Below are 72,089 nucleotides of genomic sequence, written 5' to 3' on the forward strand. Positions count from 1 at the left end.
ATACAAGAGTCATGGTGATCTTCACCTTTCCTTTTTACACTTTATCCTTTGGCAAGCACTATGTGTTGGAAAGATCCTGATATATATATCCAATTGGATGTGGGTTTTCATAAAGCATTATTGTTGACGTTACCCTTGAGGTAAAAGGTTGGGAGGCAAAACTATAAGCCCCTTTCTCTATGTCCTATTAAAACTTTATACCCATAAGTATTGCGTGAGTGTCAGCAATTGTGAAAGACTAAATGATAGTTGAGTATGTGGACTTGCTGAAAAGCTCTTATATTGACTCTTTCCGATGTTATGATAAATTGCAATTGCTTCAATGACTAAGATTATAGTTTGCTAGTTTTTCAATGAAGTTTCTGATTCATACTTTACATTGTGAATAGATTGTTACTTCAGCATAAGAAATCATATGACAATATATATATGTAGCTATTCTAAGAATGATCATGATGCCCTCATGTCCGTATTTTATTTTATCGACACCTCTATCTCTAAACATGTGGACATATTTTTCGTTATCGACTTCCGCTTGGGGACAAGCGAGGTCTACGCTTGGGGGAGTTGATACGTCCATTTTGCATCATGCTTTTATATCGATATTTATTACATTATGGGCTGTTATTACACATTATGTCACAATACTTATGCCTATTCTCTCTTATTTTACAAGGTTTACATGAAGAGGGAGAATGCCGGCAGCTGGAATTCTGGGCTGGAAAAGGAGCAAATATTAGAGACCTATTCTGCACAACTCCAAAAGTCCTGAAACTACACGGAGGCACGTTTTGGAATATATATAAAATACCGGCGAAAGGATCAACCAGAGGGGGCCCACACCCTAGTCACGAGGGTGGGGGCGCGCCCTACCCCCCTGGGCGCGCCCCCTGTCTCGTGGACCCCCTGGCAGGCCTCCGGTGCCCATCTTTGGCTATATGAAGTCTTTCGCCCTGGAAAAAAATCATAAGCAAGCTTTCGGGATGAAGCACCGCCACCACGAGGCGGAACCTGGCGAAACCAATCTAGGGCTCCAACGAAGCTGTTCTGCCGAGGAAACATCCCTCCGGGAGGGGGAAATCATCACCATCACCAACGATCCTCTCATCGGGAGGTGGTCAATCTCCATCAACATCTTCACCAAAACCATCTCCTCTAAAACCCTAGTTCATCTCTTGTATCCAATCTTTGTCCCAAATCTCAGATTGGTACCTGTGGGTTGCTAGTAGTGTTGATTACTCCTTGTAGTTGATGCTAGTTGGTTTATTTGGTGGAACATCATATGTTCAGATCCTTTATGCATATTAATACCCCTCTGATTATGAACATTAATATGATTTGTGAGTAGTTACGTTTGTTCCTGAGGACATGGGAGAAGTCTTGCTATAAGTAGTCATGTGAATTTGGTATTTGTTCGATATTTTGATGAGATGTATGTTGTCTTTCCTCTAGTGGTGTTATGTGAACGTCGACTACATGGCACTTCACCATTGTTTGGGCCTAGAGGAAGGCATTGGGAAGTAATAAGTAGATGATGGGTTGCTAGAGTGACAGAAGCTTAAACCCTAGTTTATGTGTTGCTTCGTAAGGGGCTAATTTGGATCCATATGTTTCATGCTATGGTTAGGTTTACCTTAATACTTCTTTTGTAGTTGCGGAAGCTTGCAATAGGGGTTAATCATAAGTGGGATGCTTGTCCAAGGGAGGGTAGTACCCAAGCACTGGTCCACCCACGTATGAAATTATCAAAGTAACGAACGCGAATCATATGAGCGTGATGAAAACTAGCTTGACGATAATACCCATGTGTCCTCGGGAGTGTTTTCCTTTATATAAGAGTTTGTCCAGGCTTGTCCTTTGCTACAAAAAGGATTGGGTCATCTTGCTGCACCTTATTTACTTCCATTACTTGTTACCCGTTACAAATTACCTTATCACAAAACTATCTGTTACCGATAATTCCAGTGCTTGCAGAGAATACCTTACTGAAAACTGCTTGTCATTTCCTTCTGCTCCTCGTTGGGTTCGACACTCTTACTTATCGAAAGGACTACGATAGATCCCCTATACTTGTGGGTCATCAAGACTCTTTTCTGGCGCCGTTGCCGGGGAGTGAAACGCCTTTGGTAGGTGGAATTTGGTAAGGAAAAATTTATATAGTGTGCTGAAATTTATTGTCTTGTTACTATGGAACATAAATCTTTGAGGGGCTTGTTCGAGGTATCTTCACCCCGACCAGTAGAGCAAAGAGTTGCTCCTCAACCTACTGAACCTACTGAAAATGTTTACTTTGAAATTCCTTTGGGTATGATAGAGAAACTTCTAGCTAATCCTTTTACAGGAGATGGAACATTGCATCCCGATTTGCACCTAATCTATGTGGACGAAGTTTGTGGATTATTTAAGCTTGCAGGTATGCCCGAGGATGTTATCAAGAAGAAGGTCTTCCCTTTATCTTTGAAGGGCAAGGCATTGACATGGTTTAGGCTATGTGATGATATTGGTTCATGGAATTACAACCGATTGAAATTGGAATTTCATCAGAAGTTTTATCCTATGCATCTGGTTCATCGTGATCGTAATTATATATATAATTTTTGGCCTCGCGAAGGAGAAAGCATCGCTCAAGCTTGGGGGAGGCTTAAGTCAATGTTATATTCATGCCCCAATCATGAGCTCTCAAGAGAAATTATTATTGAAATTTTTTATGCTCGGCTTTCTCTCAATAATCGCTCCATGCTCGATACTTCTTGTACTGGTTCTTTTATGATGAAGACTATTGAATTCAAATGGAATTTATTGGAAAGAATTAAATGCAACTCTGAAGATTAGGACCTCCACGAAGGTAAGGAGTCAGGTATAACACCTAAGTTTGATTGTGTTAAATCTTTTATGGATACCGATGTTTTCCGTGAATTTAGCACTAAATATGGACCCGACTCTGAGATAGTAGCTTCTTTCTGTGAATCCTTTCCTACTCATGTTGATCTCCCTAAGGAGAAGTGGTTTAAATATAATCCTCCCATTGAAGTAAAAGTAGTTGAACCTATTAAAATTGAAGAAAAGACTATCACTTATAATGTTGATCCTATTGTTCCTACCGCTTATATTGAGAAACCACCTTTCCCTGTTAGAATAAAGGATCATGCTAAAGCTTCAACTGTGGTTCGTAAGAGTAATACTAGAACACCTACACCCCCTGAGCAAATTAAAGTTGAACCTAGTATTGCTATGGTTAAAGATCTCTTGGTCGATAATATTGATGGGCATGTTATTTATTTCTGTAATGAAGCTGCTAGAATTTCTAGACCCGATACTAAGGGTAAACATATACCTGTTGTTGGCATGCCTGTTATTTCTGTTAAAGTAGGAGATCATTGTTATCATGGCTTATGTGATATGGGTGCTAGTGCAAGTGCAATACCTCATTCCTTATACAAAGAAATTATGCATGATATTGCACCTGCTGAGATAGAAGAAATTGATGTTACAATTAAGCTTGCCAATAGAGATACTATTTCACCAATTGGGATTGTTAGAGATGTTGAAGTCTTGTGTGGGAAAGTTAAATATCCTACTGATTTTCTTGTTCTTGATTCCCCACAAGATGACTTTTGTCCCATTATATTTGGTAGACCCTCCTTGAATACTGTTAATGCTAAGATAGATTGCGAAAAGGATATTGTTACTGTTGGATTAGGGGATATGTCTCATGATTTTAATTTTGCTAAATTTCGTAGACAACCCCATGATAAAGAATTGCCTAGTAAAGATGAAATTATTGGTCTTGCTCCTATTGCCGTGCCTCCTAATGACCCTTTAGAACAATATTTGCTAGACCATGAAAATGATATGTTTATGAATGAAAGAAGGGAAATAGATGAAGTATTCTTTAAACAAGGACCTATTTTGAAACACAACTTGCCTGTTGAAATTCTAGGGGATCCTCCTCCACCCAAGGGTGATCTTGTGTTTGAACTTAAACCATTACCTGATACTCTTAAATATGCTTATCTTGATGAAAAGAAGATATATCATGTTATTATTAGTGCTAACCTTTTAGAGCGGGAAGAAGAGAAATTATTGAAAACTCTGAAGAAGCACCGTGCTGCTATTGGATATACTCTTGATGATCTTAAGGGCATTAGTCCCACTCTATGCCAACACAAAATAAAATTGGAGAAAGACGCTAAACCGGTTGTTGATCACCAACGACGGTTAAATCCTAAGTTGAAAGAAGTGGTAAGGAAATAAATACTAAAGCTTCTGGAGGCAGGTATAATTTATCACGTTGCTGATAGTCCGTGGGCAAGTCATGTCCATTGTGTCCCTAAGAAGGGAGGCATTACTGTTGTTCCTAATGATAAAGATGAATTGGTCCCACAAAGAATTGTTACAGGTTATAGAATGGTAATTGATTTCCGCAAATTGAATAAAGCTACTAAAAAGGATCATTACCCTTTACCTTTTATTGATCAAATGCTAGAAAGATTATCCAAACATACACATTTTTGCTTTCTAGATGGTTATTCTGGTTTCTCTCAAATACCTGTGTCGAAAGAGGATCAAGAAAAGACCACTTTTACTTGCCCTCTCGGTACCTTTGCTTATAGACATATGCCTTTTGGTTTATGCAATGCACCTGCTACCTTTCAAAGATGTATGACTGCTATATTCTCTGACTTTTGTGAAAAGATTGTTGAGGTTTTCATGGATGATTTTTCCGTATATGGAACTTCTTTTGATGATTGCTTAAGCAATGTTAACCGAGTTTTGCAAAGATGTGAAGAAACTAATCTTGTCTTGAATTGGGAGAAGTGCCACTTTATGGTCAATGAAGGTATTGTCTTGGGGCATAAAATTTCTGAAAGAGGTATTGAAGTTGATAAAGCTAAAGTTGATGCTATTGAAAAGATGTCGTGTCCTAAGGACATTAAAGGTATAAGAAGTTTCCTTGGTCATGCCGGTTTTTATAGGAGGTTCATTAAAGACTTCTCAAAAATCTCTAGGACTCTGACTAATCTCTTACAAAAAGATGTTCCTTTTGTCTTTGATGATGATTGTGTAGAAGCATTTGAAATACTTAAGAAAGCCTTGATTTATGAACCTATTGTTCAGCCACCTAATTGGAATTTACCCTTTGAAATTATGTGTGATGCTAGTGATTATGCTGTAGGTGCTGTTCTAGGACAAAGAGTTGATAAGAAATTAAATGTTATCCAATATGCTAGTAAAACTCTAGACAGTGCCCAAAGAAATTATGCTACTACTGAAAAAGAATTTTTAGCAGTTGTATTTGCTTGTGATAAGTTCAGACCTTATATTGTTGATTCTAAAGTAACTGTTCACACTGATCATGCTGCTATTAAATATCTTATGGAAAAGAAAGATGCTAAACCTAGACTTATTAGATGGGTTCTCTTGCTACAAGAATTTGATTTGCATATTATTGATAGAAAGGGAGCTGAGAACCCCGTTGCAGACAACTTGTCTAGGTTAGAGAATGTTCTTGATGACCCACTACCTATTGATGATAGCCTTCCTGATGAACAATTAGCTGTCATAAATGCTTCTTGTACTGCTCCACAGTATGTTGATTACGCTAATTACATTGCTGCTAAATTTATACCACCTAGTTTCACATACCAGCAAAAGAAAAAGTTCTTCTATGATTTAAGACATTACTTCTGGGATGACCCACACCTTTATAAAGAAGGAGTAGATGGTGTTATTAGACGTTGTGTAACTGAGCATGAACAGGAACAGATCCTACACAAGTGTCACTCCAAGGCTTATGGAGGACACCATGCTGGAGATAGAACATCGCATAAGGTATTGCAATCCGGTTTTTATTGGCCTACTCTTTTCAAAGATGCCCGTAAGTTTGTCTTGTCTTGTGATGAATGTCAAAGAATTGGTAATATTAGCACACGTCAAGAAATGCCTATGAACTATTCACTTGTTATTGAACCATTTGATGTTTGGGGCTTTGATTATATGGGACCGTTTCCTTCCTCTAATGGGTATACACATATTTTAGTTGTTGTTGATTACATTACTAAGTGGGTAGAAGCTATTCCAACTAGTAGTGCTGATCATAACACCTCTATTAAGATGCTTAAAGAAGTTATTTTTCCGAGGTTTGGAGTCCCTAGATATTTAATGACTGATGGTGGTTCACATTTTATTCATGGTGCATTTCGTAAAATGCTTGCTAAGTATGATGTCAATCATAGAATTGCATCTCCATATCATCCACAATCTAGTGGTCAAGTAGAACTGAGTAATAGAGAGATTAAATTAATTTTGCAAAAGACTGTTAATAGATCTAGAAAGAATTGGTCCAAAAAACTTGATGATGCATTATGGGCCTATATAACTGCATATAAAAATCCTATGGGTATGTCTCCGTATAAAATGGAAAAGCATGTCACTTACCTCTCGAACTAGAATACAAAGCATATTGGGCCATTAAAGAGCTCAGCTATGATTTCAAACTTGCCGGTGAGAAGAGGCTATTTGACATTAGCTCACTTGATGAATGGAGAACCCAGGCCTATGAGAATGCCAAACTGTTTAAAGAAAAAGTTAAAAGATGGCATGACAAAAGGATACAAAAGCGTGAGTTTAATGTAGGTGATTATGTTCTGTTATACAACTCTCGTTTAAGATTTTTTGCAGGAAAACTCCTCTCTAAATGGGAAGGTCCTTACGTTATCGAGGAGGTCTATCATTCCGGGGCCATAAAAATCAACAACTTCGAAGGCACAAATCCGAAGGTGGTGAACGGTCAAAGAATCAAGCATTATATCTCAGGTAATCCCATAAATGTTGAAACCAATGTTATTGACACCGTAACCCCGGAGGAGTACATAAGGGACACTTTCCAGAATGTTTCAGACTCCGAAAACGAATAGGTATGTGGTACGGTAAGTAAACCGACTCCAAAACAGTTCTAATAGCAGTTTTTCTCATTCTTGGAATATTTAAAAAACTAGGAAAGTAAGAAGTAGTCCGAAAGGGACACGAGGCATCCACGAGGGTGGAGGGCGCGCCCTACCCCCCTGGGCGCGCCCCTGCCTCGTGGGCACCTCGTGTGCCCTCCGGACTCTGTTTTCTTGCACGATACTTCTTTTGGTCGGTAAAAATTCATTATATAATCTCCCGAAGGTTTTGACCACGGTACCACGACAAAATCCTCTGCTTTTGTTCCGAGCTATTTTTCTGACAGACCTAGATCACCATGATGTTTTCAAGCGCCCCCAAGGACAAATTTTTTGAGAAGGTCATCAATCCCTACCTCGCGGAGGTGCTGCAACACCCTCAAACCATTGAGATGCGTGAGGGGGTGCTGCACATCCGCGATGTTGAGGGACCAAGGAGGACCGGAAGCGTGGAGACAAGACTCGAAGAAATGGAGCAACAAGTTTTCAAGTGCCAGGGGATGGTGGAACGCGGACTCAACGCCAACCACATGATGATCGCGGAGTTCACCAACAACCACAAGCTGGATGCCAAGAACATTGGGGAGACCATGTTCAAGCTTCACGAGAAAATCGAGCACCTCCAAGCCTAGATCTATGACCCGCAAAACCAAAACTGTGAGTATGAATATAGATTCAAGAGGATGAGTTTGGCTGCAGATTTGAGGATCCTGGAGACTCGATAATCCTTCTATGATGGTGAGCCTATGCCTTGGAAGATGGAAGACAAGCCTACATCATCAACAACTCCATCATCACCACCTCCGAAGAAAGAGACATAAATACATGGGTATGGGCACTCCCCTTGGCAACTGCCAAGCTTGGGGGAGGTGCCCCGGTATCGTATCACCATCACACTTCTATCTTTACCGTTTTTCTTAGTTCGATCCTTTTGGTTATATCTTGATCTAGTAGAAAAAAGTTTAGTATGATCTAGCTTTGAGTTTTTGTGTTGATCCTTATCTATGTAATCGAGTCCGTGAGCTACATATAATAAAGATTAGTCTTAAGTCAAGGGCTTGGTTATCTTGCTATGATCTCGAGGGAATAAAACAAAAAATAAATAATAAAAAGAAATAAAGAGATCTTATGGAGAGTAATGACTTCACATATAAAGAGTATGATGAATAAAAGTTGTTGAGAGTTGACAAACATAGTTTTGGTCATCGTTGCAATTAATAGGAAGTAATAAAGAAAGAGAGGTTTTCACATATAAATATACTATCTTGGACATATTTTATGATTGTGAGCACTCATTAAAATATGACATGCTAAAAAGTTGATGTTGGAAAAGGAAGACAACGTAATGGGTTATGTTTTCTTATATCCGAAATAAATTATATTGTCATGGATCATCCAACATGTTGAGCTTGCCTTTCCCCCTCATCCTAGTCAAATTCTTTGCACCAAGTAGAGATACTACTTGTGCTTCCAAATATCCTTAAACCCAGTTTTGCCATGAGAGTCCACCATATCTACTCATGGATTGAGTAAGATCCTTCAAGTAAGTTGTCATTGTTACAAGCAATAAAAATTGCTCTCTAAATATGTATGATCTATTAGTGTGGAGAAAATAAGCTTTATACGAGCTTGTGATATGGAAGAAATAAAAGCGACGAACTGCATAATAAAGGTCCCTATCACAAGTGGCAATATAAAGTGACGTTCTTTTGCATTAAAATTTTGTGCATCCAACCATAAAAGCACATGACAACCTCTGCTTCCCTCTGCGAAGGGCCTATCTTTTATTTTTGTCTTATACCTTATACAAGAGTCATGGTGATCTTCACCTTTCCTTTTTACACTTTATCCTTTGGCAAGCACTATGTGTTGGAAAGATCCTGATATATATATCCAATTGGATGTGGGTTTTCATAAAGCATTATTGTTGACGTTACCCTTGAGGTAAAAGGTTGGGAGGCAAAACTATAAGCCCCTTTCTCTATGTCCTATTAAAACTTTATACCCATAAGTATTGCGTGAGTGTCAGCAATTGTGAAAGACTAAATGATAGTTGAGTATGTGGACTTGCTGAAAAGCTCTTATATTGACTCTTTCCGATGTTATGATAAATTGCAATTGCTTCAATGACTAAGATTATAGTTTGCTAGTTTTTCAATGAAGTTTCTGATTCATACTTTACATTGTGAATAGATTGTTACTTCAGCATAAGAAATCATATGACAATATATATATGTAGCTATTCTAAGAATGATCATGATGCCCTCATGTCCGTATTTTATTTTATCGACACCTCTATCTCTAAACATGTGGACATATTTTTCGTTATCGACTTCCGCTTGGGGACAAGCGAGGTCTACGCTTGGGGGAGTTGATACGTCCATTTTGCATCATGCTTTTATATCGATATTTATTACATTATGGGCTGTTATTACACATTATGTCACAATACTTATGCCTATTCTCTCTTATTTTACAAGGTTTACATGAAGAGGGAGAATGCCGGCAGCTGGAATTCTGGGCTGGAAAAGGAGCAAATATTAGAGACCTATTCTGCACAACTCCAAAAGTCCTGAAACTACACGGAGGCACGTTTTGGAATATATATAAAATACCGGCGAAAGGATCAACCAGAGGGGGCCCACACCCTAGTCACGAGGGTGGGGGCGCGCCCTACCCCCCTGGGCGCGCCCCCTGTCTCGTGGACCCCCTGGCAGGCCTCCGGTGCCCATCTTTGGCTATATGAAGTCTTTCGCCCTGGAAAAAAATCATAAGCAAGCTTTCGGGATGAAGCACCGCCACCACGAGGCGGAACCTGGCGAAACCAATCTAGGGCTCCAACGAAGCTGTTCTGCCGAGGAAACATCCCTCCGGGAGGGGGAAATCATCACCATCACCAACGATCCTCTCATCGGGAGGTGGTCAATCTCCATCAACATCTTCACCAAAACCATCTCCTCTAAAACCCTAGTTCATCTCTTGTATCCAATCTTTGTCCCAAATCTCAGATTGGTACCTGTGGGTTGCTAGTAGTGTTGATTACTCCTTGTAGTTGATGCTAGTTGGTTTATTTGGTGGAACATCATATGTTCAGATCCTTTATGCATATTAATACCCCTCTGATTATGAACATTAATATGATTTGTGAGTAGTTACGTTTGTTCCTGAGGACATGGGAGAAGTCTTGCTATAAGTAGTCATGTGAATTTGGTATTTGTTCGATATTTTGATGAGATGTATGTTGTCTTTCCTCTAGTGGTGTTATGTGAACGTCGACTACATGGCACTTCACCATTGTTTGGGCCTAGAGGAAGGCATTGGGAAGTAATAAGTAGATGATGGGTTGCTAGAGTGACAGAAGCTTAAACCCTAGTTTATGTGTTGCTTCGTAAGGGGCTAATTTGGATCCATATGTTTCATGCTATGGTTAGGTTTACCTTAATACTTCTTTTGTAGTTGCGGAAGCTTGCAATAGGGGTTAATCATAAGTGGGATGCTTGTCCAAGGGAGGGTAGTACCCAAGCACTGGTCCACCCACGTATGAAATTATCAAAGTAACGAACGCGAATCATATGAGCGTGATGAAAACTAGCTTGACGATAATACCCATGTGTCCTCGGGAGTGTTTTCCTTTATATAAGAGTTTGTCCAGGCTTGTCCTTTGCTACAAAAAGGATTGGGTCATCTTGCTGCACCTTATTTACTTCCATTACTTGTTACCCGTTACAAATTACCTTATCACAAAACTATCTGTTACCGATAATTCCAGTGCTTGCAGAGAATACCTTACTGAAAACTGCTTGTCATTTCCTTCTGCTCCTCGTTGGGTTCGACACTCTTACTTATCGAAAGGACTACGATAGATCCCCTATACTTGTGGGTCATCAAGACTCTTTTCTGGCGCCGTTGCCGGGGAGTGAAACGCCTTTGGTAGGTGGAATTTGGTAAGGAAAAATTTATATAGTGTGCTGAAATTTATTGTCTTGTTACTATGGAACATAAATCTTTGAGGGGCTTGTTCGAGGTATCTTCACCCCGACCAGTAGAGCAAAGAGTTGCTCCTCAACCTACTGAACCTACTGAAAATGTTTACTTTGAAATTCCTTTGGGTATGATAGAGAAACTTCTAGCTAATCCTTTTACAGGAGATGGAACATTGCATCCCGATTTGCACCTAATCTATGTGGACGAAGTTTGTGGATTATTTAAGCTTGCAGGTATGCCCGAGGATGTTATCAAGAAGAAGGTCTTCCCTTTATCTTTGAAGGGCAAGGCATTGACATGGTTTAGGCTATGTGATGATATTGGTTCATGGAATTACAACCGATTGAAATTGGAATTTCATCAGAAGTTTTATCCTATGCATCTGGTTCATCGTGATCGTAATTATATATATAATTTTTGGCCTCGCGAAGGAGAAAGCATCGCTCAAGCTTGGGGGAGGCTTAAGTCAATGTTATATTCATGCCCCAATCATGAGCTCTCGAGAGAAATTATTATTGAAAATTTTTATGCTCGGCTTTCTCTCAATAATCGCTCCATGCTCGATACTTCTTGTACTGGTTCTTTTATGATGAAGACTATTGAATTCAAATGGAATTTATTGGAAAGAATTAAATGCAACTCTGAAGATTGGGACCTCCACGAAGGTAAGGAGTCAGGTATAACACCTAAGTTTGATTGTGTTAAATCTTTTATGGATACCGATGTTTTCCGTGAATTTAGCACTAAATATAGACCCGACTCTGAGATAGTAGCTTCTTTCTGTGAATCCTTTCCTACTCATGTTGATCTCCCTAAGGAGAAGTGGTTTAAATATAATCCTCCCATTGAAGTAAAAGTAGTTGAACCTATTAAAATTGAAGAAAAGACTATCACTTATAATGTTGATCCTATTGTTCCTACCGCTTATATTGAGAAACCACCTTTCCCTGTTAGAATAAAGGATCATGCTAAAGCTTCAACTGTGGTTCGTAAGAGTAATACTAGAACACCTACACCCCCTGAGCAAATTAAAGTTGAACCTAGTATTGCTATGGTTAAAGATCTCTTGGTCGATAATATTGATGGGCATGTTATTTATTTCTGTAATGAAGCTGCTAGAATTTCTAGACCCGATACTAAGGGTAAACATATACCTGTTGTTGGCATGCCTGTTATTTCTGTTAAAGTAGGAGATCATTGTTATCATGGCTTATGTGATATGGGTGCTAGTGCAAGTGCAATACCTCATTCCTTATACAAAGAAATTATGCATGATATTGCACCTGCTGAGATAGAAGAAATTGATGTTACAATTAAGCTTGCCAATAGAGATACTATTTCACCAATTGGGATTGTTAGAGATGTTGAAGTCTTGTGTGGGAAAGTTAAATATCCTACTGATTTTCTTGTTCTTGATTCCCCACAAGATGACTTTTGTCCCATTATATTTGGTAGACCCTCCTTGAATACTGTTAATGCTAAGATAGATTGCGAAAAGGATATTGTTACTGTTGGATTAGGGGATATGTCTCATGATTTTAATTTTGCTAAATTTCGTAGACAACCCCATGATAAAGAATTGCCTAGTAAAGATGAAATTATTGGTCTTGCTCCTATTGCCGTGCCTCCTAATGACCCTTTAGAACAATATTTGCTAGACCATGAAAATGATATGTTTATGAATGAAAGAAGGGAAATAGATGAAGTATTCTTTAAACAAGGACCTATTTTGAAACACAACTTGCCTGTTGAAATTCTAGGGGATCCTCCTCCACCCAAGGGTGATCTTGTGTTTGAACTTAAACCATTACCTGATACTCTTAAATATGCTTATCTTGATGAAAAGAAGATATATCATGTTATTATTAGTGCTAACCTTTTAGAGCGGGAAGAAGAGAAATTATTGAAAACTCTGAAGAAGCACCGTGCTGCTATTGGATATACTCTTGATGATCTTAAGGGCATTAGTCCCACTCTATGCCAACACAAAATAAAATTGGAGAAAGACGCTAAACCGGTTGTTGATCACCAACGACGGTTAAATCCTAAGTTGAAAGAAGTGGTAAGGAAATAAATACTAAAGCTTCTGGAGGCAGGTATAATTTATCACGTTGCTGATAGTCCGTGGGCAAGTCCTGTCCATTGTGTCCCTAAGAAGGGAGGCATTACTGTTGTTCCTAATGATAAAGATGAATTGGTCCCACAAAGAATTGTTACAGGTTATAGAATGGTAATTGATTTCCGCAAATTGAATAAAGCTACTAAAAAGGATCATTACCCTTTACCTTTTATTGATCAAATGCTAGAAAGATTATCCAAACATACACATTTTTGCTTTCTAGATGGTTATTCTGGTTTCTCTCAAATACCTGTGTCGAAAGAGGATCAAGAAAAGACCACTTTTACTTGCCCTCTCGGTACCTTTGCTTATAGACATATGCCTTTTGGTTTATGCAATGCACCTGCTACCTTTCAAAGATGTATGACTGCTATATTCTCTGACTTTTGTGAAAAGATTGTTGAGGTTTTCATGGATGATTTTTCCGTATATGGAACTTCTTTTGATGATTGCTTAAGCAATGTTAACCGAGTTTTGCAAAGATGTGAAGAAACTAATCTTGTCTTGAATTGGGAGAAGTGCCACTTTATGGTCAATGAAGGTATTGTCTTGGGGCATAAAATTTCTGAAAGAGGTATTGAAGTTGATAAAGCTAAAGTTGATGCTATTGAAAAGATGTCGTGTCCTAAGGACATTAAAGGTATAAGAAGTTTCCTTGGTCATGCCGGTTTTTATAGGAGGTTCATTAAAGACTTCTCAAAAATCTCTAGGACTCTGACTAATCTCTTACAAAAAGATGTTCCTTTTGTCTTTGATGATGATTGTGTAGAAGCATTTGAAATACTTAAGAAAGCCTTGATTTATGAACCTATTGTTCAGCCACCTAATTGGAATTTACCCTTTGAAATTATGTGTGATGCTAGTGATTATGCTGTAGGTGCTGTTCTAGGACAAAGAGTTGATAAGAAATTAAATGTTATCCAATATGCTAGTAAAACTCTAGACAGTGCCCAAAGAAATTATGCTACTACTGAAAAAGAATTTTTAGCAGTTGTATTTGCTTGTGATAAGTTCAGACCTTATATTGTTGATTCTAAAGTAACTGTTCACACTGATCATGCTGCTATTAAATATCTTATGGAAAAGAAAGATGCTAAACCTAGACTTATTAGATGGGTTCTCTTGCTACAAGAATTTGATTTGCATATTATTGATAGAAAGGGAGCTGAGAACCCCGTTGCAGACAACTTGTCTAGGTTAGAGAATGTTCTTGATGACCCACTACCTATTGATGATAGCCTTCCTGATGAACAATTAGCTGTCATAAATGCTTCTTGTACTGCTCCACAGTATGTTGATTACGCTAATTACATTGCTGCTAAATTTATACCACCTAGTTTCACATACCAGCAAAAGAAAAAGTTCTTCTATGATTTAAGACATTACTTCTGGGATGACCCACACCTTTATAAAGAAGGAGTAGATGGTGTTATTAGACGTTGTGTAACTGAGCATGAACAGGAACAGATCCTACACAAGTGTCACTCCAAGGCTTATGGAGGACACCATGCTGGAGATAGAACATCGCATAAGGTATTGCAATCCGGTTTTTATTGGCCTACTCTTTTCAAAGATGCCCGTAAGTTTGTCTTGTCTTGTGATGAATGTCAAAGAATTGGTAATATTAGCACACGTCAAGAAATGCCTATGAACTATTCACTTGTTATTGAACCATTTGATGTTTGGGGCTTTGATTATATGGGACCGTTTCCTTCCTCTAATGGGTATACACATATTTTAGTTGTTGTTGATTACATTACTAAGTGGGTAGAAGCTATTCCAACTAGTAGTGCTGATCATAACACCTCTATTAAGATGCTTAAAGAAGTTATTTTTCCGAGGTTTGGAGTCCCTAGATATTTAATGACTGATGGTGGTTCACATTTTATTCATGGTGCATTTCGTAAAATGCTTGCTAAGTATGATGTCAATCATAGAATTGCATCTCCATATCATCCACAATCTAGTGGTCAAGTAGAACTGAGTAATAGAGAGATTAAATTAATTTTGCAAAAGACTGTTAATAGATCTAGAAAGAATTGGTCCAAAAAACTTGATGATGCATTATGGGCCTATATAACTGCATATAAAAATCCTATGGGTATGTCTCCGTATAAAATGGAAAAGCATGTCACTTACCTCTCGAACTAGAATACAAAGCATATTGGGCCATTAAAGAGCTCAGCTATGATTTCAAACTTGCCGGTGAGAAGAGGCTATTTGACATTAGCTCACTTGATGAATGGAGAACCCAGGCCTATGAGAATGCCAAACTGTTTAAAGAAAAAGTTAAAAGATGGCATGACAAAAGGATACAAAAGCGTGAGTTTAATGTAGGTGATTATGTTCTGTTATACAACTCTCGTTTAAGATTTTTTGCAGGAAAACTCCTCTCTAAATGGGAAGGTCCTTACGTTATCGAGGAGGTCTATCATTCCGGGGCCATAAAAATCAACAACTTCGAAGGCACAAATCCGAAGGTGGTGAACGGTCAAAGAATCAAGCATTATATCTCAGGTAATCCCATAAATGTTGAAACCAATGTTATTGACACCGTAACCCCGGAGGAGTACATAAGGGACACTTTCCAGAATGTTTCAGACTCCGAAAACGAATAGGTATGTGGTACGGTAAGTAAACCGACTCCAAAACAGTTCTAATAGCAGTTTTTCTCATTCTTGGAATATTTAAAAAACTAGGAAAGTAAGAAGTAGTCCGAAAGGGACACGAGGCATCCACGAGGGTGGAGGGCGCGCCCTACCCCCCTGGGCGCGCCCCTGCCTCGTGGGCACCTCGTGTGCCCTCCGGACTCTGTTTTCTTGCACGATACTTCTTTTGGTCGGTAAAAATTCATTATATAATCTCCCGAAGGTTTTGACCACGGTACCACGACAAAATCCTCTGCTTTTGTTCCGAGCTATTTTTCTGACAGACCTAGATCACCATGATGTTTTCAAGCGCCCCCAAGGACAAATTTTTTGAGAAGGTCATCAATCCCTACCTCGCGGAGGTGCTGCAACACCCTCAAACCATTGAGATGCGTGAGGGGGTGCTGCACATCCGCGATGTTGAGGGACCAAGGAGGACCGGAAGCGTGGAGACAAGACTCGAAGAAATGGAGCAACAAGTTTTCAAGTGCCAGGGGATGGTGGAACGCGGACTCAACGCCAACCACATGATGATCGCGGAGTTCACCAACAACCACAAGCTGGATGCCAAGAACATTGGGGAGACCATGTTCAAGCTTCACGAGAAAATCGAGCACCTCCAAGCCTAGATCTATGACCCGCAAAACCAAAACTGTGAGTATGAATATAGATTCAAGAGGATGAGTTTGGCTGCAGATTTGAGGATCCTGGAGACTCGATAATCCTTCTATGATGGTGAGCCTATGCCTTGGAAGATGGAAGACAAGCCTACATCATCAACAACTCCATCATCACCACCTCCGAAGAAAGAGACATAAATACATGGGTATGGGCACTCCCCTTGGCAACTGCCAAGCTTGGGGGAGGTGCCCCGGTATCGTATCACCATCACACTTCTATCTTTACCGTTTTTCTTAGTTCGATCCTTTTGGTTATATCTTGATCTAGTAGAAAAAAGTTTAGTATGATCTAGCTTTGAGTTTTTGCGTTGATCCTTATCTATGTAATCGAGTCCGTGAGCTACATATAATAAAGATTAGTCTTGAGTCAAGGGCTTGGTTATCTTGCTATGATCTCGAGGGAATAAAACAAAAAATAAATAATAAAAAGAAATAAAGAGATCTTATGGAGAGTAATGACTTCACATATAAAGAGTATGATGAATAAAAGTTGTTGAGAGTTGACAAACATAGTTTGGTCATCGTTGCAATTAATAGGAAGTAATAAAGAAAGAGAGGTTTTCACATATAAATATACTATCTTGGACATATTTTATGATTGTGAGCACTCATTAAAATATGACATGCTAAAAAGTTGATGTTGGACAAGGAAGACAACGTAATGGGTTATGTTTTCTTATATCCGAAATAAATTATATTGTCATGGATCATCCAACATGTTGAGCTTGCCTTTCCCCCTCATCCTAGTCAAATTCTTTGCACCAAGTAGAGATACTACTTGTGCTTCCAAATATCCTTAAACCCAGTTTTGCCATGAGAGTCCACCATATCTACTCATGGATTGAGTAAGATCCTTCAAGTAAGTTGTCATTGTTACAAGCAATAAAAATTGCTCTCTAAATATGTATGATCTATTAGTGTGGAGAAAATAAGCTTTATACGAGCTTGTGATATGGAAGAAATAAAAGCGACGAACTGCATAATAAAGGTCCCTATCACAAGTGGCAATATAAAGTGACGTTCTTTTGCATTAAAATTTTGTGCATCCAACCATAAAAGCACATGACAACCTCTGCTTCCCTCTGCGAAGGGCCTATCTTTTATTTTTGTCTTATACCTTATACAAGAGTCATGGTGATCTTCACCTTTCCTTTTTACACTTTATCCTTTGGCAAGCACTATGTGTTGGAAAGATCCTGATATATATATCCAATTGGATGTGGGTTTTCATAAAGCATTATTGTTGACGTTACCCTTGAGGTAAAAGGTTGGGAGGCAAAACTATAAGCCCCTTTCTCTATGTCCTATTAAAACTTTATACCCATAAGTATTGCGTGAGTGTCAGCAATTGTGAAAGACTAAATGATAGTTGAGTATGTGGACTTGCTGAAAAGCTCTTATATTGACTCTTTCCGATGTTATGATAAATTGCAATTGCTTCAATGACTAAGATTATAGTTTGCTAGTTTTTCAATGAAGTTTCTGATTCATACTTTACATTGTGAATAGATTGTTACTTCAGCATAAGAAATCATATGACAATATATATATGTAGCTATTCTAAGAATGATAATGATGCCCTCATGTCCGTATTTTATTTTATCGACACCTCTATCTCTAAACATGTGGACATATTTTTCGTTATCGACTTCCGCTTGGGGACAAGCGAGGTCTAAGCTTGGGGGAGTTGATACGTCCATTTTGCATCATGCTTTTATATCGATATTTATTACATTATGGGCTGTTATTACACATTATGTCACAATACTTATGCCTATTCTCTCTTATTTTACAAGGTTTACATGAAGAGGGAGAATGCCGGCAGCTGGAATTCTGGGCTGAAAAAGGAGAAAATATTAGAGACCTATTCTGCACAACTCCAAAAGTCCTGAAACTTCACGGAGGCACGTTTTGGAATATATAAAAAAATACTGGTGACAGAATCAACCAGAGGGGGCCCACACCCTGGCCACGAGGGTGGGGGGCGCGCCCCTGTCTTGTGGGCCCCCTGGCAGGCCTCCGGTGCCCATCTTCGGCTATATGAAGTCTTTCGCCCTAGAAAAAAATCATAAGCAAGCTTTCGGGACGAAGCACCGCCGCCACGAGGCGGAACCTGGCGAAACCAATCTAGGGCTCCGGCGGAGCTGTTCTCCCGGGGAAACATCCCTCCGGGAGGGGGAAGTCATCACCATCGTCATCACCAACGATCCTCTCATCGAGAGGGGGTCAATATCCATCAACATCTTCACCAACACCATCTCCTCTAAAACCCTAGTTCATCTCTTGTATCCAATCTTTGTCCCAAAACCTCAGATTGGTACCTGTGGGTTGCTAGTAGTGTTGATTACTCCTTGTAGTTGATGCTAGTTGGTTTATTTGGTGGAAGATTATATGTTCAGATCCTTAATGCATATTAATACCCCTCTGATTATGAACATGAATATGATTTGTGAGTAGTTACGTTTGTTCCTGAGGACATGGGAGAAGTCTTGCTATAAGTAGTCATGTGAATTTGGTATTCGTTCAATTTTTTGATGAGATGTATGTTGTCTTTCCTCTAGTGGTGTTATGTGAACGTCGACTACATGACACTTCACCATTGTTTGGGCCTAGAGGAAGGCATTGGGAAGTAATAAGTAGATGATGGGTTGCTAGAGTGACAGAATCTTAAACCCTAGTTTATGCGTTGCTTCGTAAGGGGCTGATTTGGATCCATATGTTTCATGCTATGGTTAGGTTTACCTTAATACTTCTTTTGTAGTTGCGGATGCTTGCAATAGGGGTTAATCATAAATGGGATGCTTGTTCAAGGAAGGGCAGTACCCAAGCACTGGTCCACCCACATATCAAATTATCAAATTAACGAACGCGAACATATGAGCGTGATGAAAACTAGCTTGACGATAATTTCCATGTGTCCTCAGGAGCGTTTTCCTTTATATAAGAGTTTGTCCAGGCTTGTTCTTTGCTACAAAAAGGATTGGGCCATCTTGCTGCACCTTATTTACTTTCATTACTTGTTACCCGTTACAAATTACCTTATCACAAAACTATCTGTTACCGATAATTTCAGTGCTTGCAGAGAATACCTTACTGAAAACCGCTTGTCATTTCCTTCTGCTCCTCGTTGGGTTCGACACTCTTACTTATCGAAAGGACTACAATAGATCCCCTATACTTGTGGGTCATCATCTATCCAGAAATTCTATATCATTTTCGATCAACAATATGTCGTCCACATATAATATTAGAAATGCTACAGAGCTCCCACTCACTTTCTTGTAAATACAGGCTTCACCATAAGTCTGTATAAAACCATATGCTTTGATCACCTCATCAAAGCGTATATCCGAGATGCCTGCACCTGTCCATAGATGGATTGCTGGAGCTTGCACACTTTGTTAGCACCTTTAGAATCGACAAAACCTTCTGGTAGCATCAAATACAACTCTTCTTTAAGAAATCCATTAAGGAATGTAGTTTTGACGTCCATTTGCCACATTTCATAATTATAAAATGCAGCAATTGCTAACATGATTAGGACCAACTTAAGCATCTCTACGGATGAGAAGGTCTCATCGTAGTCAACCCCTTGAACTTTTCGAAAACCTTTTGCGACAAGTCGAGCTTTGTAGATGGTGACATTATCATCAGCATCTGTCTTCTTCTTGAAGATCCATTTATTCTCAATGGCTTGCCGATCATCGGGCAAGTCCACCAAAGTCCACACTTTGCTCTCATACATGGATCCTACCTCAGATTTCATGGCCTCAAGCCATTTATCGGAATCTGGGCTCATCATAGCTTCTTCATAGTTCGTAGGATCGCCTTGGTCTAATAACATGACTTCCAGAACAGGATTACCATACCAGTCTGGTGCGGATCGTGCTCTGGTTGACCTACGAGGTTTAGTAGCAACTTGATTTGAAGTTTCATGGCCATCATCATTAACTTCCTCTCTAGTTGGTGTAGGCATCACGGGAACGGATTTCTCTGATGTACTACTTTCCAAATTGAGATAAGGTACAATTACCTCATCAAGTTCTACTTTCCTCCCACTCACTTCTTTCGAGAGAAACTGCTTCTCTAGAAAGGTTCCATTGTTGGCAACAAAGATCTTGCCTTCGGATCTGTGGTAGAAGGTGTACCCAATTGTTTCCTTAGGGTATCCTATGAAGACGCATTTCTATGATTTGGGTTCGAGCTTATCAGGCTGAAGCCTTTTGACATAAGTGTCGCAACCCCAAACTTTAAGAAACGACGGTTTAGGTTTCTTGCCAAACCACAGTTCATACGGTGTCATCTCAACGGATTTAGACGGTGCCCTATTTAATGTAAATGCTGCTGTCTCTAATGCATAACCCCAAAACAATAGTGGTAAATCGGTAAGAGACATCACAGATCGCACCGCATCTAATAAAGTACGATTACGACGTTCAGACACACCATTACACTGTGGTGTTCCAGGTGGCGTGAGTTGTGAAACAATTCCACATTGTTTTAAATGAAGGCCAAACTCGTAACTCAAACTTTATTTTCTTGTTACGATAATTCTCCACTTCACTCTGAAATTCTTTGAAAATTTCAATTGTTTCAGACTTGTGTTTCATAAAGTAGATATATCCATACCTACTCAAATCATCTGTGAAGGTCAGAAATTAACGATACCCGCCGCGTGCCTCAACACTCATCGGACCGCATACATCGATATGTATTATTTTCAATAAGTCATAGCTCGCTCCATTGTTTCTGAGAACGGAGTTTTAGTCATCTTGCCCATGAGGCATGGTTCGCAAGTATCAAATGATTCATAATCAAGTGATTCCAAAAGTCCATGCGCTTTATACCAATATGACCTAAACGGCAGTGCCACAAATATCTATATTATCAACTTTGCATATTTTGGTATCAATATTATGAATATGTGTATCACTACGATCTAGATTCAATAAACCATTCACATTGGGTGTATGACCATAGGAGGTTTTATTTATGTAAACAGAACAACAATTATTCTCTGACTTAAATGAATAACCGTATTGCAATAAACATGATCTAATCATATTCATGCTCAACGCAAACACCAAATAACATTTATTTAGGTTCAACACTAACCCCGAAGGTAGAGGGAGTGTGCGATGGTGATCGTATCAACCTTGGAATCACTTCCAACACACATCGTCACCTTGCCCCTAACTAGTCTTTGTTTATTCTGCAACTCTTGTTTTGAGTTACTAATCTTAGGAATTAAACCGGCATCAAATACCCAGGGCTACTACGAACACTAGTAAGATACACATCAATAACATGTATATCAAATATACCTTTTGTTCACTTTGCCATCCTTCTTATCCGCCAGGTATTTGGGGCAGTTCCGCTTCTAGTGACCATTTCCTTTGAAGTAGAAGCACTCAGTTTCAGGCTTCGGTCCAACTTTGGGCTTTTTCATGGGAGCGGCAACGTGCTTGCCATTCTTCTTGAAGTTCCCTTTCTTTCCCTTGCCCTTTTACTTAAAACTAGTGGTCTTGTCAACCATCAACACTTGATGCTTTTTCTTGATTTCTACCTTCGCCGATTTCAGCATCGCGAAGAGCTCATGAATCGTTTTCGTCATCCCTTGCATACTATAGTTCATCACAAAGTTCTAGTAGCTTGGTGATGGTGACTAGAGAACTCTGTCAATCACTATCTTATCTGTAAGATTAACTCCTACTTGATTCAAGCGATTGTAGTACCCATACATTATGAGTACATGCTCAGTGGCTGAGCTATTCTCCTCCATTTTGTAGGCAAAGTACTTGTCAGAGGTCTCATACCTCTCGACACGGGCATGAGTATGAAATACCAATTTTCTGCTCCTGGAACATCTCATATGCTTCGTGGCGTTCAAAATGTTTTTGAAATCCCGGTTCTAAGCCATAAAGCATGACACATGATGTCTACTACGCAACTTTATTCTTGTAGACACGTGTTGGGCCTCCAAGCGTAGAGTTTTGTAGGATAGTAGCAATTTTCCCTCGAGTGGATGACCTAAGGCTTATCAATCCATGGGAGGCGTAGGATGACGATGGTCTCTCTCAAACAACCCTGCAACCAAATAATAAAAAGTCTCTTGTGTCCCCAACACATCAAATACAATGGTAATTTGTATAGGTGCACTAGTTCGGCGAAGAGATGGTGATAAAAGTGTAGTAATGATAGTAGATAATGGTTTTTGTAATAGTAACAATAAAAAAATAGCAAGGTATCAATTGATAAAACGGAGCACAAATGGTATTGCAATTCTTGAAAATGAGGCCTAGGGTCCGTACTTTCGCTAGTGCGATCTCTCAACAATGCTAATATAATTGGATCATATAACCATCCCTCAAAGTGCAATGAAGAATCACTCCAAAGTTCCTATCTAGCGGAGAACATAAGAAGAAATTGTTTGTAGGGTACCGAACCACCTTGAAGCTATTCTTTCTGATTAATCTATCCAAGAGTTCATACTAAAATAACACCAAATAATTTTAGATTCATAATACTCAATCCAACACAAAGAACCTCAAAGAGTGCCCCAAGATTTCTACCGGAGAAACAAAGACAAGAACATGCATCAACCCCTATGCATAGATTACCCCAATGTCACCTCGGGAATCCGCGAGTTGGGTGCCAAAACATATATCAAGTGAATCAGTACGATACCCCATTGTCACCAAGGGTATTCATAGCAAGACATACATAAAGTGTTCTCAAATCCATAAAAGTATTCAATCCGATGAAACGAAATCTCAAAGGGAAAACTCAATTCATCACAACAAGATAGAGAGGGGAAAATACCATATGATCTAACTATATTAACAAAGCCCGTGATACATCAAGATCGTGCCATCTCAAGAACATGAGAGAGAGAGAGATTAAACACATAGCTACTGGTACAAACCCTCATCCCCGAGGGTGGACTACTCCCTCCTCATCATGGTGGCCACCGGGATGATGAAGATGGCCACCGGTGATGATTTCCCCCTCCGACAGAGTGCCGGAACGAGGTCTAGATTGGTTTTTCGTGGCTCCAGAGGCTTGCGGCGGCGGAACTTTTGATCTAGGGTTAACCCCATGGTTTTTGGAATATTTGGCAATTTATAGGGCGAAGAGGCGGTGCGGGAGGCCACCGAGGTGGGCACAACCCACCAGGGCGCGCTTGGGCTGGTGGGTTGTGCCCCCCTCGGGGCACCCCTAGGTGCTACTCTGGCCCATTGGATGTCTTCTGGTCCATAAAAAATCCACAAAAAGTTCCGTTGTGTTTGGACTCCGTTTGGCATTGATTTTATGCGATGTAAAAAACAAGCAAAAAACAACAACTGGCACTGGGCACAATGTCAATAGGTTAGTCCCAAAAAATGATATAAAGTTGCTATAAAATAATTGTAAAACATCCAAGAATGATAATATAACAACATGAATACTTGATAAATTATAGATAAGTTGGAGACGTATCAACGCGCTTAGCTATCAAGTAGTCATCATATCGACCTTGCCAAACGTTCATAACATCTCCATCTGCTCCTGCAACAGGTCTGTCACCTAGCGGTGCATCAAGGACATAATTCTTCTGTGCAACAATGAGGATAATCCTCAGATCACGGACCCAGTCTGTATCATTGCTACTGTCATCTTTCAACTTAGTTTTCTCTAGGAACATATCAAAAAATAGGGGAGCTATATAGCGAGCTATTGAACTACAACATAGATACGCAAAAACTATTAATACTAAGTTGATGATAAATTTAAGTTCAGTTAATCAAATTACTAATGAACTCCCACTTAAATAAACATCCCTCAAGTTTATCTAAGTGATACATGATCCAAATCAACTAACCCATGTCCGATCATCAAGTGAAATGGGGTAGTCATCAATGGTGAACATCTCTATGTTGATCATATCTACTATATGACTCATGTTTGACCTTTCGGTCTCCAGTGTTCCGAGACCATGTCTGTACATGCTAGGCTCGTCAAGTTTAACCCAAGTATTCTGCATGTGCAAAACCGTCTTACACTCGTTGTATGTGAACGTAGAGTCTATCACACACGATCATCACGTGGTGCTTCGAAACGATGAACTTTGGCAACGGTGCATACTCGGGGAGAACACTTTTATCTTGAAATTTAGTGAAGGGATCATCTTATAATGCTAACGCCGTTCTAAGCAAAATAAGATGCATAAAGGATAAACATCACATGCAATCAAAATATATGACATGATATGGCCATCATCAACTTGTGCTTTTGATCTCCATCTCCAAAGCATCGTCATGATCTCCATCGTCACCGGCTTGACACCTTGATCTTCATCATAGCGTCGTTGCGTCGAGGTCGTCACGACAACTATTGCTTCTACAACTATCACTAATGCATAGTGATGAAGTAAAGTAATTACATGGCGCTTGCACTTCATATAATAAAGAGACAACCCTAAGGCTCCTGCCGATTGTCGATATTACAAAACATGATCATCTCATACATCAACATATATCACATCATATCTTGACCAAATCACATCACAACATGCCCTGCAAAAACAAGTTAGACGTCCTCTACTTTGTTGTTGCAAGTTTACGTGGCTGCTACGGGCTTCTAGCAAGAACCGTTCTTAAGTACGCAAAAACCACAACGGTGATTCATCAAGTTTGCTGTTTTAACCTTCTTCAAGGACCGTTCGTAGTCAAATTCGAATCAACTAAAGTAGGAGAAACAGACACCCGCCAGCCACCTTTTATGCAAAACTAGTTGCATGTCAGTCGGTGGAACCGGTCTCATCCCACAATACTGCCGAATCAGAATAAGACGTTGGGGGTAAGGAGTATGGTTATCACCGTCCACAACTCTTTGTGTTCTACTCGTGCATATCATCTACGCATAGACCTGGCTCGGATGCCACTGTTGGAAAACGTTGCATGGAAAACAAAAAAAAATCTATGCACACGCAAGATCTATTCATGGAGATGCATAGCAACGAGAGGGGAGAGTGTGCCTATGTACCCTCGTATACCGTAAGCGGAAGCATTTAACAACACGGTTGATGTAGTGGAACTTCTTCGCATTCTAGCCGATCGAGCACCGAACGTACGGGAGCTCCACGTTCAGCACACATTCAGCTCGATGACGTCCTCCGCCTTCTTGATCCAGCAAGACGGTGAGGTAGTGGATGAGTTCCGGTAGCACGATAGCATGGTGACGGTGATGGTGAAGCTATCTCCGCAGGGCTTCGCCCAAGCACTACGAAAATTGGACCGGGGGTGTAAACGATGGAGGGGGGCGCCGCACACGGCTAAGACAATGTTCTGGTTGTGCTAGGTGCCGCCCTCCCCCCCCCCCCACACACACACACACATATATATGGAAAAGTTTCTAAATCAACCGACTGATTTTTCCATCTCGTAAACCCCCTCCTCTATGCGCCACGTGGCCTGTGTCAGGCGGCCCACCACTTCCACCAACCTTATCTCTAACGACGAAGTTTCCTCCTCCACATGTTTCTTTTCTTCCTCTTCCATTCTCATTCATGCTCACAGCCAGAGCAGAGAATCCATGGCGAGCACTACCATAGCAGCAAGAAAATCGGCAGGGAGCTGCCGCCGGCCACCGCCTTGATGCATCCTCCGCCCAACCCCGTGAATGTTTGAAAATAGAGAGGGCGGCGCAACCACATCGCTGCTGCATCCTCGCCACGGACTGCGGTCGTAAAAAGGACAAGGGCGACACGCCGACACCGGCCACCACAACAACACGATTGTTACAGGGCCCGGGGGAGGGCGACTCCGACCACTTCAGCTGCAAGGTTCCGGTGTGCTTCGTCGCGCCTGCAACCCCTGAATTTTTTTGGCAGCAGCACCATTGCTGCGACGGCGGCCATGGCGCGCGGCGATTTGTGCAGCAACGATGATAATTTTTTTGCTGTGATGTCCTGCTACGACGGCGGAGCAGCGTCTGCGGCGATGCTGGTGGCTGCAATGGAGCGCTCCTCCCGGTGCTGCAAATTGAGTGCTCACGGGCGCGACAATGGAGGCTCGACTGATTTCCCGACGCTGCCATGGAGCGCTCACCGGCGGTCTCGGAGCGTCGATGCAGCACACCGGCGCTCCTTCCGGCGCTGCAATGGAGCTGTTACCGGCCTTCGGCGCTGTAATGGAGCGCTCGCCGGCGCTCCTGGCGCTGCAATGGAGTAGTGCTCAGTGCTCACCGGCAGTGTCGGAGCTTTGATGTAACTCGCCGGAGCTCCCCCCCGGCGCTGCAATGGAGCAGTCGCCAGCACTCCCTCGGGCGCTGCAATGGAGCACTCTCCGGCGCTCCCGACGTTGCAATTGAGTGCTCGCCGGCGGTCTCGGAGCTACAATGCAGCTCGCCGGTGCTCCCTCCAGCGCTGCAATGGAGCGCTCAACGGCGTTCCCTCCGCCGCTGCAATGTATCAGCACTCGCCGGCGCTCCCGACGCTGCAATGGAGTGCTCACCGGCATTGTCCCGATGTTTTGATGCAGTGCTTTGCATCCAGCGGCCGCAAGCGGCGGCAACCCCGTCGTAGTAGCAGGGGGATGGGATGCGTGTTGCAGCATCTTCGGCGAGCAACAACCAGCGAAGGACATGGTCTACTGCATCGGGTCAAGCGGTGGCCAGCTGCCAATACTGAAGAGGAGCGATGTTGGGCGTGTGCTGCGGGAGAAAGATGCAGGATGCGCCAGAGGCCCGAGCGACGGTTGTAATGGTGGGCATCTAACGATGGAGGAGGCGGCTTATTTTTCCCTCAAATCATTCCGATGATTTGTAGCACGCCCATATATATATATATATATACACACACACATCTGGGCTATTCTGTTTCGCGTAACAGAATATTATTCTGTTACCCTACTTGAACTGATGGTTTCACGCGGTTGTACTGATGATCTTCATCTCGTCGAACTGATCGTCTTTTCGTCGGAATGGAGCGTGTAATATATCGTTGGAAAGCTCTTGACATCTATATTACAAATATATAAGAATTTTTTGCAAAATCATCACGGTTTAAGAGCAGTTTTGAAAAAACCGTTTTTTTCAAAACCGAAAACGCGAATCGTATTTTGGACTCAATTTTCAAATGGTTTGTCGGAACTGAGCAAATAAGATGGCGTTGGAAAGCTGGTAAAAATCCGCATCTTCCATATATCTACGTTTTTTCAAATTATATACAATTGAAAAGTAATTTGAAAAATGATGAAATTCTGGGTGAAACATGGTTTCGCGTTTTTTTGCAAACGGTTTATCGGATTGGTGCAAATGATACGGCGTTGGAAAGCTATGGAAAATGCGCAACTTTTTCGTATAGAAATGTTTTTCTAATTCCTTACGGTTTAAAAATGAATCCGAAGACGGTCAAATTTGATTTTAAACGCGATTTTTTTAAAAAGTTTGTCGAAATGGGGCAAATAATATACTGTTGGATAGCTATCGAAAATGCAAAACTTAGTCATGTTGAACGTTTTCTCTACTTCGCAACCATTTAAGAGTAATTTTGAATACGGCATGACGGATCCTGCTGTTTTCTCGTATGAAAAACAGAGTAGTCGTACTGATATATGTGTATGTTTGTACTGAGCTATTTTTTGTAGAATAATTTTGAATGGTTCTGAAAAAAGTACTTGTACTGATGCTTGCATGGGTTTGTACTAAGCGTGTTTTCACTAACTAGACTTTGCTATGTTTTTTGGGTAATATTTTTCTCGTAAATTTTCAACGGTTTACTGTATCCTAGCCCCGAACTTGCATGGTTTATATTGTTGAACTGAATGTTATTGTATCACCACTCCTGTACTTGCATGGTTTATATCATCGAAGTGAATGATATTTTTTTCAAAAAGAATTTTTTTTTCGAACTAAACATTTTTTTACAACGATGTTCTGGGCTTCTCTTATTTTATGACTTGCACTTTTACCATTTGAATTGCATGGGGTTTTCTTTTGCTTGAACTTTTACAATTTGAATTTCTGTCATTTTTTTATTCCGAACGGACCACCATTTTTAACTCGTACTGATCAATATTTTTAATTAAACCATTTTTCCTTTGTAGAACGGACCACCATTTTTATTTGTACGGATCAGTTGTAAAACTTGAACGTCAACGTCACAGAATTAATTTGTGAGCTTCTCACGTTTCCTTTTAAAGTTGTTTTTGCCCTCGAACTTTATTGGCACCAAATTTTCTTTTCCGTGCCTCTCGAATTGATGCGATTTTTTTCGACAAGTACGTACCAAATTTCTCTGTACTGTTATGTTCTTAACACACACACATATTGAATTGTTCCACATTTCATTATGAATTTATTATATAAAAAAGTTGAACTATACGGCACTTTTTAAATGAATCTAACATGTATTTTCCCTTGCTAAACTTTCAAATGTTTTTCACGTGGGCATAACATCAAATAGGCTGAAAATAAAAACTAGAAGAAATTAGTTTTTAGCTATTTACTGTATAAGTATATCATCCAACGTGTACTCGGTGTCAACTAGCATAACATGACACGGAGAGCAATAGCAACATCATACAATTAGCAATAGATAGCAACTCAATACAACAACAGAACACACAATATATCTTTTTCTAAATACAATGCCATGATTTATTATACATAATTGTTGGCAAGTACATGTCAAGCGAAACAATTTTTCAACAGAAATGCCTTCTTTTGAGTAGTGCATGTCAAAACAATGATATTTTATTTTCTTGATCCTCGGAATTTGGGTGAAGAGAACGTAACAAGAAGTGAAGCAATGCCACCACCTAGTACCTGCATTTAGTACACTTCTATTTGAGATCGTAGCTTAAGGCAGTGAGGTTGCAAGTTCAAACACATGCCTGAATTGAACTCAAAAAAGAAACTGAACTCCAACTACAATAAGAATTGAACTGAATGAAATTTATAAATTGAACCGAACTGAAAGAAGAAATTGGACATCATATGTACAACAAGAAATAAACTTGAGCAGTATCAGCTACTAAACAAAAAGATCGCTTTACTAAACCTAGAGATTATATATTGGTGAAATTTTTCTTCCTAGAGAACCGTTAATCAAATACATGTACTTTCGCTAGGTTTTAGCAACATGATAAGTAGTAGCAGTACTACTCTAGGTGGCAAAGTAGTAGCGCCACAAAGGAAGGCCACCATCAACAGTGCGTACTACCGCGACACCTAAAGTATGTGTTGGCCACGCTTGCTTTACATAGTACTAGAAGATTTTTATTAAAAAATGTACTACAAGATTTGTGAACATGAGATCGTAGAGTACTGAGAGTGTGGATTAGAGCTGCCGGACGAGGATGCAGCAGCACACACACACACACACCACCAGATAAGTTCTTCTCTCTCTAAAACACATGTATACATACACACATCTCCATCTTGTTTTAACTTCAACCTACGAAAAAAGGAACAAATATGAGGGATGAGTTTTTGTTAAGAAGAACTTACCAGGGTTTGGTGTTCGAACTTTTAAATGTTTGTGCTACCGGATATAGAGAATAGCAGCATGCCTCGACCAGATCGGCGACTTCCTCACGGGCGGCCTCTCATACACTGCGAGGGCAACACATACACACACGAACTGACCAGAATACACAGCACGGCGGGATAGATAAACAAACTCATAAGAATACATGTCATCTCGATTATGAACTGATAAGAATACAGAACACGGACAGCTAGCCATGAACTTCTTGAACTCCCCTAACATATGGTTTAGGTTTTTAATGGTTTTTTGGTGTTCACGTTCTTTACGAAGTCCCTGACTTCTCGACTATGAACTTGCTACATAGAAGGATCCTCACATACATGTATAACTTGACAGGAGCTGACAGAAAATGCTGCAGCAAAATGGCATTTTTATTCAACATAATAATACAGCCATATCTTTGTAATACATCCATCACGATGGAATCAAATGCACAGTAAAATGGCAGCATTACACATACTCAAGAACTAACAGATTATTCTTCAACTTCAGTTTTCTTCAGAAATGGATGAAAAATAGTATTGGCTATGCAATCAATTTTTTGCATCTCTAGCACAGTTGTTGGGACTATTGTTCATCACACGATGAACCTCTTTTTTTCTGTTTTTCTTGACTGTCATAGAATAAAATATTGAACTATTTTGCATAAGTATAGTTGAGCTTTTGTGTTTTTCTGGTTACTGAAGTAGTATCAAAACAGCTGCTGCATACATATATGAACTGACACCTTTTTTGTCAATGAATTCTTGTAATATATTGTATTAGAACTACTACAGCAGTATCTATATAGTACCAAGGATGCTCATCACAGAAAGCGTGGAATTCAGGAGATAGAAAGAACAAGAGCAAAAGTACAGTGGGTGTGTTCTTCACTGTTTGGTTTACAGGGGTGCCAATGATGAACTGAATCATTCTAGTTCCGTCTTCTCCCCTCAGGTCTGAATCAAGAGCAGCATCAGTTCAATTCAAAATAAATTGACAGTTTATGAATTTTGTGCTAAGCAAGCATACCCATCAGCACATGGAATTGATCATCATGGAGGGTGGCTGTCGGGATTTTGTTTGATCACCATGTTGCTAGATGGCTACACATAACTGTTTTTGTTCTTATATTTCTCCATTAACACCTTTTATTTTCTTTTTGAGTTTCCACGTATGCGGTGTCAGTATAGCAGATCATTTAAACGAACGTCATACAATACAACCACTAGAGGACTTGTCTTGAACATACCATGTAAAGCCCAAGAGATTTAAAGAGAAGCAATAAGCAAGTAGCTTACTTTGGAAGCCCTGTTCCAGCATTTTCCGGGTAGCTGCTCACCAGTACACTTGCCACCTACCCGCTGTCGCCGGGTACCCTGCACACACACACAACAGCCACCAATCATCATGCACACACACACAACCAGACACACACCACATCATCTACACACCCAGGACTACATCTTCACCACACTTTGGACTGACAACATAGCAACACAGAAAACAATCTTGTAAGTGTCGTCACTATCATCCTCGCTGCGTCACGGGGGAAACAAAATAAGCATCTTTGAAGCACTAGGGCGGATAACCATTGCAGATGGAGCTCATGTGTACCTTCATCATAGAAAAAAGTAGACTTAACATCTCCAAGTTCTGAAGATGACAAATGAATCACACAAAATATTGTCCAAAAATCACACTTTTCACGAAACCAAAATTCTGAACTTGCCATACAACACCTTTTGAATTTGTCATGCGACACTCTTTGAACTTGCGCAATTCGTTGGTGGCAGGAAGCAGCAACTAGAGCTGATGATAGTCCACGTACTGAACTGGGAACACCTAGCTAGTGTTTCAAAAAATAAAATAGACGATCCTGAACACCTAGCTAGCTATTTTTTGTGCAAGCATGCTGGCCGCCAATGCCATTAGTGGTGGCCACTATGGCGCTATCACTGCAAGCATGCTGGACGCATCGCCAGCGAGCGTACACTAAAACTGAGAAGAGATTGAGACTTTACCAAAAGATTGTCATACTTTTTTGCAGAGATAACTATTGTTTTTCTAACCAGAGAACTACAGTTTTTAGAAAAGGTGAACTATTTAAACAAGATAATTTCTAAGATGATTTTTAGCAATGGTTAACTACAGAATTTAGCAAAGTTGAACTACTAACAAGGTAACCTCAGAACCACCGGCGCCGGTAGGAGGTGTTGCCGGAGGAAGCAGCTGTGTCGCGTTGACTTTTGGAGCGCACGAATGCTTAAGGAAAGCGGCGACGGGGAGCACGCGAGCATCCTTCTGGTGGGCGGAGGCGCGCAGGGATCCACGGGAAGCTGGGGACGGCGATTTTGGTGCGGATGGAACACACGAACTGACGAGGGGCGGCCAGTTGGGGGCGCTGGCGGCGGTGGCGTGCGAGCTCGGCGTGGTGGGACGGGTGGCGGCGCGCGTGCTTGGATCCGTGGAGGGGCGGCCACGCTCGGGGGGCAGTGGGGGTGGTGCGAGGGAGGAGGCAGGGTTCAGGGGCAGCGCGCGGCATGAGGGAGGAGGCAGGGTGCGGTGGTCGCGTCGCGTCGCCGGAGGTGGGAGGTGCTGAGCGCGGCGCGTCGCCGGAGGTGGGAGGTGCTGAGCGCGGCGCGTCGCCGGAGGTGGGTGGCGGGGGGAGGCAGGTTGCCGGAGAGTTGGGGCTGGCGGCGGGTGGCGTGTGCGGTTGGAGAGATTAGGAACGAGGGAGAGAGGAGAGAGTGGTGGGGGTGCGGGCTGGGCCGGTTTGTTTTTCTGGTTCGGGAGCTCACCATCGGGCCTATATAGGGGACATGAGTAACATAGTATTGTTCTGTTACTAGTAACAAAATAGCCATGTCCCATGTAGGCCAAATCCTACTTGGAATCTGCCGAATCCTACTTAGGGTCCTCCTCAAAGTGGCGCCCCCTTTCCTTGTATAAGTGTGGGAGGAAGGAAGGAGGAGGTGGCGCCCCCCTTTCTTTCTTCCCCGAGGAGGGAAAGGCAGGAGGGGCCACCCCTTCTTCTTTCCTTCCTCTAGGGACAGCCAACCAAGGGAAGGGGTGCACCAGCCCCCTTGTTGGCTGGTCTGTCCCCTCCTTTGGCCCATAAGGTCCATACACTTGCCGGGGTGCCCGGAACCCCTTCAAGTGACCCATGAGTATCCAGTGCACTCCAAAACACTTCTGTGTCCGAATACTATCGTCCTATATATCGATCTTTACCTCTAGACCATTTCAAGACTTCTCGTCATGTCTGTGATCTCATCCGGGATCCGAACAACATTCGGTCACCAAATCATATAACTCATATAACACTGTATCGTCAACGAACGTTAAGCGTGCGGACCCTACGGGTTCGAGAACTATGTAGACATGACCGAGACACCTCTCCAGTCAATAACCGATAGCGGAACCTGGATGCCCGTATTGGCTCCTACATATTCTACGAAGATCTTTATCGGTTGAACCGTTATGACAACATAGTAATTCCCTTTGTCCATCAGTATGTTACTTGCCCAAGATTCGATCGCCGGTATCTTCATATCTAGTTCAATCTCGTTACGGGCAAGTCTCTTTACTCGTTCCGTCATACATCATATCGTAACTAACTCATTAGTCACTTTGCTTGCAAGGCTTCTTATGATGTGTATTACCGAGAGGGCCCAGAGATACCTCTCCGATACTCGGAGTGACAAATCATAATCTCGATCTATGCCAACTCAACAAACACCTTCGGAGGTACCTGTAGAGCATCTTTATGATCACCCAATTACGTTGTGACATTTGATAGCACACAAGGTATTCTTCCAGTATCCGGGAGTTGCATAATCTCATAGTCGAAGAAATATGTATTTGACATTAAGAAAGCAATAGCAATAAATTGAACGATCAATATGCTAAGCTAACGGATGGGTCTTTTCCATCACATCATTCTCCTAATGATGTGATCCCGTTATCAAATGACAACACATGTCTACGGTTAGGAAACCTTAACCATCTTTGATCAATGATCTAGTCTAGTAGAGGCTTACTAGGGACACGATATTTGTTTATATATTCACACATGTATTTAAGTTTTCGATCAATACAATTCTAGCATGAATAATAAACCTTTATAATGAATAAGGAAATATAAAATAACAATTTTATTATTGCCTCTAGAGCATATTTCCTTCAGTTGCATGGCAATGTATCTCGGAATGGCTATGGAAATGCCATAATAGGTAGGTATGGTGGCCGTTTTGAGGAAGATATATGGTGGCTTATGTGTGAAAGAGCGTATCATGTCATGGGATTTGGATGCACCGGCGAAGTTTGCACCAACTCTCAAGGTGAGAAAGGGAAATTCGCGGTACCGAAGAGGTTAGCAATGGTGGAAGGGTGAGAGTGCGTATAATCCATGGACTCAACATTGGTCATAAAGAACTCACATACTTATTGAAAAAGTTTATTAGCCCTCAAAACAAAGTACTAATATGAATGCTCCTAGGGGGATTGGTAGGAAAAGATCATCGCTCTTCCTCGACCGCCACTCATAAGGAAGAAAATCAAAAATAAATCATGCTCCAACTTCATTGCATAACGAGAGACCATACGTGCATGCTTCGGGATTCACAAACCTTAACACAAATATTCTTGCTAAACCACAATTACTCACTAGCATGACTCTAATATCACCATCTTTATATCTCAAAACAAATGCCAGGAATCAAACTTCTCATATATTCAATGATCATCATGAAAGTTTTTATTATATCCCTCTTGAATACCTGATCATATTAGGAGTAAATTCATAACCCAAGCAAATTGCCATACTATTTATAAGACTCTCAAAATAATATAAGTGAAGCATGAGAGTTCATCAATTTCTTCAAAATAAAACCACCGCCGTGCTCTAAAAAGATATAAGTGAAGCACTAGAGCAACTACCTAGCTCAAATGATATAAGTGAAGCACATAGATTATTCTAATAAATTCATGATTAATGTGTGTCCCTCTCAAAAGGTGTGTACATCAAGGATGATTGTGGCAAACTAAAAAGCAAAGACCCATAATACAATACTCTCCGAGCAAAACACATATCATGTAGTGAATAAAAATATAGCCTCAAGTAATTTACCGATGGATCGTAGACAAAAGAGGGGATGCCATCCGGGACATCCCCAAGCTTAGATGCTTGGTTGTACTTGAATATTACCTTGGGGTGCCTTGGGCATCCCCAATCTTATGCTCTTGCCACTCCTTATTCCGTAGTCCATCGAAACATCACCCAAAACTTGAAAACTTCACAACACAAAACTCAACAGAAAACTCGAGAGATCCGTTAGTATAATAAAACAAATAACCACTTTTAGGTACTGTTGTAAACTCATTACAATTTTATATTGGTGTTATATCTACTGTATTCTAACTTCTCCATGGCCCATACCCCCCGATACTACCCATAGATTCATCAAAATAAGAAAACAACACAATGAAAACAGAATGTGTCAAAAACAGAACTGTCTGTAGCAATATGGACTTTAACCAAACTTATGTAACTCCAAAACTTCTGAAAAATTAGGACAACATGGGAAATTTGTATATTAATAAATTGGAAAAAATCAGATTTTTTCGTTGCTCCAGCAGATCAGATCAATTCTTTTATTGGGCGCAAAAGTTTATGTTTTCTCATAGAATCAATTCTTTTACTTGGCACAAACACTAATTAAAACACTAAAACACAATCATAAAAGAACTATAATTGCATATTTATTAAAAAACAGAAGCAAAAACATAAAAACATAAAATTGGGTTGCCTCCCAACAAGCGCTATTTTTTACACCCCTAGCTAGGCATATTGCATAGGTCTAGGTTTTGTCATGTTTGGTATTCAATCCATAATGGGCCTGATAATAGATTCATATGGCAACTTAATTTTCTTTCTTGGAAAGTGTTCTGCCCTTCCTTAACGGAATTTGAAATCTAATGTTTCATTCTTTCATATCAATGATTGCACCAATCATTCTAAGGAAAGGTCTACCAAGAATAATAGGGCATGTAGGATTGCAATCTATATCAAGCACAATAAAATCTACGGGCACATAATTCCTATTAGCAAAAATAAGAACATCATTAATTCTTCCCATAGGTTTCTTAATAATGGAATCCGCTAAGTGCAAATTTAAAGAACAATCATCAAGTTTGTGGAAACCTAGCACATCACATAAAGTTTTTGGAATAGTGGAAACGCTAGCACCCAAATCACACAAAGCATTGCACTCATAATATTTAATCTTAATCTTAATAGTAGGTTCCCATTCATCATAAAGCTTTCTAGGGATTGAAACTTCCAACTCAAGTTTTTCTTCAAAGGATTTCATCATAGCATCAACGATATGTTTAGTAAAAGCCTTATTTTGATTATAAGCGTGAGGTGAATTAAGCATAGATTGCAACAAGGAAATACAATCAATCAAAGAATACTTATCATAATTAGAGTCCTTGAAATCCAAAAAAGCTGGCTCATCACTAGTTAAAGTTTTAACCTCGCCAATCCCACTTTTATCAATTTTTTTATTAAGATTTTCACCCTCCAAATTATTGGGACGCCTTCTAGCTAAAGTTGACTCATCTCCAATCCCTTCTTTATAAAGTTTTATATTAGAAAACAAAGATTCAATAGGAGTCACACCAATCACTTTAAGATCTTCATCATGATTATCGCAAAAACTAGAAGAACATACTTTTCTAGCCAGTCTCTCTTAGCGCGCAGCCTAGCGGTTATCTCCCTACTTTCATTAATAGAAATTTGGATAGCTTTCAAGGACTCATTAATATCTAGCTTGGGTGGCATAGATCTAATCTTAAAAGAATCAATCTCATGAGAAATTCTATCAATGTTTCTTGCCAAATCATCAATCTTCACTACTGCAGGATGCTGCTAACGCAACACTACAATCAGAGACCCTTCGTCGAAACTGTGTGCGATGCATTAATCACAAACGATGATGTAAAAAACCATCAAAAAAGATGCAAAACTTTTGCGATGGTTGATACATGAAACACGGTTCAGATTTTAGTTGCATGTGCGTTGCGGGGCATACGGTTTAGTTCAATGAACTGTTTGTGATGAGGCAGAACAACAAAACGGCAACCAGATGAAGGCGTGTGCGATAGACGGCATATAGTTCACTCGGATAAATTGTTTGTGATGTTGCGGAACAACAGAAACGGGCAGCCAGATGAAGGTATGCGCGATATACGACATACAGTTCACTGGGATGAACTGTTTGTGATTAGGAATCACAAAAGAAACGGTCAGCCAGATCAAGGTGTGTGCAATATATGGCATACGGTTCACTCGGATGAACTGTTTTCGATTAGGCAACGCAACAAAGACAGTTCAGCGAGATCAAGGTGTGTGCAATGGAGGGCATATAGTTCATTCCGATAAACTGTTTGTGTTGAGCCAAGAGAACAGAAACGTTTAACATAAACAAGATGTGTGTGATACGCAGCAAACATCCAATTACATAGGTGGCTAGTACACACATGACATTTCCACACACCAAAGTAAACTATTACATGTATAATTAACTAGGATAAACAATCATCTGATTATCATCTACTTCTTGTGACGCTTACCGCCACTGCTCTACTAGGATAAACAGAACAGTATTCTTACTGTGAATTGAAGGAAATATGCCCTAGAGGCAATAATAAAGTATTATTTATTTCCTTATATCATGATAAATGTTTATTATTCATGCTAGAATTGTATTAACCGGAAACATAATACATGTGTGAATACATAGACAAACAGAGTGTCACTAGTATGCCTCTACTTGACTAGCTCGTTAATCAAAGATGGTTATGTTTCCTAGCCATAGACATGAGTTGTCATTTGATTAACGGGATCACCTCATTAGGAGAATGACGTGATTGACTTGACCCATTCCGTTAGCTTAGCACTCGATCGTTTAGTTGCTATTGCTTTCTTCATGACTTATACATGTTCCTATGACTATGAGATTATGCAACTCCCGTTTACCGGAGGAACACTTTGTGTGCTACCAAACGTCATAACGTAAATGGGTGATTATAAAGGTGCTCTACAGGTGTCTCCAAAGGTACTTGTTGGTTGGCGTATTTCGAGATTAGGATTTGTCACTCCAATTGTCGGAGAGGTATCTCTGGGCCCACTCGGTAATGCACATCTCTATAAGCCTTGCAAGCATTGTGACTAATGAGTTAGTTGCGGGATGATGTGTTACGGAACGAGTAAAGAGACTTGCCGGTAACGAGATTGAACCAGGTATCGAGATACCGACGATCAAATCTCGGGCAAGTAACATACCGGTGACAAAGGGAACAACGTATGTTGTTATGCGGTCTGACCGATAAAGATCTTCGTAGAATATGTGGGAGCCAATATGGGCATCCAGGTCCCGCTATTGGTTATTGACCGGAGACGTGTCTCGGTCATGTCTACATAGTTTTCGAACCCGTAGGGTCCGCACGCTTAAAGTTACGATGACAGTTTTATTATGAGTTTATGTATGTTGATGTACCGAAGGAGTTCGGAGTCCTGGATGAGATCGGGGACATGACGAGGAGTCTCGAAATGGCCGAGACGTAAAGATCGATATATTGGACGACTATATTCGAACTTCGGAAAGGTTCCGAGTGATTCGGGTATTTTTCGGAGTACCGGAGAGTTACGGGAATTCGTATTGGGCCTTAATGGGCCATACGGGAAAGAAGAGAAAGGCCTCAAAAGGTGGCCGCACCCCTCCCCATGGTCTGGTCCGAATTGGACTAGGGAAGGGGGCGCACCCTTCCTTCTTTCTCCTTCCCCCTTCCCTTCTCCTACTCCCACAAGGAAAGGAGGAGTCCTACTCCCGGTGGGAGTAGGACTCCCCCTATGGCGCGCCTCTCCCCTTGGCCGGCTGCCTCCCCATTGCTCTTTTATATACGGGGGCAGGGGGGCACCCCAGAGACACAACAATTGATCCTTGTGATCTCTTAGCCGTGTGCGGTGCCCCCCTCCACCATATTACACCTCGATAATACCGTTGCGGAGCTTAGGCGAAGCCCTGCGTCGGTGGAACATCATCATCGTCACCACGCCGTCGTGCTGACGAAACTCTCCCTCAACACTCGGCTGGATCGGAGTTCGAGGGACGTCATCGAGCTAAACGTGTGTAGAACTCGGAGGTGCCGTGCGTTCGGTACTTGATCGGTCGGATCGTGAAGACGTACGACTACATCAACCGCGTTGTGATAACGCTTCCGCTGTCGGTCTACGAGGGTACGTGGACAACACTCTCCCCTCTCGTTGCTATGCATCACCATGATCTTGCGTGTGCGTAGGAATTTTTTTGAAATTACTACGTTCCCCAACAGTGGCATCCGAGCCTGGTTTTATGCGTTGACGCTATGCACGAGTAGAACACAAGTGAGTTGTGGGTGATATAAGTCATACTGCTTACCAGCATGTCATACTTTGGTTCAGCGGTATTGTGAGATGAAGCGGCCCGGACCGACATTACGCGTACGCTTACGCGAGACTGGTTTCACCGTTCGGAGCACTCGTTGCTTAAAGGTGACTGGCGGGTGTCTGTCTCTCTCACTTTAGTTGAACCGAGTGTGGCTACGCCCGGTCCTTGCGAAGGTTAAAACAGCACCAACTTGACAAACTATCGTTGTGGTTTTGATGCGTAGGTAAGAACGGTTCTTGCTAAGCCCGTAGCAGCCACGTAAAACTTGCAACAACAAAGTAGAGGACGTCTAACTTGTTTTTGCAGGGCATGTTGTGATGTGATATGGTCAAGACATGATGTGATATAATGTGTTGTATGAGATGATCATGTTTTGTAACCGAGTTATCGGCAACTGGCAGGAGCCATATGGTTGTCGCTTTATTGTATGAGATGCAATCGCCATGTAATAGTTTTACTTTATCACTAAGCGGTAGCGATAGTCGTAAAAGCAATAAGTTGGCGATACGACAACGATGCTACGATGGAGATCAAGGTGTCGCGCCGGTGACGATGGTGATCATGACGGTGCTTCGGAGATGGAGATCACAAGCACAAGATGATGATGGCCATATCATATCACTTATATTGATTGCATGTGATGTTAATCCTTTATGCATCTTATCTTGCTTTGTTTGACGGTAGCATTATAAGATGATCCTTCACTAAATTATCAAAGTATAAGTGTTCTCCTTGAGTATGCACCGTTGCAAAAGTTCTTCGTGCTGAGACACTACGTGTTAATCGGGTGTGATAGGCTCTACGTTCAAATACAACGGGTGCAAAACAGTTGCACACGCGGAATACTCAGGTTAAACTTGACGAGCCTAGCATATACAGATATGGCCTCGGAACACAGAGACCGAAAGGTCGAGCGTGAATCATATAGTAGATATGATCAACATAGTGATGTTCACCATTGAAACTACTCATCTCACGTGTTAATCGGACATGGTTTAGTTGATATGGATCACGTGATCACTTAGAGGATTAGAGGGATGTCTATCTAAGTGGGAGTTCTTAAGTAATATGATTAATTGAACTTAAATTTATCATGAACTTAGTCCTGATAGTATTTTGCAAATTATGTTGTAGATCAATAGCTCGCGTTGTTGCTTCCCTATGTTTATTTTGATATGTTCCTAGAGAAAAATTATGTTGAAAGATGTTAGTAGCAATGATGCGGATTGGATCCGTGATCTGAGGATTATCCTCATTGCTGCACAGAAGAATTATGTCCTTGATGCACCGCTAGGTGACAGACCTATTGCAGGAGCAGATGCAGACGTTATGAACGTTTGGCTAGCTCAATATGATGACTACTTGATAGTTTAGTGCACCATGCTTAACGGCTTAGAATCGGGACTTCAAAGACGTTTTGAACGTCATGGACCATATGAGATGTTCCAGGAGTTGAAGTTAATATTTCAAGCAAATACCCGAGTTGAGAGATATGAAGTCTCCAACAAGTTCTATAGCTAAAAGATGGAGGAGAATGGCTCAACTAGTGAGCATGTGCTCAGATTGTCTGGGTACTACAATCGCTTGAATCAAGTGGGAGTTAATCTTCCAGATAAAATAGTGATTGACAGAATTCTCTAGTCACCATCACCAAGTTAGTAGAACTTCATGATGAACTATAATATGCAAGGGATGACGAAAGTAATTCCCGAGCTCTTCGTGATGCTGAAATCGACGAAGGTAGAAATCAAGAAAAACATCAAGTGTTGATGGTTGACGAGACCACTTCAAGTGTTGATGGTTAACAAGACCACTAGTTTCAAGAAAAGGGCAAAGGGAAGAAGGGGAACTTCAAAAGAATGGCAAGCAAGTTGCTACTCAAGTGAAGAAGCCCAAGTCTGTACCTAAGCCTGAGACTAAGTGCTTCTACTGCAAAGGGACTGGTCACTGGAAGCGGAACTACCCCAAGTATTTGGTGGATAAGAAAGATGGCAAAGTGAACAAAGGTATATTGGATATACATGTTATTGATGTGTACTTACTAGTGTTTATAGCAACCCCTCAGTATTTGATACTGGTTCAGTTGCTAAAGAGTAGTAACTCGAAAACGGGAGTAGCAGAATAAACAGAGACTAGTAAAAGGCGAGGTGACGATGTGTGTTGGAAGCAGTTCCAAGATTGATATGATCATCATCGCACACTCCCTATACTTTCGGGATTAGTGTTGAAACTAAATAAGTGTTATTTGGTGTTTGTGTTGAGCATGAATATGATTTGATCATGTTTATTGCAATACGGTTATTCATTTAAGTTAGAGAACAATTGTTGTTCTGTTTACATGAATAAAAACCTTCTATGGTCATACACACCAACGAAAATGGTTTGTTGGATCTCGATCGTAGTGATACACATATTCATAATAATGAAGCCAAAAGATGCAAAGTTAATAATGATAGTGCAACTTATTTGTGGCACTGCCGTTTAGGTCATATTGGTGTAAAGCGCATGAAGAAACTCCATACTGATGGGATTTTGGAATCACTTGATTATGAATCACTTGATGCTTGCGAACCGTGCCTCATGGGCAAGATGACTAAAAACGCCGTTCTCCGGAACTATGGAGAGAGCAACGGATTTGTTGGAAATCATACATACAGATGTATGTGGTCCGATGAATATTGAGGCTCGTAGCAGGTATCATTATTTTCTGACCTTCACAGATGATTTGAGCAGATATGGGTATATCTACTTGATGAAACATAAGTCTGAAGCATTTGAAAAGTTCAAAGAATTTCAGAGTGAAGTAGAAAATCATCGTGACGAGAAAATAAGGTTTCTATGATTTGATCGCGGAGACAAATATTTGAGTTACGAGTTTGGTCTTCGATTAAAACAATGTGGAATAATTTCACAAATTCACGCCACCTGGAACACCACGGTGTAATGGTGTGTCCGAACATCGTAATCGTACTTTATTAGATATGGTGCGATATATGATGAATCTTACCGATCTACCACTATCGTTTTGGGGTTATGCATTAGAGACAGCTGCATTCACGTTAAATAGGGCACCATCAAAATCCGTTGAGACGACGCCTTATGAACTATGGTTTGGCAAGAAACCAAAGTTGTCGTATCTTAAAGTTTGGGGTTGCGATGCTTATGTGAAGAAACTTCAACCTGATAAGCTCGAACCCAAATCGGAGAAATGTGTCTTCATAGGATACCCAAAAGAGACTGCTGGGTATACCTTCTATCACAGATCCGAAGGCAAGATATTCGTTGCTAGGAATGGATCCTTTCTAGAGAAGGAGTTTCTCTCGAAAGATGTGAGTGGGAGGAAAGTAGAACTTGATGAGGTAACTGTACCTGCTCCCTTATTGGAAAGTAGTTCATCACAAGAAACGGTTCCTGTGACGCCTATACCAATTAGTGAGGAAGTTAATGATGATGATCATGAAACTTCAGATCAAGTTGTTACTAAACCTTGTAGGTCAACCAGAGTAAGATCCGCACCAGAGTGGTACGGTAATCCTGTTCTGGAGGTTATGTTACTAGACCATGACAAACCTACGAACTATGAAGAAGCGATGGTGAGCCCAGATTCCGCAAAATGGCTTGAGGCCATGAAATCTGAGATGAGATCCATGTATGAGAACAAAGTATGGACTTTGATTGACTTGCCCAATGATCGGCGAGCCATTGAGATTAAATGGATCTTCAAGAGGAAGACGGACGCTGATAGTAGTGTCACTATCTACAAAGCTAGAATTGTCGCAAAAAGGTTTTCGACAAGTTCAAGATGTTGACTACGATGAGAGTTTCTCACTCGTATCTATGCTTAAGTCTGTCCGAATCATGTTAGCAATTGCCGCATTTTATGAAATCTGGCAAATGGATAAACAAAACTGCATTCCTTAATGGATTTATTAAAGAAGAGTTGTATATGATGCAACCAGAAGGTTTTGTCAATCCTAAAGGTGCTAACAAAATATGCAAGCTCCAGCGATCCATCTATGGACTGGTGCAAGCATCTCGGAGTTGGAATATACACTTTGATAAGTTGATCAAAGGATATAGTGTTATACAGACTTGCGGTGAAGCCTGTATTTACAAGAAAGTGAGTGGGAGCACTACAGCATTTCTGATAAGTATATGTGAATGACATATTGTTGATCGGAAATAATGTAGAATTATTCTGCAAAGCATAAAGGAGTGTTTGAAAGGAGTTTTTCAAAGAAAGACCTCGGTGAAGCTGCTTACATATTGAGCATCAAGATCTATAGAGATAGATCAAGACGCTTGATAAGTTTTTTCAATGAGTACATACCTTAACAAGATTTTGAAGTAGTTCAAAATAGAACAGTCAAAGAAAGAGTTCTTGCTTGTGTTACAAGGTGTGAAATTGAGTAAGACTCAAAACCCGACCACGGCAGAAGATAGAAAGAGAATGAAAGTCATTCCCTATGCCTTGGCCATAGGTTCTATAAAGTATGCCATGCTGTGTACCAGATCTATTGTATACCCTACACTGATTTTGGCAAGGGAGTACAATAGTGATCTAGGAGTAGATCACTGGACAGCGGTCAAAATTATCCTTAGTGGAATAAGGATATGTTTCTCGATTATGGAAGTGACAAAAGGTTCGTCGTAAAGGGTTACGTTGATGCAAGTTGTGACACTAAATCTAGATGACTCTAAGTCTCGGTCTAGATACATATTGAAAGTGGGAGCAATTAGCTAGAGTAGCTCCGTGCAGAGCATTGTAGACATAGAAATTTGCAAAATACTTACGGATCTGAATGTGACAGACCCGTTGACTAAAATTATCTCACAATCAAAACATGATCACACCTTAGTACTCTTTGGGTGTTAATCACATAGTGATGTGAACTAGATTATTGACTCTAGTAAACCCTTTGAGTGTTGGTCACATAGAGATGAGAACTATGGGTGTTAATCACATGGTGATGTGAATTATTGATGTTAAATCGCATGGCGATGTGAACTAGATTATTGACTCTAGTGCAAGTGGGAGACTGAAGGAAATATGCCCTAGTGTCAATAATAAAGTATTATTTATTTCCTTATATCATGATAAATGTTTATTATTCATGCTAGAATTGTATTAACCGGAAACATAATACATGTGTGAATACATAGACAAACAGAGTGTCACTAGTATGCCTCTACTTGACTAGCTCGTTAATCAAAGATGGTTATGTTTCCTAGCCATAGACATGAGTTGTCATTTGATTAACGGGATCACCTCATTAGGAGAATGACGTGATTGACTTGACCCATTCCGTTAGCTTAGCACTCGATCGTTTAGTTGCTATTGCTTTCTTCATGACTTATACATGTTCCTATGATTATGAGATTATGCAACTCCCGTTTACCGGAGGAACACTTTGTGTGCTACCAAACGTCACAACGTAAATGGGTGATTATAAAGGTGCTCTACAGGTGTCTCCAAAGGTACTTGTTGGGTTGGCGTATTTCGAGATTAGGATTTGTCACTCCAATTGTCGGAGAGGTATCTCTGGGCCCACTCGGTAATGCACATCACTATAAGCCTTGCAAGCATTGTGACTAATGAGTTAGTTGCGGGATGATGTGTTACGGAACGAGTAAAGAGACTTGCCGGTAACGAGATTGAACCAGGTATCGAGATACCGACGATCAAATCTCGGGCAAGTAACATACCGGTGACAAAGGGAACAACGTATGTTGTTATGCGGTCTGACCGATAAAGATCTTCGTAGAATATGTGGGAGCCAATATGGGCATCCAGGTCCCGCTATTGGTTATTGACCGGAGACGTGTCTCGGTCATGTCTACATAGTTCTCGAACCCGTAGGGTCCGCACGCTTAAAGTTACGATGACAGTTTTATTATGAGTTTATGTATGTTGATGTACCGAAGGAGTTCGGAGTCCCGGATGAGATCGGGGACATGACGAGGAGTCTCGAAATGGCCGAGACGTAAAGATCGATATATTGGACGACTATATTCGGACTTCGGAAAGGTTCCGAGTGATTCGGGTATTTTTCGGAGTACCGGAGAGTTACGGGAATTCGTATTGGGCCTTAATGGGCCATACGGGAAAGGAGAGAAATGCCTCAAAAGGTGGCCGCACCCCTCCCCATGGTCTGGTCCGAATTGGACTAGGGAAGGGGGGCGCACCCTTCCTTCTTTCTCCTTCCCCCTTCCCTTCTCCTACTCCCACAAGGAAAGGAGGAGTCCTACTCCCGGTGGGAGTAGGACTCCCCCTATGGCGCGCCTCTCCCCTTGGCCGGCTGCCTCCCCCTTGCTCCTTTATATACGGGGGCAGGGGGCACCCCAGAGACACAACAATTGATCCTTGAGATCTCTTAGCCGTGTGCGGTGCCCCCCTCCACCATATTACACCTCGATAATACCGTTGCGGAGCTTAGGCGAAGCCCTGCGTCGGTGGAACATCATCATCGTCACCACGCCGTCGTGCCGACGAAAATCTCCCTCAACACTCGGCTGGATCGGAGTTCGAGGGACGTCATCGAGCTGAACATGTGTAGAACTCGGAGGTGCCGTGCGTTCGGTACTTGATCGGTTGGATCGTGAAGACGTACGACTACATCAACCGCGTTGTGATAACGCTTCCGCTGTCGGTCTACGAGGGTACGTGGACAACATTCTCCCCTCTCGTTGCTATGCATCACCATGATCTTGCGTGTGCGTAGGAAATTTTTTGAAATTACTACGTTCCCCAACATGAATAGTGTGCTCTGTTGGGCACACAAGTATATGGATCATAGCCTTGGGCGAGCAATGTGCCCGCACGCGTCATGCTAGCTCGATGTTCCTTCTATGCTAAATTTCCATTAATTGATGGCGTTTTATGAACACACCATCGTTTCCCGCCATTTCCTCGCCGGTTTCCCGCGCCACCCAGCGATATTGCGCATAAACCTAGGCGCTGCGAGATGCATGGAGGCAACAAGCGCAGCCTGTAGCACATCCACCTTTTCCTAGCATGCCAACCCACCAAAGTGCCGCCTCTGCTATCAACCTCCTCGATGAGGAAAACGAGAAGGCGCCACGGCCCGTCGAGGCCAAGGTGCTCCCCGGCAACGCGATGGATGATGCCATGATGTGCGTCATCGCCAGGGTTGAGCAGACCTGTGACGCCCGGGTAATCAAGCTACAGTAACCCTCTGTTAAGGATGCCACGTCACTTTGATTTATGTTGCTAATCTCGCGTTAGTTCGAAATCATTTCAAATTCAAGATTCAAAATCAACAAACATTAAAAGTTTTCAAATGTCAAAACTAAAATTTTCTAAATATGACAATAAATCATATGTAATATCGATGGAGAAACCACACTTTTATGAAGTGTTAAAATGCACTATAATAAACAAACTGTGGCAAAACAGTTATTCAAATGCTTTTAAAAAATAATAAACTATTTCAAAACTATTTTTATTTCAGTGCTAAACTGTTTGTGGCAGTGGCATATGTATTAAAACTAAATTAGGAACTAGTTTTGTATTTCATTTAAACTACAAAAGGGTGAAACTAAGAGAAAGCAGAAACAAGAAAATAAATAAAAAGAAATAAAAATAAAACAAACAAAATGACAGGACAAACCCCCTCCCCTTGGTCTGTTTGGCCCATTTGGCCAACAGCCAGCTGGCCCACTTCCCCCGGCCTATATGGCCTGCCCCAACTCCTAACCCTAATCCCCTCCCTCACAACCCCCCCGATCCAGTCCCCTCCCCACTCACGCCCCCACTCTCCCTCTCCCCCAATCCAATCGGGATCGGGCTCGAATGTCGCCGCCTGGAGCCACATCGCCGGAGCCTCGCGCCAACCCCGTCGCCGGATCGCCTTCGTCGCCGTCGCTGGACACGCCTCGCCTTCGTCCACGGAGCCCCGCCTCGCCGGAGCTGCCCCGCCGTCCTCTCCGTCGCGACCTCGACTCCTCCCTGAGCCCACTGCCCGAACCCCTACAGCCCCGGTGAGGACCCCGGTCCTCCTCTCCCCCTGCCGGATGCCGTCCGCCGTGCCCGACCGCGCCGTTGCGCGGGCCACTGCCCCGCTTGTAAGCCTCGCCGCTGAACGCACTCCGCCGCGGCACCTCCGCACGCGCACGAGCACGCGCTCAAGGCCGTGGCCTCCTCCTCGTGCCGCGCCTGGACCGGCGTCCCACACGCGCGCCCGCTGCACTACGCCGTCCGCCGTCCGCGCCTCGCCGCGCCGTCCTTGCCGCGCTGCACCGTCCGCCTCTGCCGCCGCCCTCGTTCCCCTGCGTTCTCGCTGCAGCCCGCTCGCGCTCGTTGCGCCCTTGCCCTTGCCGCACCCTCTGTCCCGTGCGCTCGCGCGCCTGCTACTCGCCGCCGCCCCTCGCGGTTGGCCACCGGCCCGTGCGGCCACAGCCCCGGCCATCGCCTGCCTCTGCTCACCGGCCGGCCTCCGCTGCGTTCCGACCGTGACCCGGAACCCCCCCTCCGCTCGCTGGCCGGCCTCCTCGCTGCGGCCGGCGCCCTCCCTTGGCCGCGCCGTGGGCACGGCCCCGCCGGTGCCCTCCGTCGCCTCCGTGCGGGTGCGCGGACGCCCGCACCCTGCGCCCGCAAACCCACTAGGCCCCCTGGGCCACAGACATGTGGGGCCCGACCCCAGAACGTTTAATAAAAAAGAATTAAAAATATAATAATATATATATTAATTAAATTAATTAACCTAATTAACTAGTTATAATTAATTAAATAGTAATTAGATTAGTTAAACCCTAATTAGATTAAACAGTCTATGACAGATGGGTCCCACACGTCAGTTTGACCCAGTCAACGTTTTGTTGACTGCTGATGTCATGCTGACGTCAGCAAACACTATTCTGGATAATGTTTATTTAAAATAATTAAATAAATCCTAAAAATGATTTAAATCTTTTAAAATTAATATAAAATAAACCGTAGCTCGGATGAAAATACTTTGTACATGAAAGTTGCTCAGAACGACGAGGCGAATCCGAATACGCAGTCCGTTCATTTGCCACACGTCCCTAGCATAACAAACCTGCAACCGTCCCCCTTCGGTTCGTTGTCTGAAAATGCCAAACACTGGGAATACTTTCTCGGATGTTTCCCTCCCTTCGCCGGTATCACCTATCCCTGTGTTACGTCATCCCTAGCACAACGTATTGCCGCGTCTTGCTTTGTGTTACATTTGTTTGCTCTGTATTTACTGTTTCTCCCCCCTCTTCTTCTCCGATAGACCCCGAGACCGGCGCTGATGCCACTGAGTACGACTACGTCACCGACGACCCCTCCTTGCCAGAGCAACCAGGCAAGCCCCCCCCCTTGATCACCAGATATCGCCTATTCTTCTCTATACTGCTTGCATTAGAGTAGTGTAGCATGTTACTGCTTTCGGTTAATCCTATTCTGTTGCATAGCCTGTCATTGTTGCTACATTTGTTACCCTTACCTGCTATCCTACTGCTTAGTATAGGATGCTAGTGTTCCATCAGTGGCCCTACACTCTTGTCCGTCTGCCATGCTATACTATCGGGCCGTGATCACTAGGGAGGTGATCACGGGTATATACTATATACTTCATATACATGACACATGTGGTGACTAAAGTCGGGTCGGCTCGTTGAGTACCCGCAAGTGATTCTGATGAGGGGGCTGAAAGGACAGGTGGCTCCATCCCGGTAGAGGTGGGCCTGGGTTCCTGACGGCCCCCGGCTGTTACTTTGTGGCGGAGCGACATGGGAGGTTGAGACCACCTAGGAGAGAGGTGGGCCTGGCCCTGGTCGGCGTTCGCGGATACTTAACACGCTTAACGAGATCTTGGTATTTGAGCTGAGTCTGGCCATTTGGTCTATACGCACTAACCAGCTACGCGGGAACAGTTATGGGCACTCGACGTCGTGGTATCAGCCGAAGCTCTTTTTGACGTCAGCGACTGAGTGGCGCGCGCCGCATTGGACCGTAAGCTCGCGCTTGTATTAAGGGGGCTAGGTCTGCTTCCGGCCGCGTACGCAACGTGCAGGTGTGCAATGGGCGATGGGCCCAGACCCCTGCGCGCATAGGGTTTAGACCGGCGTGCTGACCTCTTTGTTGAGCCTAGGTGGGGTTGCGACGTGTTGATCTTCCGAGGCCGGGCATGACCCAGAAAAGTGTGTCCGGCCAAATGGGATCGAGCGTGTTGGGTTATGTGGTGCACCCCTGCAGGGAAGTTTATCTATTCGAATAGCCGTGTCCCTCGGTAAAAGGACGACCCGGAGTTGTACCTTGACCTTATGACAACTAGAACCGGATACTTAATAAAATACACCCTTCCAAGTGCCAGATACAACCCGGTGATCGCTCTCTAACAGGGCGACGAGGAGGGGATCGCCGGGTAGGATTATGCTATGCGATGCTACTTGGAGGACTTCAATCTACTCTCTTCTACATGCTGCAAGATGGAGATGGCCAGAAGCGTAGTCTTCGACAGGACTAGCTATCCCCCTCTTATTCTAGCATTCTGCAGTTCAGTCCACTGATATGCCCCTTTACACATATACCCATGGATATGTATTGTAGCTCCTTGCTTGCGAGTACTTTGGATGAGTACTCACGGTTGCTTTTCTCCCTCTTTTCCCCTTTTTATACCTGGTTGTCGCAACCATATGCTGGAGTCCAGGAGCTAGAGATCCCGAGGATGATTCTACATGGAGTTCGGCTTCGAGGAGTAGTTAGGAGGTCCCAGGCAGGAGGCCTTGCCTTTTTGATCGTTGCTACTTCTGTGCTAGCCTTCTTAAGGCAAACTTGTTTAACTTATGTCTGTACTCAGATATTGTTGCTTCCGCTGACTCGTCTATGATCGAGCACTTGTATTCGAGCCCTCGAGGCCCCTGGCTTGTATTATGATGCTTGTATGACTTATTTATGTTTTATAGTTGTGTTGTGATATCTTCCCGTGAGTCCCTGATCTTGATCGTACACATTTGCGTGCATGATTAGTGTACGGTCAAATCGGGGGCGTCACAAGACCCTTAGTGCATGCACTTCAGCGCTGCGGATCAAGATAGGCATGTCAGCGCCGAGAGGCTGCAGCTCGTCGCACAACATGATCGATGGCGCGGCGCTCCGCACAGCAAGAGCAGATCCATCAGCGCTTGCCTGCTGTCGACAAGGCGTCGCAGCTGGGTACACGTCCCGTCAGTACCCCCATTCCTCGCCAGGAGTGGGCAGAGGCCGTTTCCGCCGTACATGCACTGGACGCCCGCCGCGCCGTTCGCATGGGTCGCGTCATTCGCCTTGTCCGCGGCCCGCTCGATGCCAACATGATGGTCGCTAGGCTCGACCGCCTCCTTGGCCCAGGTGTTCACCTAGGCGTAGTAGAGGAACATGGCCATCGCATCCTCCAGCTGGTGATCTCAGATGAAATAGCCAACTTTGAGCTCGAGATCACGCTCCAGATGTACCGCGAGCATGTCGACCGCTTGGACGAACGCCTGCACGAGTTCAGGCAGAGCCAAGAGCTACCGTAGGCAAGGGCTTCTAGTCATGGTCTCATGGACGAGTTTTATTTTGTTGAGTCATTTCGACGTGGATCGCTATGTATTCACAGCAATCATAATATTGCTCTGTTTATTGCTCTGCTTCAATGTGTGTACTCTTTTTTCTGTTCTTATATGTTCCGTTTCAATGTGTGTGTATGCTTTCCATTCTGTATATGTGGATGATAATAGCTAGATAGAAACTAGTATACGAAAACATATAGAAAATGGAATTCATAATATATATATATTAATTGTTCATTAGTTCATCATAGAATATATATAATATCATCACATATACGTGATGATACTTAACTACTAGGTACAATGCATACAATTGAAAACAAACAATACTAAAACTAATAATCCCTCCTAGGGGCAGTATTCGGGCAGCCCCTCGCCAGCAGCTCCCTGGTGCATGGTGTCTTTCCAGCGCGGAGGTAGTACTCCGCCTCGCAGCGGTTGACGTACCTATCTGCCTCTTGCTGGCGGACGAGCGTGAATGATCTTGCCATTTCATTGGGCGCCCACCGGAGCTCCTTGTCAGTGGCACGTTGGAGCTTATCGGCCCACCTCCACACAGCGATGAGGCGCCTAACACCTTTGACCTTCCTAGTGAAGTACCCGTCTTCGTACACCTCCTCGGCACGACGACGCGCCCGCCCCAAAAGCTCCACCGCCTCCTTTTTCTAGGCGGCATCACGGGCTTCACAGTCCGCCTGGTACCTGGCTTCCTCCTCCGCCATCTCCTTCTTGAACGCCACTTGCCTGGCTTTCTCAGTCGGCGACAGCGACTTCCACGGACAAAGATTGTACTAGCCCTAAAACCACTCCAAAGTTGGGGGGTCCGGCGCAACCTCATCCGGTGGCGCATAGTGGTCCTCCTCGTCGCTGCTCTTCAACTGAGCGTCCTCAGGGGGCGGCGCCTCCTCGTTGGCGCGTGGGCAGATCGGCGGCGCCATGGCAGAGATTTGAGAGAGAGAGAGAGGGCGAGCGAGGGTAGGATGTAGATGAGAATGATGGCGGGATGACGTGAGCAAGGTAGTATTTATTGGCGGCCAAAATCTAGATCGACCAAAACAGTACACACGCTGGTCGCCTGAATTTACGAGTACTGTAGTTTGAGTTACACACGATTCCCGCAGCAAAAGCCGTTTAATAACCCGCGCCACTCACCTTCCAAACCTCGAGGCGAGAAATAGAGTGCCAATCGTGTGGGCTCGGTTGTCTTGCCAGATCTTTACATTTTCTAATTTGAACACCAGATATTTACATCATCTCATCTTTTTTAATTTTTTTGGAATTTAAATGCCATGGCCTCCATGCATGTGTCCAAGCCGTGACACCAATATGTTTGAAAATTTGTTCCAATTTACTACACATGTAATTAACTCGCACATAAGTACACAAATATATTTTTCAAACCATTATGGTTAGCCGCTGCATGTAGATATAGTTCATATTTGGACTACAGTCATTAAATGGCTAGAAAATCACTTAAATGTCTTAAAAAGGTCAAATGGCTCCTAAAATTTCCCAAATTTTGACATGGCAGTTGTATTAGTGCACGTTAACTGTAGAAAAAATTTCAAGCCCATAATAGGAAGATATCAACGATTCGTCATCAAACATGCATTGTCCCCTCTCGAAACCACGACCTTCTAATGAGTTGCTCCGGTTTGTGAGGGTGTGTGTCCAAACTTTCATGAAACAGGCCAATTTTTTTACCACATCATCTTGGTGGCATGACATTACGTCAAGCAAGGTTTCATGTGTTTCTGATCATTTTTATTTTTTTGGAATTTAAATGGCATGGCACTCCATGCATGTGTCCAGGCCATGACACAAATATGTTTGAAAATTCCTTCCAATTTACTGCACATGGAATTAACTCGCACAGAAGTACACAAAAATATGATTTTTCAAACAGTAATGGTTAGCCGTTGCATGTAGATGTAGTTCAAATTTCAATTAAATCACTTAAATGTCCTTAAGAGGTCAAATGACCCCTAGAATTTTTCCAAATTTTCATGTGACAGTTGTATTACTGCATGTTGAATGTATAATTTTTTTGAAGGCCATATGAGAAAGCTATCTCCTGTTCGTCATCAAACATGGATTGTTCCCTCTCGGAATCACGAGCCTTCTAGTGAGTTTGCTCCGGTTTGTGAGGGGTGTGTGTCCAAACTTTCGTCAAACATGCTAATTTTTTTACCACACCATGTTGGTGGCATGACATTATGTCAAGCAATGTTTCATGTTTTTTGATCATTTTTTAATTTTTCGAAATTTAAATGCCATGGTACTTCATGCATGTGTCCAGGCCGTGACACCAATATGTTTAAAAATTCCTTCTAATTTACTGCACATGGAATTAACTCGCACACAAGTACACAGATATGATTTTTCAAACCGTTATGGTTAGCTGTTGCATGTAGATGTAGTTCAAATTTGAATTATGGTCATTAAATGGCTAGAAAATCACTTTAAGTGTCTTTAAAAGGTCAAATGACACCTAGAATTTTCCAAATTTTCACATGACAGTTGTATTAGTGCACGTTAAATGTAGAAAAAAATTGAAGGCCGTAAGAGGAAGCTATCTCTCGTTCGTCATCAAACATGCATTGTTCCCTCTCGGAACCACGAGCCTTCTAGTGACTTGCTCCGGTTTGTGAGGGGTGTGTGTCCAAACTTTTGTCAAACATGCCAAAAAATTTACCACATCATCTTGGTGGCTTGAAATTACATCAAGCAAGGTTTCATCTGTTTCTGATCATTTTTTATTTTTTTTGGAATTTAAATGCCATGACACTCAATGCATGTGTCCAGGCTGTGACACCAATATGTTTGAAAATTCCTTCCAATTTACTACACATGGAATTAACTCGCACGCAAGTACACAGATATGATTTTTCAAACCGTTATGGTTAGCCGTTGCATGTAGATGTAGTTCAAATTTGAATTACGATCATTAAATGGCTAGAAAATCACTTAAATGTCTTTAAAAGGTCAAATGACCCCTAGAATTTTCCAAATTTTCAAATGACAGTTGTATTAGTGCACGTCAAATGTAGAAATTTTTTGAAGGCAGTAAGACAAAGCTATCGCCCGTTCGTCATCAAACATGCATTGTTCCCTCTCGGAACCACGAGCCTTCTAGTGAGTTGCTACGGTTTGTGAGGGGTGTGTGTCCAAACTTTCATCAAACATGCCAAAAAATTCACCACATCATCTTGGTGGCATGACATTACATCAAGCAAAGTTTTATGTGTTTATGATATTTTTTAACTATTTGGAATTTAAATGCCATGGCACTCCATGCATGTGTCATAGTCGTGAGACCAATATGTTTGAAAATTCCTTCCAATTTACTACACATGTAACTCGCACAGAAGTACACAAATATGATTTTCAAATTGTTATGGTTAGCTGTTGCATGTAGATGCAGTTCAAATTTGAATTACGGTCGTTAAATGCCTGGAAAATCACTTAAATGTCTTTAAAAGGTCAAATGACCCCTGAAATTTTCCAAATTTTCAAATGACAGTCGTGTTAGTGCATGTTAACTGTAGATTTTTTTTAAGGCCGTAAGAGGAAGCTATCGCCCGTTCGTCATCAAACATGCATTGTTCCCTCTTGGAACCACGAGCCTTCTAGTGAGTTGCTCCGGTTTGTGAGGGGTCTGTGTCCAAACTTTCGTCAAACATGCCAAAATTTTTTACCACATCATCTTGGTGGCATGACATTACATCAAGCAAGGTTTCATGTGTTTCTGATCTTTTTTAATTTTTGGAATTTAAATGCCATGGCACTCCATGCTTTGTGTCATAGCCGTGAGACCAAAATGTTTTAAAATTCCTTCCAATTTACTGCACATGGAACTAACTCGCACACAAGTACACAAATATGACTTTTCAAACTGTTATGGTTAGCTGTTGCATGTACATGTAGTTCAAATCTGAATTACGGTCATTAAATGACTAGAAAATCACTTAAATGTCTTAAAAGGTCAAACGACCCCTGAAATTTTCCAAATTTTGACATGACAGTTGTATTAGTACTACAAATTTTCTCGTGCATTTAAAACACCATCCGTTGCCACTTTACTCCAAATTTGTCTTTCACAGCTAATAAAAAATATCATCAACATCACACACAATTTTTTTGTAAGAACGGTTTGCGATGAAAATTCATGGGTCTATTTAAGTCTTCCTCCTTAAGCTTCGCCGGCTCGTCTGCTCCAGTGCCGGAAACCCCTGAATCCACGAATCCCGATCCCCATTCCCGCAACCCCTTCTTACAAAGATAACGCCATGGAAACGCTTCGTGAGGGCCCATACGGTGGCCGCGTCCTCCCCGGGCGCTGTCGCCTGTGCCGAGAGCACGGCCACCTACGCCGAGACTGCCGCCGCATCCGCATTGAGCGCAGCCACATCCGCCATGAGGGCATCTGTGGCAGCCGACAGGGTAGCTGCAGCAGCCGAGACGGCTGCAGCAGCTGCTGCGACGGTGGCTGCAAACGCCAAGAGCTCTCGAGCTGCTGTCCGTGCCGCCGACGTGGCCCTGGCCCGGGTCGAGGCCATACACGCCCAGATCGAGGACGCACATGCCAAGATATTCCAGACCACCTCAGAATCCAGCATGCAAACCACGTCTGAAAAGGCGGCGGTGGCCATGGAGCACCTGCTTCCTCATGAGATCACCGAGCGGGAGCTGGAGATGCAGGAAGCAACAAAGATCGAGGAGCGCCAGGAGGAGGAGTTGCACGTGGCCGAAGTCGAGGTAGAGAAGAGTCTGTCCACCGAGGAATCAGCGGTGGAGTACCAACGTGAGCTCTGGCGCAACCACTACTACGAGTACTACAACCTTGAGAGCGGCGCCGAGGACGAGGACAAGGACGCGGTCGACTTCAGCGGGGGGGGGGGGGGGGGATGCGAAGTCCTCCAACGGCAGCATGTCGCCAGGACAAGTCATCGATGTCTCATCTCACGCCGGCGATGCATAGGCTGGCGCGGCGACAACTTTGTTAAAATTATGCATACTTAGGGTTTGTTTGTAATGCTGGTCTTTTGTTAGAGCAATGTTTAGGTCAATTGGCTCAGTTTAATTACTAAAATTGATCGATTCACTAAGTGTGGTCTGTGTGCTGTACGCTCTTTTGTGTGCCCAAATTAGCAAGGGTATTAAAATTATGCAATGATGTGGATGAGGACAGTACCCCGGGAAATTTCCACCAAAATTTGAATTATCAAACTCATCCCATGCGCGTAAAGTGGAATAATCGTTTGCGATGTACACAATCGTTCAAAGTGAATGGTGTCCGTGGCACCGCGCGCAAAGTTTCCCTCCACATTTCGAAATTTTTGGCCTACCGGCGAAATATCTACCCCCGCCCCCTTCCCCACCCCCTTTTCTCCCCGACCACAATTCACATTTCCCCTATCTCCTCCTACCTTCCTTCCTAAGCTATAGCCGCTTCCTTGCTCTCGCCGTCTCGCATCCTACCGTCGGGGTCGCCATGGTCTTCTTCAATGACCTCTCCAGCGGTTCCTCCTCCGACGATGACTCCTTCACCATCCGGGTAGGCCTCTCTTCTTTCTCTCGGGTTATGAGTTGGAATGAAGGATTTTAACCCGATGGTTGATTTGAGTCATTTCTTCCTATTGTAGCTCCCTAGGACCATCAGTTGCAATGAATGGAGAGGGGTGGCTGAAGATCTGCCTACTCGTTGTCACTATCAATCTCCATGCGTGAAGCTAGTTGCGTTTGAACCTGTGGACAGTGGGAGGAAGTTTCTGGCATGTGCAGAGAAGGTTAGCCCCACTTTCGTTGTTAGAAATCATTTGTTAGATGTGATTTAGAAACTGCCACTGTGCTATGTTATTCTGGATGTTAAGACAGTGTCACAGTTTGTACCTAGTATCTAAAAATGTTGCCATCTCATCAGCGGTGCCATTAGAAAATTATTTGGCACCGCTTCAGCAGTTTGTGCAGCCAACTTTTGTCCACACATCTGAGCAGCCAAGTAGTAAAATACTAAATCTTTATGGCACGAAGGAACTGGGCATCAGAGCAACTAGGTGCTCCGGAGTCCGGGTCCCTGATTTTTTTCCGCTGCATCGGCTCGCCAGTGCAGGGCACCGGTGCCAAATGTAGCAACAGTTGTCTTTACACCGGTTTTGGCATACATAGTGGACGACCTTAGTGCTATTAGTTCTATGTTACTAAATTTGTGCATGTACACACCTGTTAGTATCAATTTGCTGTCATCCAAACACTGCCGCTATGCTGTTGCAGTTATATTTAGCTTCCTCATAAAATGTTCAATTTGTTATTTATAGTACATGACTGAGAACTTGTAGCGTTGTTGTAGTTAATTATAGCTTCTCATGTTTCATAATTTGGTTGTTGTCTCAGTAGCAATTAATTCATTGGCACATTGATCTTTTTGAGAAGATATGTCATAATTAACCTATTTCTTTAGTTTTTCAAAATATGTATTTGGTGATTTTCTATGTTGCTAGAAACCTATTTTCCCTACAATTGTTACTGATCTAGTTTTAAATATTATAGGATGAACGGAAGTGTCTTACCTGGAGTGGGTTGATCAAGAGTGGCCACAGTCTTTGAAGATGCGCCTAGCAAAGCTCCGGAGCATGTATGACACTACAAAAAAAGACACTTCTGTGATGATACATGTTTGTCACAGTAGGTCACATTTTCTGTCATGCATGTACATCCATGACAAATTTATGACAGAATCAAGATAGTCATACCTGTGCTGTCGTAGAAGTGCTCCATGACATTACCAACATTATCATCACGGAAGTGTCCACTTCCATGACGATAAATCGCGCGTCATAGAAGTGCTTTCGTCAAGGGTGACCGACATGTGGCATCCATCGTAACGGGACGCCGTTAAGCAATCGGGTCCGGTTTTGGATCCGATAACCTGTTAACAGCCCGGACCAATGGGAATTTTCCACGTGTAAAATTCTCATTGGGCGGAGGAAACACGTGTCGGCTCAACTTTCAGACAGATGTCATCTACTCATTGGACAGGAGGCGCCTATGATACGTCGACATGTGGCACGGCCCAACAAAGGCCCATTCCGGTGAAAAGGCCGGCCTATTTGACTTGGTCAAAAGGTAATAGGCCGGCCCACAGAAAGCCTGTTAATGGCTTGTTCGTATATAGCCCGTTTACGGCCCGCTTACTACCGGCCCGTTACGGCCTATCGGAATTAAGCCCAGTAGCTTCATCTGGGCCATCCAATATGATTCCAGCCTGTTGTAACTTCTGGCCCATGTATGGCCGATGATGTCTTTCGGCCCATATGAGGCCCTTTGTAACTCTCGACCCATTAAAGGCCCGGGATGAAACTGGCCCATAATGAACAGTGTATCGCTTTATACCCATTAATGGCCCATTATTCCGTCGGCCATTTCCAGCCCGTGTTAACTTTCGGTCTTCTAAGGGTCCATTTATTCTTGGGCTCATTTATAGAATTCGGTTAGATACGGTCCGTTATTGGCCTGTTCCGTTTGTGGGCGAAATACAGCCCGTGGTTACATTCGGCCCGTTTGTGGCCCGTTAACCCGTTGGGCTGTTTTCATAGCGTTATCAAATACGGCCTTTTAATGGCCCGTTATGGTCCACGAATAGTACGACCCATGTTTGGCGAAATGATTATACAGCCCGCAGAAGGCCAATGGATCCTACGGCCCGTAGAAGGCCCATGGATCATACAGCTCGTAGAAGGCCCATGGATCATACAGCCCGTAGAAACTCCATGGATCCTACGGCCCTTAAAAGGCCCATGGATCCTACAACCCGTAGAAGGCCCACGGATCCTACGGCCCACAGGAGGCCCATGGTTGCAACAGTCCGTCTGTTTTCATGATTATTGTGGCCTAGTTACCAAAACTAGGTTATTGTGGCCACTAAAAAACGCTGAAAAGGAACTGCAGTGACTACAAGCAAACAACTAAACAAGACAATAAGAAAATAAATAAGCAAGCAACTAATGCTAGCCTATTACAGCTATTGCACGAATTACATGCACTGGGCATCAAAGTTCGCCACCAGTGCAAATATAGGGAACAAAGCAGCATATTACATACACTGGCCGTCAAAATTGGCCACCAGTGCAAATAAACGCAGCAGCAAAACAAGTCCATAACTGAAACAACTTCACAAGAGCTCAAGAAACGTTATCATGGGTATCCACCATGCTGGCAATAAGCTTAGCAAGCTTACTAGCTTTGTCCTGTTTGGCGCTAAAATCCTCCAACGCTTGCTGTTGCACCAGAAAGTATGCATCTGAATGCTGTAGGGACTTCTGCAGTCCTTCCGCTTCTTGTGGCAACACAGCTGATCGATGTCATTCAGCTTCTAGTTGAGACTCAAGAAACCGAACTGATTTAGATAGTGAGTTTGAACAGCTTGTGCAAGTGGTAGTGGCCAGTAACTCGAATAGTAAACCAAGATAGGACTTTGGGGCTGGCTCACTGTCTTCAAGATAGTTTTGCTTAGCTGTTTTATTAGTTTTGTTGGAGACCAACAAGGATGTCTCACGATCCTGAACCTTATCTGCATTACTTCCTTTATCATTGCTTAATAAGGCACTCTTCCCCAATATTCTGTCAGCATTCTAAAAGAAGAAACAAGTAGACACATAACAGGTTTAGCATGTACTAGTATATGAAACTCATTTCGGTGAACCAATTCATTAGTAAGGTGGACAAGATTAAACTACCAAGTCTTCTATTGCCAAGTAGTACATTATAAAAGCATCAAACAAACATATATCTATGTCCTATGGTCACTGCATTGTCTTGCCAAATCAAAATAGAGACACGGTTCAAATCATATCAGTTCAAGAGAAAGCAGCACTGAAAGAATACAAAGCGTGGGAAACTAAACGACACAACAAGATTTCAGATGGGTACCATGGGTCTACCTGTACAACAACACTATTGGCCCTGTTATGATGCTAGTAATGTGCATGATATGAGAAGTCAACTGTATACACAATTGAAATTAAAATCAACAGAGCTATTTATAAGAGCAAACCTGTTAAAGAAACATGCGTAAACATACCTGTTGTGCCATTGGAGTTTCCATTGGATAAAGTTTGTATGAGTAAATACAGTGATACAAGAGCAAAGCAGTATGCACGATAGCAATGGAATCTTAAATGAGAACAGTTGTTCTTCAGGTTTAAGCACTTGTTCTACATGAACAGAGTACAGTAAGACGCAAGTATATATTACTTAAAATAAAATGAGCTCATAGACTTTACCACATTCTTGGCTCGGGACCAGTAAAGAACAAGGCGTTCCCAGTCATCGTCCAGTAAATGTGTCTCAGGAGAACGTAAGGGAATTTGATGAGTTTCTTTGCCAGTGAAGTACGTTTTCTTCAGGTAATTCCGATACTGCCACCAAGCATTCTTGAAGATAGCAGAGGTATTATCACAGGTTACCTCATCCTGAGTTTCCAAATTGGTCCTTCTCTATAGAGAAAAATGGGAAAATTTGTTGTATTATAACCATCATGGAGGTAGAATGTATGGGACAAAGCAAAGTAATTGCCATGAAAAACATTACTTACACATAACTCCTAGACAAACACCTGCTAATGTCATTTTCCTTCATCTTCAGTATAATATTTCCATGATGGGAAGATATGCACATAGGATTTAACAACATCAAATGCGATAGATGCTAAACTATGAATGGCTGGTTGTGCTTCCTCCACATGAATAGGTGTACTAACTGGTGGAGTTGGGGTTCACCGTGGTAGTACTGGCGCTTTGGGCACTGGAGCTGCCTTACTAACTGCTCTTGTTTGGGAGCTCTGTGGTGGAGATGGTGTTGTGTCAACAGGAACTGGGTTACTATCTACTGGGGTTGGGGTTAGATTGAGAGAAGCTGGTTCTCTGTCCATCGCAGTAGGGGTAAAATCTGCAAGAGTCTGGGTTATGTGTGGTAGGGCTGGTTCTCGTGCATGTACAACCGGGGTGCTATCTCCACAAAGAGACAGTTGTATTAGTACTACAAATTTTCTCGTGCATTTAAAACACCATCCGTTGCCACTTTACTCCAAATTTGTCTTTCACAGCTAATAAAAAATATCATCAACATCACACACAATTTTTTTGTAAGAACGGTTTGCGATGAAAATTCATGGGTCTATTTAAGTCTTCCTCCTTAAGCTTCGCCGGCTCGTCTGCTCCAGTGCCGGAAACCCCTGAATCCACGAATCCTGATCCCCATTCCCGCAACCCCTTCTTACAAAGATAACGCCATGGAAACGCCTCGTGAGGGCCCATACGGTGGCCGCGTCCTCCCCGGGCGCTGTCGCCTGTGCCGAGAGCACGGCCACCTACGCCGAGACTGCCGCCGCATCCGCATTGAGCGCAGCCACATCTGCCATGAGGGCATCTGTGGCAGCCGACAGGGCAGCTGCAGCAGCCGAGACGGCTGCAGCAGCTGCTGCGACGGTGGCTGCAAACACCAAGAGCTCTCGAGCTGTTGTCCGTGCCGCCGATGTGGCCCTGGCCCGGGTCGAGGCCATACACGTCCAGATCGAGGATGCACATGCCAAGATATTCCAGACCACCTCATAATCCAGCATGCAAACCACGTCTGAAAAGGCGGCGGTGGCCATGGAGCACCTGCTTCCTCATGAGATCACCGAGCGGGAGCTGGAGATGCAGGAAGCAACAAAGATCGAGGAGCGCCAAGAGGAGGAGTTGCACGTGGCCGAAGTCGAGGTAGAGAAGAGTCTGTCCACCGAGGAATCAGCGGTGGAGTACCAACGTGAGCTCTGGCGCAACCACTACTACGAGTACTACAACCTTGAGAGCGGCGCCGAGGACGAGGACGAGGACGCGGTCGACTTCAGCGCGCGGGGGGGGGGGATACGGAGTCCACCAACGGCAGCATGTCGCTAGGACAAGTAATCGATGTCTCATATCACGCCGACGATGCATAGGCTGGCGCGGCGACAACTTTGTTAAAATTATGCATACTTAGGGTTTGTTTGTAATGCTGGTCTTTTGTTAGAGCAATGTTTAGGTCAATTGGCTCAGTTTAATTACTAAAATTGATCGATTCACTAAGTGTGGTCTGTGTGCTGTACGCTCTTTTGTGTGCCCAAATTAGCAAGGGTATTAAAATTATGCAATGATGTGGATGAGGACAGTACCCCGGGAAATTTCCACCAAAATTTGAATTATCAAACTCATCCCATGCGCGTAAAGTGGAATAATCGTTTGCGATGTACACAATCGTTCAAAGTGAATGGTGTCCGGTGGCACTGCGCGCAAAGTTTCCCTCCACATTTCGAAATTTTTGGCCTACCGGCGAAATATCTACCCCTGTCCCCTTCCCCACCCCCTTTTCTCCCCGACCACAATTCACATTTCCCCTATCTCCTCCTACCTTCCTTCCTAAGCTATAGCCGCTTCCTTGCTCTCGCCGTCTCGCATCCTACCGTCGGGGTCGCCATGGTCTTCTTCAATGACCTCTCCAGTGGTTCCTCCTCCGATGATGACTCCTTCACCATCCGGGTAGGCCTCTCTTCTTTCTCTCGGGTTATGAGTTGGAATGAAGGATTTTAACCCGATGGTTGATTTGAGTCATTTCTTCCTATTGTAGCTCCCTAGGACCATCAGTTGCAATGAATGGAGAGGGGTGGCTGAAGATCTGCCTACTCGTTGTCACCATCAATCTCCATGCGTGAAGCTAGTTGCGTTTGAACCTGTGGACAGTGGGAGGAAGTTTCTGGCATGTGCAGAGAAGGTTAGCCCCACTTTCGTTGTTAGAAATCATTTGTTAGATGTGATTTAGAAACTGCCACTGTGCTATGTTATTCTGGATGTTAAGACAGTGTCACAGTTTGTACCTAGTATCTAAAAATGTTGCCATCTCATCAGCGGTGCCATTAGAAAATTATTTGGCACCGCTTCAGCAGTTTGTGCAGCCAACTTTTGTCCACACATCTGAGCAGCCAAGTAGTAAAATACTAAATCTTTATGGCACGAAGGAACTGGGCATCAGAGCAACTAGGTGCTCCGGAGTCCGGGTCCCTGATTTTTTTCCGCTGCATCGGCTCGCCAGTGCAGGGCACCGGTGCCAAATGTAGCAACAGTTGTCTTTACACCGGTTTTGGCATACATAGTGGACGACCTTAGTGCTATTAGTTCTATGTTACTAAATTTGTGCATGTACACACCTGTTAGTATCAATTTGCTGTCATCCAAACACTGCCGCTATGCTGTTGCAGTTATATTTAGCTTCCTCATAAAATGTTCAATTTGTTATTTATAGTACATGACTGAGAACTTGTAGCGTTGTTGTAGTTAATTATAGCTTCTCATGTTTCATAATTTGGTTGTTGTCTCAGTAGCAATTAATTCATTGGCACATTGATCTTTTTGAGAAGATATGTCATAATTAACCTATTTCTTTAGTTTTTCAAAATATGTATTTGGTGATTTTCTATGTTGCTAGAAACCTATTTTCCCTACAATTGTTACTGATCTAGTTTTAAATATTATAGGATGAACGGAAGTGTCTTACCTGGAGTGGGTTGATCAAGAGTGGCCACAGTCTTTGAAGATGCGCCTAGCAAAGCTCCGGAGCATGTATGACACTACAAAAAAAGACACTTCTGTGATGATACATGTTTGTCACAGTAGGTCACATTTTCTGTCATGCATGTACATCCATGACAAATTTATGACAGAATCAAGATAGTCATACCTGTGCTGTCGTAGAAGTGCTCCATGACATTACCAACATTATCATCACGGAAGTGTCCACTTCCATGACGATAAATCGCGCGTCATAGAAGTGCTTTCGTCAAGGGTGACCGACATGTGGCATCCATCGTAACGGGACGCCGTTAAGCTATCGGGTCCGGTTTTGGATCCGATAACCTGTTAACAGCCCGGACCAATGGGAATTTTCCACGTGTAAAATTCTCATTGGGCGGAGGAAACACGTGTCGGCTCAACTTTCAGACAGATGTCATCTACTCATTGGACAGGAGGCGCCTATGATACGTCAACACGTGGCACGGCCCAACAAAGGCCCATTCCGGTGAAAAGGCCGGCCTGTTTGACTTGGTCAAAAGGTAATAGGCCGGCCCACAGAAAGCCTGTTAATGGCTTGTTCGTATATAGCCCGTTTACGGCCCGCTTACTACCGGCCCGTTACGGCCTATCGGAATTAAGCCCAGTAGCTTCATCTGGGCCATCCAATATGATTCCAGCCCGTTGTAACTTCTGGCCCATGTATGGCCGATGATGTCTTTCGGCCCATATGAGGCCCTTTGTAACTCTCGACCCATTAAAGGCCCGGGATGAAACTGGCCCATAATGAACAGTGTATCGCTTTATACCCATTAATGGCCCATTATTCCGTCGGCCATTTCCAGCCCGTGTTAACTTTTGGCCTTCTAAGGGTCCATTTATTCTTGGGCTCATTTCTAGAATTCGGTTAGATACGGTCCGTTATTGGCCTGTTCCGTTTGTGGGCAAAATACAACCCGTGGTTACATTCGGCCCGTTTGTGGCCCGTTAACCCGTTGGGCTGTTTTCATAGCGTTATCAAATACGGCCTTTTAATGGCCCGTTATGGTCCACGAATAGTACGACCCATGTTTGGTGAAATGATTATACAGCCCGCAGAAGGCCAATGGATCCTACGGCCCGTAGAAGGCCCATGGATCATACAGCCCGTAGAAGGCCCATGGATCATACAGCCCGTAGAAACTCCATGGATCCTACGGCCCGTAAAAGGCCCATGGATCCTACAACCCGTAGAAGGCCCACGGATCCTACGGCCCACAGGAGGCCCATGGTTGCAACAGACCGTCTGTTTTCATGATTATTGTGGCCTAGTTACCAAAACTAGGTTATTGTGGCCACTAAAAAACGCCGAAAAGGAACTGCAGTGACTACAAGCAAACAACTAAACAAGACAATAAGAAAATAAATAAGCAAGCAACTAACGCTAGCCTATTACAGCTATTGCACATATTACATGCACTGGGCATCGAAGTTCGCCACCAGTGCAAATATAGGGAACAAAGCAGCATATTACATACACTGGCCGTCAAAATTGGCCACCAGTGCAAATAAACGCAGCAGCAAAACAAGTCCATAACTGAAACAACTTCACAAGAGCTCAAGAAACATTATCATGGGTATCCACCATGCTGGCAATAAGCTTAGCAAGCTTACTAGCTTTGTCCTGTTTGGCGCTAAAATCCTCCAACGCTTGCTGTTGCACCAGAAAGTATGCATCTGAATGCTGTAGGGACTTCTGCAGTCCTTCCGCTTCTTGTGGCAACACAGCTGATCGATGTCATTCAGCTTGTAGTTGAGACTCAAGAAACCGAACTGATTTAGACAGTGAGTTTGAACAGCTTGTGCAAGCGGTAGTGGCCAGTAACTCGAATAGTAAACCAAGATAGGACTTTGGGGTTGGCTCACTGTCCTCAAGATAGTTTTGCTTAGCTGTTTTATTAGTTTTGTTGGAGACCAACAAGGATGTCTCACGATCCTGAACCTTATCTGCATTACTTCCTTTATCATTGCTTAATAAGGCACTCTTCCCCAATATTCTGTCAGCATTCTAAAAGAAGAAACAAGCAGACACATAACAGGTTTAGCATGTACTAGTATATGAAACTCATTTCGGTGAACCAATTCATTAGTAAGGTGGACAAGATTAAACTACCAAGTCTTCTATTGCCAAGTAGTACATTATAAAAGCATCAAACAAACCTATATCTATGTCCTATGGTCACTGCATTGTCTTGCCAAATCAAAATAGAGACACGGTTCAAATCATATCAGTTCAAGAGAAAGCAGCACTGAAAGAATACAAAGCGTGGGAAACTAAACGACACAACAAGATTTCAGATGGGTACCACGGGTCTACCTGTACAACAACACTATTGGCCCTGTTATGATGCTAGTAATGTGCATGATATGAGAAGTCAACTGTATACACAATTGAAATTAAAATCAACAGAGCTATTTATAAGAGCAAACCTGTTAAAGAAACATGCGTAAACATACCTATTGTGCCATTGGAGTTTCCATTGGATAAAGTTTGTATGAGTAAATACAGTGATACAAGAGCAAAGCAGTATGCACGATAGCAATGGAATCTTAAATGAGAACAGTTGTTCTTCAGGTTTAAGCACTTGTTCTACATGAACAGAGTACAGTAAGACGCAAGTATATATTACTTAAAATAAAATGAGCTCATAGACTTTACCACATTCTTGGTTCGGGACCAGTAAAGAACAAGGCGTTCCCAGTCATCGTCCAGTAAATGTGTCTCAGGAGAACGTTTGATGAGTTTCTTTGCCAGTGAAGTATGTTTTCTTCAGGTAATTCCGATACTGCCACCAAGCATTCTTGAAGATAGCAGAGGTATTATCACAGGTTACCTCATCCTGAGTTTCCAAATCGGTCCTTCTCTATAGAGAAAAATGGGAAAATTTGTTGTATTATAACCATCATGGAGGTAGAATGTATGGGACAAAGCAAAGTAATTGCCATGAATAACATTACTTACACATAACTCCTGGACAAACACCTGCTAATGTCATTTTCCTTCATCTTCAGTATAATATTTCCATGATGGGAAGATATGCACATAGGATTTAACAACATCAAATGCGATAGATGCTAAACTATGAATGGCTGGTTGTGCTTCCTCCACATGAATAGGTGTACTAACTGGTGGAGTTGGGGTTCACCGTGGTAGTACTGGCGCTTTGGGCACTGGAGCTGCCTTACTAACTGCTCTTGTTTGGGAGCTCTGTGGTGGAGATGGTGTTGTGTCAACAGGAACTGGGTTACTATCTACTGGGGTTGGGGTTAGATTGAGAGAAGCTGGTTCTCTGTCCATCGCAGTAGGGGTAAAATCTGCAAGAGTCTGGGTTATGTGTGGTAGGGCTGGTTCTCGTGCATGTACAACCGGGGTGCTATCTCCACAAAGAGGTAGCACTGTTTTATTTGAAGACCGTGTTTTTACTCCGCTAGATACTGCCATCACCCCCTCCAATTCAAATGGCTGATAAACAGGAAACATAATTGAATGTATAGACATTGTATGAGAGACAGATGCAATAGATAGTGTGGAAAAAAGAGGGCATTAAATAATTGACATGTATATTGTTTAACTAAAACGGATAGCATGACATAATTTCACATATATGATGTCTATCTAAACTGGATAGCATAGCATAAGATAATTCAAAGATATGATGACTAACTAAATAGGATCGCATGACATAATTCACATACATGTTATCTAAGTAACCAGGATCGCATGATTTAATTCACATATGTGATTTATATGCTAAGCGGAGGGCATTCGCATATATGATGTCTGAACTAAGAACATGCACTACAAAAAAAAATACACTTCCGTGATGATACGTGTTTGTCACAGTAGGTCACGTTTTCTGTCATGCATGTACATCCATGACAAATTTATGACAGAATCAAGATAGTCATACCTGTGCTGTCGTAGAAGTGTTCCATGACATTACCAAAATTATCATCACGGAAGTGTCCACTTCCATGACGATAAATCACGCGTCACAGAAGTGCTTTCATCAAGGGTGACCGACACGTGGCATCCACCGTAATGGAACGCCGTTAAGCTACCGGGTCCGGTTTTGGATCCGATAACCCGTTAACAGCCCCGACCAATGGGGATTTTCCACGTGTAAAATCATCATTGGCAGGAGGGAACACGTGTCGGCTCGCCGTTGGGACAGATGTCATGCACTCATTGGACCCAAAGCGCCTATGATATGTCGACACGTGGCACGGCCCAATAGAGGCCCATTCCTGTGAAAAGGCCGGCCCGTTTGACTTGGTCAAAAGGTGGCGGGCCGGCCCACGGCAAGCCTGTTAACGGCCTGTTCGCATATAGCCCATTTACAGCCCGCTAACCCAGGGCCCGTTTACGGCCTATCAGTAGCGTCATCTGGGTCGTCCAATATAATTCCAGCTCGTTTTAACTTCCGGCCCATGTATGGCCCATGACGTCTTTCGGCCCATATGAGGCCCTTAGTAACCCTCGGCCCATTAATGGCCCGTGGTAAAACTGGCCCGTAATGAACAGTGTATCATTTTATACCCATTAACGGCCCATTATACCGTTGGGCCATTTCCAGCCCATGTTATCTTTCGGCCTTCTCAGGGCCCATTTATTCTTGGGCTCATTTCCAGCATTTGTTTACTTATGGCCCGTTACAGGCCTTTTCTGCTTGTGGGCCAAATTCAGCGCGTGGATACAGTCGGCCCGTTTGTGGCCCGTTAATCTGTTGGGCCATTTTCATAGCATCATCAAATATGGCCGATTAACGGCCCGTTATGGTCAGCCCATAAAACGTACGATTTCCACTCTAGCCCGTTTACGACCCCTTATACGGCCCGTACAAGGCCCATAGATGAGACGGCCCGTAGAAGGCCCATTGACCCGACGGCCCATAGAAGGCCCATTGATCCGACGGCCCATAGAAGGCCCATGGATCCGCTGGCCCATGGAAGGCCCATGGATCCGACAGCCGATAGAAGGCCCACGGATCCGACAGCCCATAGAAGGCCCACGAATTCGACGGCCACAGAAGGCCAGGGATCGTCCGTCTCATAGATGGCCCATGGAACGTACGGCCTGTGGAGGGCCATGGTCACTACAACGTTTGGGCGAGTTGGGCCCCGTTTGAATGATATAGCATATTCAAAGAATTATCCTACTCTATACTATCACCTCTAAAAAACATACACTATACAATAAAGAGACTAAGGCATAGAAACGTAGAATAATCCTACACTATACAATAAAGAAATTACAGCCGATTATACCCACTGGGCATTATGGTTCGGCACCAGCGATAATAAAGCATACACAAACAGCAAATTACATACACTGGGCAAATACAACTCATACATCATGGACGCGCATCAACATAACTTACCATTTGAACTATAATCTCTTCAGAAAATAGGATTGGCCAGATTTAGATAGCACAAATTTCAGTCTGCAAAATCTCCAATTCCTTCGTTGTTACCTCAGTGTCTTGTTTCATTTTTTTGACTCCTGCATCTAATACCTGCATGTCCAGTCTCAACTTGTTGATTGTACTTTCAGAATCATGTACACATTGTCTTGCCACCTCTAGTTGATGCTCGAGAACATCAGCACATTCCAATTCCAATCCATAATCATTCGGTAACGGCCATGCCGCACTGCTCACAGATCTTTGTGTTGATGTCACTTCATCCTGAAATGTTTCTATAAGTACACATGACTAGGGCAAAAATATAGTTACAACAGTGAAGCGAGCAAGACAGACTATTTTGTACATGGCAAAACAGGACTAACAATAATGTTACACGTCATGAAGCATAAGCAGGTGATATTTTAAAAATTATAAAAAAGGTAGTCTGTGCAGCCTACATACAGAAATCTCTCTTAGCTCACCAGAGGAGCATGATGTTGGGGCCCAATCCAAAACACAGACAAGTTACAAATTTAGACAACACGTTGCGTAGAAGTAAGCAAGCAGTTGGCCATTCTGTAGCTCAATTAAAGTCTTAGGGAGCATAATGAACAGCAGAGGATTTCATACAAACATACTACAACAAGCAAAACTATGCAATCATTAGCCTAGTATAAACTAGATTGTGAGCCTCATTCAATAATAGTTGGTTAATAGACTTCAAAGCTTCAGGCACACTTCAGCAGCGTAATTAAATGGTAAGGCCTTTAATTATGTCAACTAATAGTTATACAAGTACCCAACATCAGGCATCATTCTTTGGGCATCTCATTAACTGAGGACAAATAAAGCAATTGAAAAGAGCAAATTAACTATGCCTGAAACAAACAAGGAATTGAACTGTTGAGTTGGATACAGTGACTTACCTTAATAGGTTGAAGAGGCTCAGCGCAGCTCCTACTTCTCTTGCAAGGCTCCTTCCTACCATCTTGTACTTGGAAATCCTCAATCTTATCTTCATTGCACCCCCTCTGCAAGGTGACACAAACTAGTTACTCGTCTCCTTGGAAGATAAATATGCATACTTTCCAGTCTGTGAACACAAAAGGATGAAATTATAACAAAACAACACCACATAATCAAACATGCCGCATCTCTTGCACTTGCACACAATGAAATGAGCATTTACTATGTCTGCACTATGTAAAAACTAGGCATACCTTCGAACTGGATCTCCAGGTACTCTTGGAGAGCCTACTTTAGTGTACAGCCAAACCTTTATGTCACCTGTGAGTTAGAAAAGGCCCCACTACAGCAGCCCTTAGTGTTTAAATCATTGACAAGCTCTGTTAGAGTGTTAGGTCAAGAACAGCAAGTAATCAAAGCAAACAGTCGTAGTATGGCTGGCTGATGCAAACAAGCAATTGAACAGATGTGTGAGCAAATCTTGCATATCAAGAAAAGAAGCAAAGAAGGAGGCTTAAAGACCATCACTTGACTGACCAGATTTAAGGGGCATTTAAACATCATGTGCAACATATGAACTAACATAAACATTGCATATTCCAGATTCTACAATGGAATGCACATGTATTAGGTTATGCCATGTATGATGATGCCTAAATGTACACTATAGCAGGCAGGAGTGATTCATCATTGCACGCACAATTGAATTGCAGGTTAAGGGCCAGTTCTATTCCGCCTTTTCAGGGCTTATTGTCAAAATAACCCATAAAAGATGTAAAGAAGTCATTTTTGAGTTATGGGCTTGGGCTTAACTAATTTCGCTTTGGAGGGGGGTGTTTCGGGTAGAACCTCACTAAAAATTGAAGGGAAGGGGAATAGTGAAATGACTCTGTTGTCTTCCTATATTACACTCAAAATGCAACTGGTGACGCCCGCGTCACACCTCATCCTCAAGTAAAAACAAACACACAAGCGTTCATTGCCCTGCCCGCTTGCATCTCCTCTCCCCTTTCCCTCTACCTCGATCCCCTGCCTGCAGCACTAGGGTTCCTCCAGCAAGCCGTTGCCACTGGTCCCATCTGGCCTGGTCCTCGATGATGCTCTGTCCAGCTAGGCTACATGGCCGGCGGGTAGGGGCAAATCTCCCTGGCTGCTCCTCCCTCTGGTGCCGCCCCTCATTCTCATGGTCACCAGCAGCTGCTCCACTATGGTTCGTCCAACGCACTACTCCGGCAGGCGCTGCACAACTACGGCTGGTGCCACACTGCGGCAAAAGGCACCTTATTCCCCCTCCCCACCTCCCAGGCCGTGGCCTTGAGGTGTTGTTGAAGGATGAGCTCATCCAACAAGGTGAGGATCTCCTCTGATTTTTTGCCAAATTTTCATTCTGATCCACTATACGATGAATTGCTATGAGCTGCTTCTGCTGCTGCTATATGATGCATTGCTATGAGCTGCTCCTGCTGCTGCTATATGATGAATTTCTATGAGCTGCTGCTGCTATATGATGAATTTCTATGAGCTGCTGCTGCTATATGATGAATTGCTATGAGCTGCTGCTGCTATATGATGAGTTGCTATAAGCTGCTCCTGCTGCTGTTGTATGATGAATTGCTATGAGCTGCTCCTGCTGATGCTATATGATGAATTTCTATGACCTGCTGCTGCTGCTGCTATATGATGAATTGCTATGAGCTGCTCCTGCTGCTGCTATATGATGAATTGCTATGAGCTGCTCCTGCTGCTGCTATATGATGAATTGCTATGAGCTGCTCCTGCTGCTGCTATATGATGAATTGCTATGAGCTGCTGCTGGTATATGATGAATTGCACACTGCTGCTGTTGTATGATGAGTTGCTATGAGCTGCTGCTGTTGCTATATGATGCTTTCAGGTGGTGCTGCTATATGATAATAACCAACCACTTGGACCATCGAATTTCAATAAATAATTGTTCTTCATTTAAATGTGGGTCATGCGTTTTTCGTTTAAATTAGGCAATGGGATCTCTATGGAAAACATTGACCAAAGTAGATTGTGCCAAGTAGATGGTATCTTTGTATTTGCATTTTGAGCAAATAGTGATGGTCTGTTTTCCTATCATATTAATTACTGCACTAGGTTCAATTTGTGATGTTTGCAAGTCAAATTAATTTTCAT

At 42.8% G+C, this 72,089-nt stretch overlaps 2 long non-coding RNA genes across 2 annotated transcripts; one reads left to right on the forward strand and one right to left on the reverse strand.

Moving 5' to 3' along the window:
- Positions 1 to 28,990: 28,990 nt before the first annotated feature.
- LOC109751968 (uncharacterized) lies at positions 28,991 to 32,513 on the reverse strand. Its single transcript, XR_012202269.1, has 4 exons — positions 32,065 to 32,513; positions 30,918 to 31,502; positions 29,867 to 30,844; positions 28,991 to 29,182 (listed from the first exon to the last, which is right to left on the reverse strand). It is a non-coding gene; the product is annotated as an uncharacterized lncRNA (long non-coding RNA).
- On the forward strand, positions 32,232 to 32,658 carry LOC141041609 (uncharacterized). Its single transcript, XR_012202270.1, has 2 exons — positions 32,232 to 32,473; positions 32,507 to 32,658. It is a non-coding gene; the product is annotated as an uncharacterized lncRNA (long non-coding RNA).
- The last annotated feature ends 39,431 nt before the right edge of the window (positions 32,659 to 72,089 follow it).

The sequence above is a fragment of the Aegilops tauschii genome, chromosome 2 (genome assembly GCF_002575655.3).
Source record: "Aegilops tauschii subsp. strangulata cultivar AL8/78 chromosome 2, Aet v6.0, whole genome shotgun sequence".
NCBI classification, from domain to species: domain Eukaryota; kingdom Viridiplantae; phylum Streptophyta; class Magnoliopsida; order Poales; family Poaceae; genus Aegilops; species Aegilops tauschii.